The sequence below is a fragment of the Gossypium hirsutum genome, chromosome D05 (assembly GCF_007990345.1).
Source record: "Gossypium hirsutum isolate 1008001.06 chromosome D05, Gossypium_hirsutum_v2.1, whole genome shotgun sequence".
In the NCBI taxonomy this organism is placed as follows: Eukaryota; Viridiplantae; Streptophyta; class Magnoliopsida; order Malvales; family Malvaceae; genus Gossypium; species Gossypium hirsutum.
This window is the reverse complement of record NC_053441.1, coordinates 59,642,317-59,714,405: the sequence shown is the minus strand read 5'-3', so window position 1 is coordinate 59,714,405 and position 72,089 is coordinate 59,642,317. Positions and strand designations below refer to the sequence as shown.

Here is a 72,089-nt window from a genome sequence, read left to right as displayed (position 1 = left end):
AATCCCCAAAATCGACAACCCTAAACAATTTATGGCGATATTAGAAATAAATGCAAAAGAAAATAAATATTTATTTTTGAAAAGAAAAATAGCTCAACCTCAAGAGACGAAACACACAAACATGATAAATAATCTCCACGAAAGAAATTTATACGCGCACGTGGTGTCAAGAAAGTTAGATTTAGGAAGACCCTAAAGTTTTTAGAAACTCTTCAAATGCGACAAAAGAATCTTCCATCTAAATCAAGAAAAAAACTGGAAAAAGAAAAATTGAACAAACAAACTGTACAGAAATCGGTTTGCAAATGATATGCGATGGATTCAATAAAGAAATAAAAGGATTTGAAGAGAGAAACTTACCGATTAAGAAAAGAGAGAATTAGCAATGATCTATTTTACTAATTTTTTATGCCCATCCCCCGAACTCCGATCTTGCTCACCTCCTCCTGCATCAAACATGCCCAAATCTCATTTCTGACAGCTTCTTCTCCAACTAATTCTGATGTTGGCAGTAGCAACCCGGCACTTGGACCATCCATGGCAAGACCTTCAGAGGCATTAGGAGCGTTATCAAGAAATTCCTTCATTTCTCCAGTCTTTTCATCAACCAGCTTCCCGTTGCAAGCACGACAGAGATATCTCCCGTTACTGACTTTGTTTTCAACAACTTGTGCTTCCTTAATCATCTCTTTCACAGCTTTCAACCAATTTTCAACTCCCTTCTTCGGTATCTTCCCCAGAGGACGAAGAAGCTCTGCTTTCAATTGCAGCTCTATATCTTCCATTTTGCAATTCAACTCATCTCTCATCCTCTTGAAGTTTCTCACATAATCATTGAGCTTTCTGAGATATTGCAAGTATTTACAAGCCGGAGTTCCGAGACAATTTGCAATGCCAAGAACAGGCTGTACGTACTCCATTGCTATGTCCCTGCAACGCAATCATATATAACAGTAGCAGATAATGAAAATCTGTGAATGTATTGGCTTTTTGATATGTCAGTGTAAGCATGAATGCAAGTTTCAAGCAATGGCGTCTATTAGATGGAGCTATGGATGGGTGGCAGACAGAAACACAATGAAATTTGTATATCCAGAATTAACCTCTCATTGTATAGAAAATGCTGGATTCAAGTGTGCAACAGAATATTAAGAGGTAAAATGTTCAACAGTGTGCGATTTCAACATTATATTGCTTCTGGGTAGCTCTTTTGGCATTAATTTCTAACTATATTATTATTTTTTAAATCGTAATGTTTCCAGAAATTTTACATAGAAATTAAAAAATATTATGTCTTTTTACAACAATTTCCTAACTTTTATTGGAAATAAAACTATGGTCGTAGTTTTGTCTCACCTTAAATCATTTTGATTAATATAAATAATTTAATAATAAATATTTAGAAGGTTATTTTGGGATGTACATATATATATTAGAAGAGAATAGAAGGAATGGTAAGAGAGGAAAAATGTTTAAAAAGGGGAGGCAGTTTGATTTCTTATTTACCTTTGCCTCTCAGTCTCCATGCTCTTCCATCATTCCTTTTCTCCTCTCTTTTGCACTATCCTCCCCCCTACTTCTTTCCCACCAACCCTTCTATCTTTCTCTTCAACATCATCACAAATATACATCAAATTTTATTAATATGGAGAAATTAGATTTATAAAAATAAAAAAAATAAACAAAATCTTAAATGGTTCATACCTCTTATCCTCCACGGGGGTTGAAGCGAAGAACATTTTAAAGTTTGGATGGTCATTCCACTCCAACGATTCCCACCATTCTGTGCTTGACTTGATGGCAAGAGAAGGTGGAGCATATGCAAATGGTATAATTTTTATTAAGTGTTTATTACTTTTGATATCACAACTAAATTCTTATTTTATAAGTTTTTAAAACTTAGGTTTTTCCCTATATTGATTTTTCGCTGCATTTTCCAAACTCGTTTTTGAACAATTGGTATTAAAATCAGGTTTTGCTCTATCTATAAGTATAAATAGATAACCAAAATAAAATTCTCTTCTTCTTGAATGATTTGATTACATAGAAAGTGACATTCTTTAGATCTTATACATATTTTTGTGTTATATATGAGAATGAATGCGATATTATATATTTATTATCTAATTGTTTGCTTTGTCAATGTTATGGTTCTTAGGAAATAGACCGTGGACTATCATCTTCATGTAGGATTGTTTTTTTAATTCATAGAATTCTTGATCCGAAAACGGACATAAGGGTTAAATGTAGTTCTACCAAAAGGAGTCCATGATTAGGAAAAGATAGAGCGATGGCAGTTGAAGACCCAAAGAATACCTTGTGGCCAATAACTGTGTAATTTTATTTTTTTCTTTTATTTTCTAGAATAAAACCATGGAAACCTTGGTTGACAATTTTATTTTAATTACTCACCTCCTTATATTTTTGTTTTATAATTGATTTTAATATTTATATCATGTAATGTTACAATTGTGATATATATATATATGAGATGATCGGCAGTTGATCGATTAAAAAAAATTAGAAGTGTGGTAATGAGAAAATGCATGTGTTGTATTGTTCTATTCACTACTTTAGGTTATTCGATTACCGTGAGAAATGTGGTATTAGAAGGCTTGGTTTTTAAGTGGTCAACTTTGATTCACCTCCCTTTCCTAAGACCCTACTTGGTGCACGGTTCACATTCACTTATTCAGTTTTCCCTCAAAGGAAAAACTATAGAGAATCAAAATTGTTTGTTTTATGATTGATTGATTCTTATGAATAAATGAATGTGAATATTATAAAATTGTCATAGCATGTCATGCATATATGGGAAGCATGTCATATAAATTAGATAAGAATGTCACTAGGACTATTGTATGATCATTTTTTAAACATGAGATAAAAAAACCTTTCATATTATTTTAAAATATTGAGTGGGAGAAGGTCCTTTAACAAGACCTGCGACCTCCATTGATGGTATTAAGTGATAGCATGATAAAAGAAAAAACAATTGTCTCAAGATAAACTTTATCATGTGGGTTCACTAGATAAGATTTACTTTTCAGGATAAGTAGTTGTGCATGAATCTTAGTGAAATTGTCCCAAGATGACTCATAAATGAAAGCATGTTCATGATGGGTGTTGAGTCAATGGTTACATACTTAAAATCTTCTCTTATGAAATAGTTTCCCAAAAAACAATATTTAAGCTAGAGATGATGGCTAAACGTTAAACGATCATTGGTTCCTATGGAGTCTTGAGAATTAAGATTCATGAACTGATTGGATGTATTCCATGTTCTTACTAGTTAATCATGGACCCCAAAGCGACATGATTGATGGGTGTGAAAATGATCATAGCAACAAAAAAAATTATTTTCAAGGTTTTAATACAAGACGCATGCATCATACTGCATTCTTGATATGTTGCTGAAATAAAAATATTTGCTTAATACAAATATAGTAATTAATGAATCTTTATTTTTTTTCAGTTCAAATATGTCTTATAATCCTCTTATTAACATTTTTACTAAGAAAATTTTAAATAGGGATAATTTTTGTGAATGGCAAGGGTTCTTAAGGTGAAATATTTTTTGCGTGATGATTTCCTACAGTCGACATTAGGGAGCAAAACTTCTTTTATTAGGAGGAGCATCTGGGCGGCGAAAGGCCTACTCGTCAAAGGTTGTAGTTGGCTGATGGGGAATGAGAATGAGATTTTAGTTTGTGACATGTCATGATGCTCTAGTGATCGACCATTTCTGGTGGAGTTACAACGAGTCAATGGTATTAATTAGGTTGCTGATTTGATTGACACAAATATGAATATGTGGAATGAGGATGTTGTTCTATCAACGTTTGATGCCTTAGAGGCTCGTACGATCCTCTTCATTCCTTTGCCGCAGTAGGGGGCCTCTGACAGTTGCATTGGTGCTTAGAAGGTTCTCGAGAGTACACGGTTCGGAGTGGCTATTGACTCCTTTTGCATGGTTTTCCTAGTTCGATGAAGGACAAGTACATTAATGTGGGTCAAGACATCAAGGACATTTATAGAACTCCTTGGTAGATTTCTGCATAGGAAAATATCCAAATTATAGTGTCAAAATTCCTAAACAACTATGTGTCTACCAATGCTTATCTTTTCATGCAACACCTTCGAGGTGACTCGATGTGCCCTCGATGTGGTGCGTGTGGTGAAACATCTCTTCATGCTTGTCGTGATTGTCCATTTCTGCTCTCGGTTTGGTTGAGCCTTGGTTTCACTTGGCATGTGGATGAGGTTAACGACTCCTTGCTTTGTTGGGATTTGCTTTGTGGTAGTTCTCCTGCACAACGTCTAACAATAATTGTCACCTTTTAGGCAGTTTGGTATTTGAGAAATCTTTTGGTGCATGAGGGCAAGTGACAATAAAATTCAGAGCTTCTTACCTTTATTTTGGGTCATGTCTGAAGGCTGGGATGCTTACTCGATGTGCATGGTCGACGGAAAGACTCAACCTTCCGAACATGGTGACTGTCAGTCGATCCTTGTATGCGACTCAATTTTGATACCGGGTTTCATAGGGATTTGGGCGGTTGCACGTGCGGGGGTCATGACTTTGAATCATTTAGGCCTTCTAATGTGGGCAACCTGCTTCTGGATGGAGTATGTTTCAACCCCTTTGGCAGCGAAGGCATGGGTGAGTGTGGAAGAGATTTGATTCGCAAGGGAGATGGGGTTTGGTTCTGTGGAGATTGAAGGGGACTCTCTGGTGGTTATTATGAAACTTCGCTTTCCTCGCCTTGATCGCTCAGATATCAGTTCATATGTTCTAGAGGCTCAACCCCTAAACCTTCCGTATTTATCTCCAAATAAATTTTTTTTTATATTTCATATATTTTAAAATTATATTTGTCTTTTTCTGATTTTCAATTGTTTTAAGCTTTTTCTGAAAAATTTGAAATTCTTGTATTTTTTTTCTTTTTTGTATTTTTATTTATTTTTAAAAAAGAGAAATATGTTTTTTATTTTGAAAATTTTATACAACATTCCATTTTTTTTATTTGTTAAAATTTTATAGATTTTATTTGTTTTCTTTGAATTTTTTGAACTTAAAAAAATGTAAATAGTTTTTCAATTTGAGGAATTTGCTATATAAATTTGCATATTTTTTATTTTTAAAAAAATTGAGAAAAATTCTCAATTATTATTATTATTTTATTGTTCTCATTTTTTTAGAATTTATTTTGAGAAAATAAGAATTGAATCACGTGATATGCTGAGAGCACGCCACATCATCTTTTTTTAATGCAGTTAACAGGTAAGGCAAAGTGATTCATAGTTAGAAACTCCGTGTACAAAATTGGTACAAAAAATTCTTTAAGTATCAAAGTGATAATTGAGTACAATTTTTAAGGGTAAATAGTGCATTAACCCTTTTAGAAATAGTATAATTTAACTTAATAAATTTAATTATTACCACATGAAATTTTAAAATTTAAAAAATTAAAAATTAAAAATAATCAAATTAAAATATAAAAATTAAATACACAACGTAATACAAAAATTAATAATAAAATTTAACTGATTAAGTTATATATATAGTGTTTCATCAAGTCTTACTTTTTATTTATTTTAACGGATTAAATTTAACTGATTAAATTATATAATAAAGTTTTTTTGTTTATTTATTTTATTTTTATTTTTAGAATAGAATGATTGTTGAAAGAAGAAATAATGATATTTAAACTAAATTTTTTATTTTATTTGATATTATTTTAAGAAAATAATGGAGTACTTTTTTAAGTTGCATATTTTAAAATTGAAAAAAATTATTTCAACTTATATGCTTTTGAATGTTAAAATTTTTATTAGAATCATTAGTAAAAAAATGCATAAATGATTGATAGAAGAATAATAAGTTTAATAATTTTACAGACAAATAATTTTAAAAGCAACATCTCTGTTTAAGAACATATAAAGATTTTTTAAATAATAGAACATAATAATATTTGATTCAATGGAAAAGGAGTCAATTATTATGGTGGCTGCTCAATTCCTCATCCATCATTCCTTTTATTCCCACATTTTTTATCCTCTCTTTTGCACCATCCTCCGCCCTGCTACTCTCTTCTACTTCTTTCGCACCAATGGAGGCCACATCATCTTCAAACAAAAATAAAATATAACATGAAATGGTATTAAAATGGAGGAATTAGATTTATAAAATAAATAAAATAAACTAAACTATAATGGTTCATATACCTTCAAAGCTTCCAAAGGGGTTGTAGAACATTTTTAAAGTTCGGATGGTCATCTCACTCCAACCATTCCCACCATTCTGTCTCTGACCCGATGGTAAGAGAAGGTGGAGCATATGCAAATGGCTGCCCATTGCCAACAAGGGGAACAAATGGAGGAATTCTCTTCAGTTTATAACAGTCTCCAGCATCTTGGATAAGTTGGATAACTTGGATAACTTGGAGAAGTTGGATTAATGAAATGGTATTAAAATGGAGAAATTAGATTTATAAAATAAATCGAATAAACTAAACTATAAATGGTTGATACCTTAAAAGCTTCCAAAGGGGTTGAAGAACATTTTTAAAGTTTGGATGATCATCCCACTCCAACGATTCCCACCATTCTGTGTCTGACGTGATTGTAAGAGAAGGTGGAGCATATACAAATGGCTGCCCATTGCCAACAACGGGAACAAATGGAGGAATTCTCTTCAGTTTATCACAATCTCCAAAAACTTTGATAACTTGGAGAGAATCACAAACCATCACTCCACTTTTGCTGCATATGCTCTTCAAATTTGGTAACTTATTTAGTCTCAATACTCTCAATTTGGAAAGATGGAATTTGATTAATGCATCACTCCCTCTTTCTTCAACTTTTGATGTTGCTGCTCCCAATATTTCTACTAGCTGACTACAAGCACCCACATGTATTTCTTCCAGGCTTTGGAGGTTTGGAAGCAACCAATGTGGAAGCAACGTCTTCATACCTGAGCATTTGTATATCCTAATTTCCTTAAGATGGGAAAAGGTGGCAGACGGAGCCGATGTTGATGTTGTTGCTGAACCAATTCCTGCATCTTTCATAATAAGGGCACTCAACTTTAGCAGATCTCCAAGATCTAACACCTCGAGGCTTTGAAATGGATGAGTGGAAGAAGAGGCAAAAGAGGACAGGGAAACAACACACTCTATCCCTTCACAAACCCAAACCCTCAAGCCAATCACTTTTTTGAAGGAAGAATTATCATCGACTAAGTTTCTCAAATAGTTGCAACTTGAAATATTCAACTGTTGAATTTCAATTGGGTGCATAATTGACTCACCTTCCCAATTCTGGACTCCTCCAATTGTTACTGTTTTATCTCTTGTAGCAAGCATAAAAGATGAGCCCACCTGTAAATGGTACTTGATGAGATTTTTCTTACTTTGTTTCATTGAGGAGATGAACTTATTGAATTCATTGATATCTTCGAAACGTCCGGTAAAGCACTCCAACTTCATCAATGGTTCCAACTCCTCTGCTTTTAGACTTGTTTTTTCATTGTTCTCATAAAAACCCAAGTGCTGAAGGTGAACGAGTTTTGGTAAAAGTCCAGCGGGTATCTCTTTCAGAGTGTGCACTCTAAGATCAAGATATCTTAGCTTTATCAGCATATCCATTCCTTCAGGGACTTCCTCAATTTTAGTCCAACTTAGATCCAACTTCTTCAATTCTTGAAGCATCGAAAGACATGGTAGATCTCTTAATTCTTCACAATCACAAAGCAACAATATTGTGAGGTTCTTTAGTTCAGAGATGGAATTTGGTAAACTCTCGATCTCTGTATAGGACAAATTTAGGACACAAAGACAGGGCATGTTTATGAAGAAAGAATATGGAATCTTCTTTATAGGGTTATGCTGCAATAACAAGGTTGTGAGCAGTTGACATTTTGTGGGCAGCACATCTATGGAAATTTCTGATATGGAGTTATACATAAGTGACACTTTCTCAATATCCGGACTCCATTGCCCCTTTTCTGGTAACTCTTCTAATTGCAAACCTGCTTGTATCATATATCGAGGATTCATTCTTGTGATCGACAATGCCATGTCTCTCACTGCATCATGCATCTTTATACCATTTAAACCAAATTGAGTGGTATTATTTTCCAACAAGCAGTTATCTTCCAACCTTTTCAAAATAGTAAGGCCTTTATCTTCCATTTCTTGTCTTGTGTCCATCTCGTCTATGAATATCTCAGCAATCCAACACTCGATTAGTTCAACCTTACGAATTTCATAATCTTCAGGATATAATGCACAATACAAGAAGCAATCTTTTACTTTCTCATCTTTCAAGTGATCGAAACTGAATTTCAAGCGCTCGATTACCTCAGCTTCCACTCCTTCCACTTTCCCTATTCTCTCTTTCAAATCTTTGAGTGCATTTTTCCAAATACGAGGGTTATATTCTCCTTTCATGGTACCAGCTACCACGACAATTGTAAGAGGTAGACCCGCACATTCCTTGACAACAAGCTTCAGAGTTGGCATTATAGTTGGACATTGAACTATGTTAGGTCCAACTTTACTCAAGAATAGTATCAATGCCTCTTCTTCTGAAAGGGGCCTCACTTTTATCACCTTACAACCCGTATACTTACAGACATGCTCCGAACGAGTTGTCAACACCAACTTGCAGCCATTGCCGCCACTTGCCTTGGGGATCCCAACTTCCTCTAGAGAGACTTTATCCCACACATCATCTAGGATTAGAACATGCTTTCCTGCGTTCTTCAGCATTTCTGACAAGATTGCTGCTCGTCTGACCTTGTCCTCTTCTTTGTCTAAATATTCCTTCGCCTTCAACGCACTTGCAATATTATCTTGTACCTTCATTACATTGAACTCCTTTGATATGGTAACCCAGATTACCCTTTCGAATCTTTGTTCTTTCAAAAGATCATTGTGGATGTGCTTCATGATAGTGGTTTTACCCACACCGCCCATCCCCAAACTCCAATCTTGCTCACCTCCTCCTGCATCAAACATGCCCAAATCTCATTTCTGACAGCTTCCTCTCCGACTAGTTCTGATGTTGGCAGCGGCAACCCACCACTTGGACCATCCATGGCAAGACCTTCAGAGGCTTTAGGAGCTTTATCAAGAAATTCCTTCATTTCTCGAGTCTTTACATCAACCAGCTTCCCGTTGCAAGCACGACAGAGATATCTCCCGTTACTGACTTTGTTTTCAACAAGTAGTGCTTCCCGAATCATCTCTTTCACATCTTTCAACCAATTTTCAACTCCCTTCTTTGGTATCTTCCCCAGAGGCCGAAGAAGCTCTGCTTTCAATTGCAGCTCTATATCTTCCATTTTGCAATTCAACTCATCTCTGATCCTCTTGAAGTTTCTCACATAGTCGTTCAGCTTTCTGTGATATTGCAAATATTTACAAACAGGAGTGCCGAGACAAATTGCAATGCCAACAACAGGCTCTACGTACTCCATTGCTATGTCCCTGCAATGCAATCATAGATAACAGTAGCAGAGAATGAATTGGATATTTTATGAAGTATTGATATGTCAGTGTAAGCATGAAAAGGAAAACATGATTGCAAGTTTCAAGCAATGGCGTTTATTAGATGGAGCTATGGATGGGTGGCAGACAGAAACATGATGAAATTCTGGTCACCAGAATTAAGCTCTTAATGTATATAAAATGCTAGATTCAAGTGTGCAACAGTTCATTACAGAATATTAAGAGTTAAAATGTTAAGTATGAGATTTCAACATTATAGTGCTTCCGGGTAGCTCTTTCTGTATTAATTTCAATGTAGAGTAGCTTATGTCTGCTGATAAACTTGTCTTAAAATCTAAAACTGTTGATAATCAGTGGAGGAAATCATAGCTTCAGATCTTATTACCTGACTTAGTGGCTGAAAAGTGTTGAGAGAATAGAACTGAAAATGAAGCAGTGAAGTTGACTGTCTTACAAAGCTAGCTGCTAAGAGTAGCAGATAACCAGAAACAATCATTGCAAAGTCATGAATTAAGCAAAGAAAAGCATGTTACGGATTAAGCAAATGAAAGAAAATTTCCTTGACTGGTTGCTTGAAATTTTGTGATAGACCTTGGAAATCAAAAGAAATTAAAAACAGTGAAGAAGAAAGAATGTTGTGGGTACAATAGCCAAAACGAAGAAGAAAGTTAAGATAAAAAAAGGCAAAATTCCGAGGTAGGTTCCACAAAGGCAGAATTACTAGGAAGAATTCCTATCTTTTAGCTTTTTTGTGTTTCGTCTTTTTACACGAAGTGTAGTTGGATAATTTATAGTGGGAATGTCCTACAGTCATTAATTGGGTTTGGACTGTCTAGCCAGACCTAGCATGGCGAGGTTTAAATATTTTGAGCTGTAACTTTCACACATTGAATTCTAGTCATCACATCCATGAAACTCCTTTTCTACTTTTCAATCTCTCCCCATGGGTCTTCTGATAATTCAAAATAATCTCAAGTTTTTTTTTTTTTTAATTTTAATTCTTCCATAATAGTTTTGGCTCCTATTAAACTTGAAATTTCGTCCTGTCAACCCCTAATGCGAGCAAAGTTATCCCATTTTTTTCATCCACGAAGACAATTTTTGTTGGGTCAAAATGAGAGAAGAATCACTAAGCAAATAAATCAAGTGATACTACTCATTGAATCAATAAACCCATTGAATCAGCAAATTAAAAATCAAATGATTCTAATTGAATCAACAAAACCCATTGAATCAATTAAAATGAAAAAAAAAAGATAGATGGAGGAGGAAAACAATATAGAAAATCCAGCAAAAAAGATACACAACTCACATACATCGTCCATGCATGCATGCAATTGCAGCCCAGCAATTAAAGAGCAATATAATAAATACATAATATTCCATTAAAATACACTATCTCCTAGAAAGCAAAGCCCTTCCTTTCTGATTTCAGTTTTTCAGAAAAAAAAAATTCACCTTTTTTTTTTCTTTGTCTTTTTTTCTCCACCTTTCTTCTTCTCCAATGCAAAAACCCTAAAAACCTTGATCTTCATACAACCCATTTCCTATGCCAACCCGACACGATCTGGGTTCTATCCCATTTCGCCTTCCTCTTCTACCCGTAGTAGATAAACCCAAGGAGGAAGAAGAGTGATAATTTTTTTTTTAAAATTGGAAGACTGAAAATAAGAAAAGATTTTTTTAGAAGAGTAAAAAATATTTATTTCTTATTTAATTATAAATTATTTATTTAATATATTCTTTTAAAAAATTTCAATTTAATTTTTTATATTATTAGAATCTTAAAAATTTAAGTTTAATTTAAAGTTTTTTTAAATTGCTGAAATTAGATAGGAATTTTTCTTTTGGCTTTTTTTTTTCAACGCAATTAGATAAGAGTTGAACTTTAAGTTGACTTGGGATAAATTCCAAACTATTAACCTTAAATCTTAAAATCCATTAATTATTTTCTTCCATTAATTTGTAAATTCAATATATTTAATTATAAAAATTTGTTGTAATTAATCAAAAGTTAAATCTTTTGGTCATTGGTCAATAATTATGTCACTTAATTTTTGAAAAAGAATTACTTTTTTGAATAATTATAATATTAGATGAATAATTATATGTCTTTTTAAAGATGTTATTATTAAAAAAATAACTATTGAAAGATGTCTCTATGAAAGACATAAAAATTCCTGTAAATAGTCATAGGCTTCATTGTATTCTCAAGGTTAATTTGCTTGAAATTCTTTTGAACACCGAATATAGGTGAGAGCGGATATAACTTTAAAAATATGGTTTGATATATATATCGGCTTCATTTTCTATGCGAGTTTCATTCGTATGTTCAAAATTTTCCTCACCGGAGTTTGCTCTAATATATATATTTTTAATAGCAAATGATCTAAGAAGACATGTATATATATATATACATGATAGATTCTAAAAGTAACATGTTTTCATCTCAATCTTAATGCATTTTTGGGTGATTATTCAATGCTAATGGTGAATTTTATGCTTCCAATCCGTTAATTTTATGTTTCTATACTTAGGAGAGCTTTTGAGAATAAAAAGAGCAAAAATTAGAAAATTAGAACAAGCTTCAGGAGCCACACGGACTAGGTCATTCCACACGATCGAGTGAGCCATACGAGTTGCCACACAACAATGTGTCAAACCATGTGGAAAGAACAAATTGCACTCTAGACACGCAGAAAATCGTAATTTTTAAGTTTTTCATGTATTCTAAGACATGTATGAAAAATATAAGAAGAGGGAAGTGAGTTGTCGTATAATATTGAAGAAAAAAAATTCAAAAAATTCCATTGAAGCCAACTTTGAAGCATATTTCCATCAAAATTGAAGTTCTCCTTGTGATTTCTTTAAAGTTTATTATGATTTTCTTTATTCCTTATGGTTATACTATCTTTGAGATGTTTTTATTTACTATATGAACTAATTTTTTCCAAATACCTAAGGAGATAAACCTTAGGATGAATTCTATTATTTTTTTGTTTTTATGCAACAAATACTTAAATCTTGTTCTAAATTATGTGTGCTTAATTCATGGTTTAATATTTCTAGACTATTGATCCATGTTTTATGTACTTAAATCAGAGGAGGAATAGACATTGTTTAAGAGTAGATGTAGTATAATTGAGTGGAATTGCATGCAATCTTAGATAAGATGACATAAATCTATTGGATTAGAGTCAAATCTAATAGAAGGATCTATAGATCGGGTTAATGCAATAATAGGGATTTTAATTAGAAAGAAATTTCAATTAATCAATCTAGAATCAGTAGCTCTTAGTCTTAAAGAGAGATATTAGCATAATTTAGGGATTTCTCCGTATTAAGATACAAAGTGAAGAAATTGTGTGATTTAGATTGATCATGACAGATGAAGTTTAGGTGGATTCTTTCCTAGGTATTGTCTCACTTATTGGTTGTTAATAGTTTATTGTTATGATATACTCTTTGTTGTGTTCTTTAGTTAATTTTAGCTTTAATCAATCACTCCAATTTGTCAGTTAAATAATAGAAAAACGATAATTACTAGTACTTTTAGTCTTCGTGGGAATGATATCTTTGTTCACCGTAACTATATCTTTAATTAATAAATGCACTTACCGTAATTAAAATTTTAGTTGGTCTATGACGGCAATCGCAACACATAACTTTAAAAGATTAATTGATGAAGTTGAAAGACTAAAACTATTACTATAAGTGTTCTAAAGCAGTATCAATGAATAATAACTCAGTCTTAACGTCAAGTAAAAAACTTGTTATTTTATGCAAATTTAATTGTTCTAAAACTATTGCTTAGGGTGCAAATAAATATTTGAATATGACAACTCAAGTTTAGGGTTGTGCTGGTTATGATGATTAAGGCTACCAATGAGGTGTTGGAGAGGAGAGGTGGGATTTTAGCATTGAAACATATAGTGAGGGTAATAGTTCATCCTCTTCTGCTTTAATTTTTTACTTCACATCAGTTAATTTGAAATGTAGGAGATTTTGCCGTGTGCTAGGGGTACAGAGTGATAAAGAAATTATGAGAGAAATACAGGCAATCAACTATCACTTACTTGCCATGCCTTGATGAACCAGCACTCTTTGAGTTCAATTTTTTTAAAGCTTTTCCATGCCCCAATATGTGTTAATGATGTATAATTTGTTATGGATGATACATTAGCTTTTAGAAAATTTTTAAGGTTTTAAAAATATATAACTTATTTTTTAAAATTTATAATTATTAAAAATATATTTATTATTATTTTTTAAAACTTTAAAATATTAATTAAATGCTTATATGTCACGACAACAATCATGTATAACATCTTTGTTTCCTTATAAGAACACCTTTTAAATATAAAGATTTTTTATATATTTCAATAGGATCATCGATTTTGGAAGCCTAGTTGTTAAAGTTGAAGATAACCCATCAAACCCTACAATGACATTAACTTCTAAAAGAAAAAAATAATTATTTTTTAAAACTCTAATTCTAACATCCCAAACATGTCCTAGATGTTACAGTCAGATTGTGAAGATTACATTGCGTGTGAAAACAATATTACTTCATTTTGGCAAAAACTATTTAACTCAAAAGAAAACAAGTTTGATTAACCCGTTGAAGATGTACCATTTTTGAAAACCCGTGAGTACATTGAAGAAATCCATATTTGTTAATTTTACCAAAATGTATTTAATTTACTTACTCTGTTTGTGAGATAAAACATCTTAGCAAATTTCAATAAAACTTGCAGTGGACAACATTATAGCAAATTGACCTTAAAACTTGCAGCAGAATGCATTATAGCAAATTTACCTTATAACTATGGTTTATTTTTAGTTGTCTTGATTTAAGTATCAGTAAAAGTTAAAACTTTTGAAGAATAAATGTCAAAATAATTTTTAGCGTCCCAAATATATTTAAAATATCCAACGCTCAAAAGGTCCATATAAACAAAAGAGAGTCCAATGTATACTTAAACCGAAAGAGTGAAATACGAGCTCTAGATTCATCTTCCAATCCTAGGTCTAAAGATCACCTGAAACAAAATAAACAAACGTGTGAGCTTAACATCCAGTATGTGATTTGACCCACACATTGTAGTATATATATAAATCAGAATGTATCATAGCATATCGAAGCATATCTTATATCATATCAGTTTTCATATCATGTTATAGCATGTTTCATATCTTATCTTATTATACCATATCCCATATCATATCATATCATATCATATCATATCATATCATATCATATCATATCATACCCCCAGTTGCTATATACCATCTCCGTCCAAGCAATATCACCAATTAGGACTACAAGAGTCCATCTATCCAATCACACCAATATGTGGCGGTATGTCACTCATAAATATGCAACTGAGCTGTTAGATAGAAATTTTATAGTCTAGCCGCCATAATTGCGATAAAAACTATCATATAACACTTGCTCCATCATATCATAACCCATCCCAAAACATAAGCATAATCATAATTATAATATCATAAATACATATATCATAAGTCGTATGACATGCATACACATATTTTTATAAGGAACATAACATAGCATATGATTTATATACAACCTACTTAACATACCTCCTAAGCTTAGCCATGTATATATACATACTAAAACTTACATTTTTTTGGGCTTATATGATGGCTATGGACCCAATATTTGAGTCCTTTAATCGGCCCCTAATTGGGGCTTAAAATTGGCCAAAATACCCACATAATCGTGTGGCCCTTATTTTTCTCGAGTTTCGATTGAGTTATCAGGTTAATTTCATACACCTATTGCTGATTTGATCAACCGCTCAATTGGAACTCACGAATCCTATAAACGTTCATCAAACCACACGGATTAACTAACAATACTTATCCAAAATAACATCGTTGAATCAAAATTTCAGCCCTTAAAATAGAATTCGAATTCTTAGTTCTCCAAAACAACATTGAAAATTGTGACTACTTTGCTGGTGGGTTAGGATTCTCACACCTTTTGCCTAATCGAGAACCACAAAAATACTAATCATGATAACGAATAGAAACTACCAACACAAACTTAGCTTGTTCAAGAAACGAAATAAAACTAAACTATTAATGGGAAGAGAACAAAAGTAACCAAATGAAACTTACACTGCAAACAGAATACGATCCAAGTGATAGAACTCATAAAATAAACGGTATTATTCAGGAACAATCAAAGAGGAGAAAGAAGGAAGAGAAAAGAAGATAAAACGGTAGAATAGGAAAACAAAAGAAAGTAACGTACAAAGTGGGGTGAGAGTGTGAACGGTTGAAACAATGAGTGAAAATAGAGATTTAGTAAAATTAAATTAAAATAAATAAATAAAAATTTTTATGTTAATCTAAATTCCACTTACCAGATTTTATAAATTTTAATTAGTGATAAGCTAAAATCTTACCAGTGAATCCTTAGATTCATCATTGAAAATAAGAGAAGCCCTAAGGCTCAAGTTGAACATAATACCATAATAAATAGGGAAAATTTAACAAAATAAATTTGAACCCAAGACCTAAAGCAAACATTCAAGGCACTTAACCACCATACCAAATCAAATTACTTGACATGTTTAACAACTAGAATTTATAAAATTTGGGCATTATGCCAATGTAAAATAAAAAAAGTTGAAGTTTTTTTTTTTTATCCAGAATCTCAGAACCTTTGTATCTATGCCTCTCTCGACAACAAAAACATCCTATTTTGACGTTTTCATTTTAAAAATATAAACTTTCTGGGCTTACAAACTACATAATTATTTCTCGTGTTTTTATTTCTGGGTTTTTTTTTGTTTGTTTTTCATTTTATCTCATGTTTGTAAATTTCTGGGTTTTTTTTCATTCTTTTCCATTGGTGTCATATGATTTTGCATGTTAATTTTCTTGACGGATAAAGGCTTGATCTTTTGTTATAGCATGAGCTAATGTTCTTATAATTTAGTTTTTGATCTAGATTTTATCTGATTATTGTTTATCTCCATTATAGTTTATCATTTATTTAGAATATATACATATATTTTTTCAATTCTACTGTTTGTTCACTCTTTTGATCTGATTAATGAGAAAACTAGCTAAAGGAATGACTTTAGATTGCACCATTTCAAATTGTATTGGCTACACTGTTCTTTAAAATTTATTTATTTAATATATATTGTTTTATACATGTCTATCAGGTGTCTGGTTTTAAAATTTTTATTTTATGAATGAAATAATATTTTATATTTATATTTGTTGTTATATGGTATCATAATCTTTGTTTTTGGATGTTTTCAGGTAGCTCAATTTTGTGTTTAAGTGTAGAGGTTGTTGATTCAGACCTGGCACAATTGTCTATTGACAAAGTGACTGAAGTAGACAAATCATTTCTTCATGAAAATGGGAAACTGGATAAGGATCCACTTTATAATAACCCCATTGAAGTTGATTCACATAGTGAGGAACCTGATAAGGAAGAAGAGAATGGTGCATCCGATCCCGACTTTCCGAAGGATGCGGTTGTCGAGTGGCCTGCACCTAAGCAGATCCACTCTTTTCATTTTATTACGTATCGCTTCTACGAAGATCCGGCTATAAAAGCCAAACTTGATCGGGCTGATAAAGAGATACTAAAGTGGAACAAAGCCAGGTTTAAGCTTACCGATGAATTAAAAGCAAAAAGAGTGAGTGAAAAGTTATTAATTTCAATTAGATGTATAGCATGGTAGCCAATAATTTTCATACTTTTAAGATAATTATTAGCCCTATCATTGTGTCATTACGGTGTGCCCGTTGTAATATGATGAATGTAGGGGAATTAAAACCGGAAGCATTTATTTGAATGTTTGAAATTTATGTCCTTGAAATGTAATGACACTTACAGATATGCTATTGGTATAATGATTCGTTATTGTTGTGTTTGCCCTCAGAATTTGAGAAAAAATGTGAAAGAAGTAAAAAATAATGGCGCTGTCAGTTGGCTGAATTGTGATTATCTTTATGCTAATGCAGGCAGAACGGTCAGAGATGCTTTCGCAAGTGAGAGCGCTGGATGTTGATTTTGAGCAGTTTAAGACTATTTTAGATGAGAAAAAAAAGGAAATAGAACCACTGCAGCAGGCTTTAGGCAAGCTTCGCAATAATAAAGATGTTGATAATCGACTTAGTTTATGTGCATCTGAGGAAGAGCTCGATTTTATTGTATGATACTTCTATAAACTTTGACTGCATTTAGATTTATTCATTGTTTTCTGCCGCAGTTAATGCTTTTCTTTTTCTCCTTTAGTCACTTCAATGGAATTTATGAATTGCAGATTCATAGCTTGCAATATCGCATTCAGCATGAAAGCATCTCGTTGACTGAGGAGAAGCGAATCCTTAAAGAAATCAAACACCTGGAGGGAACCCGCGAGAAAGTTATTGCTAATGCTGCAATGAGATCAAAGATTCAAGATTCATTAGGCCAGAAAGAAGACATTCAAGATCAAGTTAAAGTAAGATAATTCTATTTATCCATCGGAGTTTGCTCCACTTTTTATCTGTGAATATAGAGCACCATTGTGTTACACTAAAAAAATTTGCTATATTTGTTTATTGTAGCTTATGGGTGTCGATTTGAATGGAGTAAGGAAGGAGCAGCATGCAATCTGGTCCAAGAAAAAGCAAATTAAAGATAAATTGGATGAAACTGAGACTAAAATCGAGTCTTTACAAAATGAGCTGAAAGCTGTGGCCCTGAAGAGGGACAAAGCTTTTGAAAACATTCAGGAGCTGAGGAAACAAAGTGATCAGGGGGTATCGCCTTTTCTTTGCTTCAACTCTTAAGATATCTGTTTCGTATATATACTTGACCATGTTGGAACATTTTCATTTATGCATGAATAACTAGTGGCACTTAAGATATTACTGTGCATGATGTTACTAATGAATCGTTTTAATTACTTTCTTTCTCAAAATTTCAGAATTCTCACTTTTACCAGAGCCGTACCATTGTACACAACGCCAAACTGCTTGCTGCACAAAAAGATATAAAGGCTCTTGAGGAGTTATCAATTGTGGAGGTTTGTTGAGACTGCTTGTTAATGTTACTTCCAATGTATCTCATTTGCTTTATAATTAGCCGCTCACTTATCTTTTATATTCCTTTTAGGTTGAGAAGTTTATGGCTCTCTGGAATGGCAATAAAGCCTTCAGGGATGATTATGAGAAAAGAATTCTGCTATCCCTGGACAGTCGGCTATTGAGTCGGGATGGTCGGATAAGGAATCCTGATGAGAAACCACTGGCTGCACCCGAGAAACCAGTGGATTCTGAAACCGAAACAATCCTGAGACCTAGTGTAAGACAACCAAAGGAAGAGGCCAAATCAGGTCCCCAACCAGATACTAAACTAGCCAAAAAGGCCCCAAAAGATGCCGAGACTATAGCAATGGAGTCAAATCCTTTGTCAGATATTAGTGTTGTAGCAGAGGAAATTTTGGTATCCGGAAAATTGCAAAAGAACAAGGAAGTCGATGCAGCAAAACCAAAAGAATTGAAGAGAGAAGAGGAAATAGCGAAAGCAAAGCAAGCCATGGAAAGAAAAAAAGAAGTTGGCTGAAAAAGCAGCAGCCAAAGCAGCTAGAAGAGCCCAAATGGAAGCTGAAAAGAAGCTCAAGGAAATCATTCGCTTCCTTATCTGGTTTCGCTTTGTCGGTCATTAGTTTGTGGGTTGAAACTGAAACTCTTTCGATCTTTTTCAGGAGCGTGAAAAGAGAGCTAAGAAGAAGGTGGCAGGATCGACAAATGCTGTGAATCCCGAGGAACTGATTGAAGCTGTGGCACAAGATTCAGAACCCGAGAAGGTCGATGTTAATGCTGATGCACCTGTTCCTGCTACCGTTTCAATGAAGGGTAAAGTACCAAAGGAGAATACTAGTAGGTACAGGAATCAAACCAAAAGAACCGAGTCCCTCCCAAAAGCCATACTAAAACGTAAGAAGTCGACGAACTATTGGATATGGGCGGCTCCTGCTGTGGTGGTTGTGCTGGTTCTTTTAGCATTATGTTACTATTATCTTGCCTGAAGAAGTTTTAACTTGAATGGAACTAGAATTATAGGACAATCTTTATTTTATTTAGTTGAACAAACATTCTATAGTGGCAAAAGTTAGCTAATTTTGTTCTTTGCATCCCCATGAAGGATGGACCATAAACTCATAATGTTACCGGTAGTTCAATCTGAATGCTTTATCTGATAGGCCGGATTTGGCCCAGGCTTAGACAAGGTATTGCTAACTGTTATTTTTGCTCAAGCTTGCGTAATATGAAATACGGGTTTAAATGTTTTATTTAAGGTCGACCCAAATTTTGAGCCCAGCCTGCCCTGCCTGGAACAAAAAAGGCTGCAGAACGACACTACAGTTTTCAGCCTGAAACAAAAAGGGCTGCAGAACGACACTACAGTTTTCAACTCAGTAATTTATGGTCTAAACTGCAAAATAGCTTAAGCAATGGTGAGTGATGGCTGATGGTTGAAGGTGGACATGAAAATGATTGAAAGTGGAAATGAAGGCAAAGGCTGAAATGGATATATGATAGGATTTTGAGTTTTTTCCCTAAGCCCACATTCCAGGTATCATATTTCGAACAAATATTCGATTTAATTTGATAGTTTGACCATCAACAAGTCTACTAATTTAGTTGGTTGCTTTGTATTTTTAGAATTTTGACTTCCATCGCTCTGAGAATTATGTCATTAATATAGCCTGGAAATAGCTGTTGTAAAGAGTTAAATTGAGATTGGATTTGAACGAATAGATACTTTTAGAACAGAATGAGGGTACGCAGGTTGCTTAAATCTGTCATCAGGTTCAGTTTGATTGTTGAAGTTGAACTTGAAAACGCACGAGTTGCTCAAACCTGGATTATCACCTTGAGTTTGAAAGAATTTGCCTTGGAGAACCAATTCGGTAACGTCAACTCTTAAGACAAAGCTTAAGCTTTTGAGGTTTTGAAAGTTAGCCTCCATCTCGCGTTACTAAGCAAATTTACTCTGGATCATGATACCATGTCATCTAGGATGAATCTTTTGTCCTATTATTGGAACATTTCCAAATATTTATGATGTTTCAATAACTATAAACGAAAAATTGTATGTAATTGAAGGTTATAATTTTTAGTTCTTAATAGAGTTATGACTATTCTTAAATAATGAGTAAAGCTGATCATGGGCTAGACCGGGTCAATACAAAAAAGCAAGCCCAGTTTTTAGACCCGAGCTTGGTCTGACCCGAAAAAATGAGTTTAAATTTTTGCTCAAGCCCAATCTGGATAAAAATACTAAACCTAAGCCTAGCTCAACCCGCTTGCATTATTTTTTTTTATATAAAAATAAGTTAAAAAAATATAATACATCAAATAGGTAAAAAACATTAAAATAAATGTTTTTCAACAAATTGAAAATACATATAAAAAATAAAACTAACATGGCTGCAACTTAACAAACAAATACCTCTAAAATAATAACAAAAATAATAATAAAATAAGAGTAATAAAATATCCAAACAATAACAATAAAATAGTAGCAATATAATAGTGAATGGTAGCAAAATAACAACATAACAACAGTAAACAAAAGCAAATAACAACAAATTTTTTGTCAAATTCAGGCTAGGCTCGGGCAAAGAAAATATTGCCTAAGGCTTGCCTATTTTCTAAACAAGCCTTTTTTTTTGTTTAAATCCATTTTTTAAGCCTATATATTTGCCTTAACTCTCTCACTTTTTAGGCGAGCTATTGGGCATGGGTAGATGGCTTGGCCCATGATCAGATCTAATAATGAGTTATGTTTGTTAAATATGAAGAGTTATATCACTTGATTTTTTAACAAAGAATTATAACTATTCAAGCAATATCACTTGAATAGTTATTATGTTTGTTAAATATGAAGAGTTATATCACTTGATTTTTTAACAAAGAATTATAACTATTCAAGTAATATCACTTGAATAGTTATATTTATTTATGACATATTACTTGAATAGTTGTATCTCTGGAATAACTATATTTATTTAAGAAATGTGATTATTCAAAAAAGACACCTATTGAAGTTGATTTAGTCTTAACTTGATTGGCATGAGCATTGTTGTCAATACAGGAGAACGTGAGTTTGAGTGCACTAAAGCGTATTATCCTCCTATTTATGGGTTGAGAATAGACTATGGATAGCTCTAGGCATTATCTTAAAAATAACAAATATGATCAGAACTTATAATCTTTAGTCATGGATAAATAAAAGACGTGGAAAATATTTTGAATTTCATAATGCAAGAAATTTAAAATTGCATTAAAAAGAACACGTAATCACATGAAACGCATGCAAGATAATGCATGTCAATGTCAAGGTGAGAAAGTGTTAGGCAGGTATACATGGTTTACTCAAAATATCAAGCATGCATATAAGGCCATGATAGCATTTGGTAGAAGAAGAAGAAGAAAGCAATTTATAATGCATAGTGCATGGCTATCTAAACCGTAATTTTTGGTCCATTCTTATGATTTTCGCTGGTGAAGGAGGCCCAACAAGACAGTAATTTTCATGGATACTGAAGGATGGTAATTTAACTTTTTCATCTAATTTAGAGTGATTTGATTAAAAAAACACAAATTCAAAGATTAAAATAAAGGAAAAATTAAATTAATAACTAAAATGATATTTTTTATAAAATTGAAGAGTAAAATATATCATTATACCAAATAACAAAAATATAAGAACATTCAGAAAGTCATATTACTTTCTGCGAAGGAAATCAACTGGTATACGAAAATTGAAGACAATGGTTCTGGTATAAAGTTACCGTACCAACTTCAACTGAACTTGTACAAACAGAAGCATAATTTCTTGTTCAGATGCTACAACATAAAGACCCTTTTCCAGGGAACGAATAGAGCTTCACAAAAAAAAAAGAAAAAGAAAAAAAAGGTTCCAAACAAATACAAACTAGCATTAAAGACTAAAATCGGGATGATAAAAATAAATTACAATACAGAAAGATGATCGATGCAATCCATAGTCATGGTTCAAGCCATGCAACTTTATTTCTTTTTGGTTCAAGAGTTCTGTTTCTCCACTCGGCCTGGAGTTTGCTTCTGATGCCAGTGATGTAGAGAGTTATGAAAAGCTGAAAACAACATAAATGTTAAAGTATAAATAGAAGAAATTGAGTTGGAACCATTTAAATTGTAAGGGAGATGACAGGGCTTGCCTTGGATCATTGACTCCACTATAAGATACTGCTACATGATCCTCACTAATGGTAAAAGGGCTTTTTTAGCATCGGGATGGTCCCACTCGATGGATTTCCATTCATTTGATTTCATCTTGATGTCTTTTAGAGGAGGATGGTGAAATACTTTGCCATTCTCAAAGGAAATATCCAGCTTCAGAGGAATCCTCTTTAACTTGGGACAATTCCATATCTCTAGCTTTTGGAGAGATTTACAAAGCATTACTCCTTTGGTGCTGCAAATGCTCTTCAATTCTGGTAGATGCCATAATCCCAGTTCCTTTAATTTTGGAAAGGTAAATTCAGTGGCATCGCTAAGGATTTCTTCTTCTTCTTCTTCTTCTATTATTTGCTCCATTTGATCACAACCCCAAATAATGACTTGTTCCAAGTTGATGAGATGTTGTAGCAGCCGCAGCTTAGTTGAGAACAGAATCTTTATTTTCGGACATTTAACTAAGAAAAGTACTTTAAGAGAGGAAAAGGCATGGAGGAATGGTTCTGGATATGCAACTAGGACATTCAGATTCTTCAAATGCCGAAGAACTAGGGACTCGAGGCTTTTAAGTGGTGGACAGCTAGAGGAAAAAACAGATTCCAGTCTTTCACATTCCTCAATTCTGCATTTTTTCAAAAGGGTTGCCTCTTGCAGTCCAGAAACTCCATTTAAGCTGCTCAAGTTATTGCACTTCTCAATTCCGAATTCCTCGACATCCCAAGGAAGCACATGACTGCCTTCGGTGTTACAATCTTTTACTATGACAGAGTTGGTACAAGAACGTAACTTATACTCAACAGTCTTGCCCACCAAAATGAAGTACTTGATGGTCCTTTGACTTTGTTTCCGAAGAAAGTCAACATATTTGCTTAGGTCTTGCAGATCAGCAAACCTACCTTCAAAATTTTCCAACTTGTTCAATTCCATTATCTCCTTTGCTCTTGACAGTGTTGGATGTATTGCCAAGTGTTGAAGACGTTGGAGTTTCGGCAAAAGACCTTGCGGGATCTCTTCTAAACACGAGATGAATCTAAGATTGAGATACCTTAGATCTACCAAGAATCCCATACCTTGAGGAACCTCTTTGATTCTTGTTTTTTCAAGGTTCAACTTCTTTAAAGCTAGAAGTTTTGATAAAGATGGAACCTCCTCTAAATTTTTGCATTCCGAAAGAAGTAATGCAGTCAGATTCTCCAAATTTGAGATGGAATTTGGCAAAATTTTGAATGGATTTCTCGAAAGGTCAAGATACTTGAGTGCTTGCATATGGGTGAAGAAAGATTCAGGGATTTCTTCCAAGGCATTACCTGACAATAACAAGGTCGTGAGCTTTTTACTCTTTGGAGAAATTTCTGGAGGTATTTTAGATATGAAATTCTCCATCAAGGAAACCTTCTTTATATCTAGAGCCTCTTCTAGTTCATTTGGTAGCTCCTTCAATTTCATACCAGCTTTCACAAAACACGGAAACTCTTTTGCTATCAAAGATAGTGCCATATCTCTCCCGGCTTTACTCGTCATTACAATGTTCTTGCCATCGGCCCCTAGTAGCAAGCTACTGTCTAAAATCCTTTGCAAACAAGCATGGCCCTTACTCTTCCTTTCTTCTCTGCTCTCCATTTCATCTACAAGTCCTTCTTCTATCCAATATTCAATAATATCCTCTTTTGGGATTGCATAGTCTGCAGGATATAGTGCACTGTGTAAGAAACAATCTTTATCTGTTCCTGCTAGATCATCATATCTGGTTTTCAGTAAATCTCTGCTTCTTTTCAACTGGTCTAATGCATGCACCCAACGATCACGATCAAGTACTCCTTTCAATGAACTAGCTACTGTGACAATTTTGAGCGGAAGACCACCGCATTCCTTAAGTATAGCTTTCATAATTGGTTTTATGGTTGGATCAGCCAACACATCTTCTCCAACTTTGCTTAAGAGTAACTGGAAGGACTCATCATCAGAAAGAAACCGCACTTCGACTGCCTTACAACTCATCTTTTGAATAACCTTTCTGTCACGCGTTGTCACTACTATCTTGCGTCCATTATCTGCAGATGGCTTAGGGATTCCAACATCCTCAAGAGAAATCCTCTGGCATACATCATCAAGTATTAATAGGTAGCTCCCTGTTTTCATCAGCTCTTCATATAGCTTTTTTGCACGTACATTTGTATCCTCATCATCTGACAAGTCAATACTTAATATGCGTGCAATGTCGTTCTGTAGCCTACGGATATCAGCACCTTCGGATACCGTTATCCAAATCATTTTACTAAATTTATTGCCTTCCATCAATTTATTGTAAATATGCTTCATTATGGTGGTTTTCCCGAGTCCAGGCATCCCCCACACTCCAAGCATTCTAACTTCCTGCTTCATCAAATAATTGCAAATTTCCTCTTCACGAGAAATACCTACAATATCAGTTGTTGGCAATGAAGTCATTGCAGAGGAAGCAGCATAAGACGACATCCTCTCAAAGGAACCATGTTCACACAAATCCTTCATTTCCAGAGTTAGTCTTACAACATGCTTCCCTACAATAGAACGCAACATATATTTCCCTTTCCTGATCTCATCTGTAACATATTGGGCGTCATTAAGAACCATCCGTGCACGTTTTAGCCAAACTTCAACTTCAGGCGCTAACATTCTTCCCACATAACGAAGCTGTTCTTGCTTTTGAGCTTCAATATCTTTCAGTTGGTCTACCAAAATACGTTCAGCGTCTTCGAATTCTTTCACATATTTATCGAAATTTATGTGGTAATTCAGAGTCCTGGTAAGTGGTCTGACAATGGCGCCTTTAACCACTTTAGCTAAAATTGATCTCGTTACTGGCTTCACCACCAACATGACGTCCCTGCATCAAGTCCAGATATTAAGAATGCATTGGCATATCAAATAGTTGATAAATATATACACCTTTTTTCTGTTCTAATTTTTTCCAGCATACACGAGAATTATTTGAAACTAAAATATTACAATATTTCATAATAAAATGTAAGTATTTAATTTAATGTAATAATCTATGTAAATAGGAAAGGGTTGGACTTACACCAGTATTTTTAAATACTTTCACAAATAATATTTTATTATACGATTAATGTTTTAACAATTCAACAATTGAATTTATCAAGATATTTATATTTGTGTATAATTTTGAATCAATTCGATATCTTTATCATATCGATATAAAATATCTACCAGTAGTAGTAATTAATCTCCTTGTCATGAGTGCTCTTCCAAAAAATAAATGGTTAGCCATAAAATATGTTTAATTCCAATGAGTGGGGATCAAACCCCCAATTACATGGTTGAGAGATAAAGTGAGCAATCATATCACAGCTCATTGTAAAATATTGTTCATATTAACATATATTAGGTTGAAATTTCTAATTTATGTAAAATTTAATATGTATGATCTATATAAATGGAAAATAAAATATAATGGTTGGATTGTTAAAACATTAATTATATAAAAAATTATGCAATGGTTGAAAATTATTTTAGTTTTGCACCTCTACGAATGGATCCAGTTCTAAAACTATTATACATTTTTCCCTAATTTTTTTTTTAAAAATGTGGTTAAATTATAAGAATAGTCAACTAACTATACACTTAGTTTTATTTTGGTCACCCAACTATTATTTTTTTTCAATTCAATCACTCAACTTTTAAAAATTAAACATTTTAGTCACTCACAAGTTATTTGACCGTAACTCAACTTTAACTCAGTAACCGAAGTTTAACAAATGTTTTTTATATTCACCTAGTAACAAATTTAGCCTTTCATCATTTATACATTCTATCAATTTAATCTTAAATCTAAAAATATTCAATAAATTTATATCTCAAAATTTGTTATTTTAACCTCTCAATGTTTACACATTCTATCAATTTCATCTTTAATCTAAAAAATTCAACAAATATTCACAAAATTTTTCATTTAGTTATCAAAATTTTAATATGTTTATATATTCTATCAAGATAACAATTTACATCTCTTTTCCTTCTACAGTTTACCTTTGACCAGATGCTTTCTTTCCTTAATATCAATTTTAAGTTAGTTGAAAAACTGAGTTGACTTTCTTTTTAGATATAATTTAGATTTTTGGTGTTCTTTTTCTGCTTTGTTATTTCAGCTTGTTTATCAAGGTTTAAAATGTTTTTATTTTATAAAAGTTATACAATCAGGGGAATCTTATAGTTACTTCGATTGCAAATGGGGAGTTTTCTAACGCCATGATAAATTTATTTATGTTTTTGTAAGTATCTAATATAAGTGTGTATTTGCTTCAGTAGTTAAGTATTTTAGGTGTGTGTATATGACGTCTTGGGTTCAAGTCTCACTGTTGATAATTTTGTTATTTTTGGTCCAAGTGGTTTATATAATATTGTTTGTTAATTTATATCGGAATGAGCCTACTGGTTTGAGTGGTAAGGGATTTGGGTGTTGGAGGTCTTGCTTTAGCAAGGGTGTTAATTTTTGCTCGGTTGTTTGGAAGAGTTTCGGTAGAGCCAAAATTCTGAGGTAGTTGTATGTGGTTAGTGGGTGAAATTTAGTAGGATTTGAGGTTTCAAATTATATTAAAATTATTTTATTTTTATTTTTTATTCTTTTCTCAAAATCCGTTGTTTCTAACCTTTTTTTTCCCAAATAGAAATTCCCTTTGATTTTCTTCTCCTTTTCTTCTTCTACTTTCTGGCAAAATAGTAGTAAACTCCCCCTTCTCCGCCTTCTGATTCTGTCATTAAACCTTGCTCTTGGGCGTTTTGAATCTTTGGTCTTCGTGAAACCGGTAAGTGGGGTTGGTTGTATTCATTTAGCTTTTGTTTTCTGAGGTTGAAGTTTTGTAAATTTGTTGCTTAGGAGACGAAGGTGAAGCAGTAGTTCCACTCCAACAGTCTAATTTGTGCGAGTGAACGAGCGTGTTGGCGGTTTCGAAAGGCTCGACTGTTCTGTTGATGCCACACGGGCGTGTGGTCGCCCGTGTGGTTGGCCGTGTGCGAGACACAGCCGTGTGATCGACGAAGGCTTGGTCGTCCGCAAGGCATGACCGTGTGGTGGTGTGAGTGTGGCCGTGTGGGCCACATGGACAAGACCAATTTGGGCGTTTGGGCCTACACGGGCATTCCACACGGGCATGTGAGCCTAAATTTTGAAAATTTCCCAAGGGTTGCACGGGTCGTTTCGATCGACTGTGGGCCTACCATAGGGTCGGTAAGGGCTAATCAAACCCTAGATTATGCAATTTCATATTCTGATAGTATGCTCTGAGAATGACACTTTTATGCATGTCTGACTATTCTGATATATGTACATCTGAAATTTGTACACAAGCATGATAAGCATGTTATATCTGTAATTTCTGTATATGATTTCTGTAACTATTTTTAGGGTGGGATTTGTATATGTGGAGGAAGTGTTCTATATAGCGATCAACGCCTATATTATGGCAGCATGGCTGCATATTATCTGATATGTGTCGTAATGACACGATATGGTGTGTAGGGATGGGTGGGTGTTTTTAACCCCACATGGTGTGTTGGGATGGACGGAGTTGGTGTGTAAAGGATAGGGGTAGGACTCTGCATATCTGTATCTGTATCTAAAATGGACATAAGTCTGTATTTGTATTTGACTTAGCATGAGATTTCTGAATATTTTGCCTACCTATTTCTGTTGGGTTACACACTGAGTTTACGAAACTCACATATGTTGTTTGTTCTGTACAGGTAATCCACAAACTTAGGTGGATTGATGGAATAGAGACTCAGCGGTGACCATTCGTGCGAGAACTGATTATCCTAAGTAATTATGATTTTTATTTAAATTTCAGACTTAATTGTGAGTTTGTAATTTATTGGACTCTCTGGATTGGACACTTTTTAAACTTTTGGTTTTGGTTTGTTTGCTTGTTTATTTGCATGGTTTAACAAAATGTTTATACAAATGACTATTTTACTCAAACAAAAAGATTTTTCTAAAAATACGAATTGGATTTCCAAAATATAACAGTTTTATTAGACTTCCGATGTAAAATATGTTTTGGCAAATAAATCAATTAATTGGCGTGTTTGACAATGGATATAAAAGAATATGAGTTAATAAGCTGAAATGATTTAACGTAGCGACTCCGTTTTCAAAACCCATTCTTTGTAACTTCTCCGGATTCAGCCTAGGCCGAGTTTGGGGTGTTACAAGTTTCTTTTCTCCCATTGTTGTTAGATGCAAATTTGAACCAAGATTTAATTATAAATTTTAGGAATATTAAACTTCCATCTTGGTTGATTTTAAGTTTGTGATTTATTGCGTTGCATTGTTTATTTTAATGGGGAAAGCTAACCTTTGACCTAACTTTTTTACGTGAGTTGATGGCAAACCCAAATATATTTGGAGGAAAAGCTTAAGGTCATTTTATATATATATATATATATATATATATATGATAAGTGTCAATAGTAACATGTTTTAGCCTCATTCTTAATGTATTTTTGGGTGATTATGTGATATTAATTGTGAATTATATACTCCTAATCTTTTATATGCATGTTTTAATGCTTAATAGGGTACTTGAGAGCAATAGGAGTGAAAACCGGGTGAAAATTTCAACATTGGAGCATTTCAGAAGTTGCACACATGCGATAAATTTTCACACGAGCTACCCATACGACCATGTGATTCACACGGGCATGTGTTCAGGACGTGTAGATTTCCGGAACCCTGTGTGCTAACTAGAAGTGACGATTTTTAAATTTTGGCACTTTAAGAAGGTATAAATAAGGAAATAAAGGAGGAGGAAAGCATCCGTCATAGAATAGCACGAAAATTACTCAAATAACACTATTGAAGTCAATTTCTAAGCAATTCTCCAACAATATTCAAGAGTCCAACTAATTTCCAATGGAGTTATCATGGATTTCTTTTTATTTTAGTGGTTATATTATACTTTTTGGTGTTTATTCTTGGAAGTATGAACTAATTCTCTTATTACCTAAGGAAGATGAATCTTAGGATGAATTCTATTGTTTGATTTCTATCTTTTATTCAATAAAATCTTAATTTCTTTGTTTTCAATTATGAAGACTTAATTGTTCTTGGGTTAAAATTCTAGGGTGTTGTTCCATGTTTGATGTGCATAAGTTTAAGGTTGAAGAAGCCATTCTTGTGATTACATATTGCATAATTGAATGAAGTTGCATGCAATCCTAGAAATAGGACGATATAAGTCTACCGAATTAAAGACAAATCTAATAAGAGAATTAATAGAACGAATTGATCTAATAATAGGAGTTTTTTAATTAACCTAGAGTTAATTACTCTTATGCTAGAAAAAAAAATAATTGGGTGTCTATTCTTGTAGTTTACCCTAAAATTATTTATTCAATCTTGTATTTTTAATTAAAATAAACTATTAATAAAATATATTACCATTAATATTAAAGTCCAAATAAATTATAGTTGATAAAATTTTAATTTTTCAATATTTTCTTTATTGAAATAAAATATTAGTTATTTTTATTACCACTTAATTCAAATAAGTAAATTTCTTAATTTATTAAATTACATAAATTACTGATTTTTGTACCAAAATTGTTCTAATAATGTCTCTTGTCCATATCAACTACCGGAATCGGTGTTACAATATTATTAATTTGATTTCGAGAAACACGAAAGAAGCACATAATGATTTAATCTTTTTGTTTGGTTTTAATTTTTTATTATTGAATGATAATTTTCTTTATTTCCCATACATACATATTAGTTCTTCAACAACATTTTCAAGATTTTATTTTTCTAGAAATTTTATATAGAATTTTCTATTTTTAAATAATTTTGAGTTCTTTTATATTTTTATATAGCTTCAATATCAAATTGACAAAAAAAAAAGTGGGGACTAAAATTGTTATTATGCCTATTAAAAAAGTGCCATTTAATAGTTGGGTGACCCAAAAAAATAATTTCGAAAACTTTAGTGACTGAATTGTGATTTTTTAGTTAAGTGACCAGAACGGAAAATTACCCATAATTTAGTAACTAATGGTGTAATTTACCCTAAATTTAATTTGATGTATTTTAAAAATTTAAAACATTGGCACATATATAAAAAACATTGCAAAATATAATTTATAGAAATAACATAAATTCAATAAAAAATCAAAAGATAAAAATGTGTGTTTCTCTCACTCAAAATAATTTTCACGAAAATTTATCAAACAATAGAAAATATTTTACATAGGATCATCTAAATACTATAAAAATTAATTTTTCTAAAAAATTAAGTTATTTTCCAAAAATCATTTTCCGAAACAAATGCACTCTCATATTGAATTGAATGTTTTTTTTATTAAAATAAAAATATTAATAAATAATGAACAATATATTTATCCTTTAAATTTTCTAAAATTGATTATTCAATCATTGTTTTTTTATTGAAATAGAATATTAATTATTTTTTTATCAACAAAATTAAAATGATCATTATTAAATTAAAATTTCTTAATTGGGTATTTTTTATTAAATTAAATATTGAATAATTTTTTCTACTAATTTTTTATATTAACATTAATAAAATAAATTATTATTGATAAAATTTAAATGGCCAATTCTCCATTAATTGCTTTATTTATTTATAACATATATATTTTATCTTTTAAAATATAACTGAAAATCCATAAATCAACTAATTTATCTTGATGTTTTATTTTATTTATCTTAATTACCATTAAAAATAGGGAAAAAAAGATAAAAATAAGATATTTATTAAAATAATTGGGTTAAATATAAATGATTAAAGCACTTATTAAATACCGATTTGACACTATTTAAACAGCAATATTGTATAAAGAAAAAAGATAACATTGAAAAATCAGAGAGAAAGAAAAGCAGTGAAGGAAGATAAAACTTCTTTTCATTGGTAGTTGATGATGGTAATAAACTGAACAAAGTTTTAAAACAGTATGAAAATTAAAAATATTTGAATTAAATTCACAATTTATGCAAGACTATTGGACATATTTGTTGTCCTTTTTCCACACCTTTTTCACGTAAATATATTTCATGCCTTAGTTTTCTAAATGATAACTAATTATGATTTACACCTATTATGATCCTTATACATTGTTATATTAGATTTATTGAAAGATAATGGATTATAAATAATAAAATATTAAAGTTTTAGCTGAATGGTAAAATATAAATATTGAAAACTAAAAGGGTTTGAGTTCAAATCTCAAATTTTATTATATGCGTATATTAAAAAAAGGTTTTTATATTCGGTTTTTTTAGATTTAATTTGGTTTAAATTATTTTTTATAAATTTTGAATAAAAATGTAAAATGATAAAAAATTCTTTTATAATAACCTTTTTAAGATAAATTATATTGTTAGTGACTTAATTATTAATAAACTCTCGTTTCCATCAATAAATTATAAAAAATTACAATTATTTACTATTATTTTTGACATTATTTTTTCCGGTTACTCCATTAAAGATGATGTAAAGATTTTTTTTACAGCTAATATTTTTAAAAAATGGAAAAAAAAAGGAAACTTATATGCTTATTTTAAACCAATTGGTGAATAATTCTTAATTTTTTTTTTATTTATAAAAAGTATAAAAAGTGAGTATGCTAAAAAAATAAACACAAAACAAAACATAGGTATTGCAAAAGTACCTACCTGGCCTTGAGGAGATGCTGAGGCGGCAGAAAATAGCAATCACCAAATGCCTTGCACTCTGGTAAAAGAATATTTTCATCAACAAAACAAAAAGAAACAATGAATAGAGGTTAGGGTTCATATTTTGGTAATGATTGTGAATGATGTAGCAGAAAAATACTTATAATGGTCAATGGCTACCCGATTCTTCTCAAAGATCTTGCGTCGTAAAACAGAACGAAACCAGAGATTGTTGCTTGAAATGTGAGTGACGGAAAACTAAACACCTTGTGTTGGGTTGGTGAACTGGTATGGGTTAACTTTTGTCACCGCTTGGCCTCGTGCAGAACTGGAAAGGAGCACCCACATTAGAAAAACAAATGATCCTTCACACCACCTTCGCCCCATCAAATGCTACTCTTTCAATTTAATTCATTCTCTTTTAGTTTGGCTTAATACCGCTTTTGGCCCCTGTACAATACTTAAATTATAACTTTGATATTTGTATTATTTATTTTATCAGTTTAGCCTTTGCATTTTATTTTTGTTTTTAATTTGGCCCTTGTATTTTAATTCTGTACTTCGGTTAAATTTTTTTAAATCCACCAATGACATACTACCACGTGTAAAGAAAAAGTAATAAATTCACTTAAAATTTTTAAATATATATAACAAAACTTAAAAAATCATTAAAAATAATTAAAAAAGCGATTTTTTCTTAATTTCATAGCTGGAAAAAGTTATCAAATTAATATACTAAAGTAGGACACCTATTAACAAGCACAAAAAGAATAAAAATTTGACACTTAATGCACTTTAAACTTAAACTACATCTCCAGATTCTCTCTTAAAAATTATTATCTCACATTTGGTTCTAAACTTTTTTTTTTAGTTAGTCTCTTCGGTAATTATTCTTATAGTGGGGTCTAAATTAAGAAATAGTTTCCACATCGAGCCTAAACTTCTTTTAAGTAAATATCAGTGATTAAATTGGATAAAAATAAGTTCAAATTCAATATAGAAAAGATTGTTAAGTTCAAGGGCTAACTAGAAAAAAAAATTTCAAACCTTAATATAAAAACAATAACCAATTCAAATCTCAAACCCGCCTTTCAAATTATTTTCTTTATGATTATCTTAAGATACAAGCATCTTAAGTTAAATTTCTTTGATGAGAAACTATCCAAGTTTAAGAATTCTAAGAAATTTGAATTAATATAATTGAATGTACCAAAAAAAAAAATTTTTCTTCGAAAATTTAGAACTAAAATTTCGACCTTATCTCTGTAGTGCAGTATATTTTTTCTTCCTTTCATCAACTTGGTTGAATAGGAAAAGTTAATGTAGTAGATGAAGTTTGAATTTAGTAAATGTTTTTATTTTTTTCTAAATTAGTCCTTAAATTTGAGAATTAGGAATATGAACTAGATAATTATTCTCACATTGGGTTAGAAATTTGTTGTCCAATTTTTTAAAAGAAATCTCATTGATTAATTTGGACAAAAAAATTTATGTTCCAAGGTAACATCAATTGCTAAATTTATGGACTAATTCTAAAAAAAATTATATATATACATCAATATGAAAACAATTGTGACTTGTTGAGTGTTTTTCTGTGTGTGTCATCTCAGATGGGTTAATGTTATGTTTTTATATGATACGGTCGCTGTTCATACATGTATGCTAGGTAGGTGTCTGTAACATCCCAGAAATTTTCAGAGTCTTGAACTGTGATATATATACAATAAATTATTCGAAATTTTGAGAAAGTAGGAAACTGGAAATTTAAAGAGTTATGAGATATAAAAAAATAGGTGCATAAGATATTTGAAAAAGTATAAATATTAATATGATTTTTTTTGGGAATCAATTAAATTAGTGGAAAGTATTTGGACAATGTGAGAAAGTTGGGTGTTGAAGGATTAAATTAAATTGATGAAAAATGAGGAGGACATAAAGGTAAAAATATACCAAAGGAGATAGGACACATGGGTGTTATTATAGGAAAAGAGGAAGGGTAAAATGGTAAATGAATTGAAAAGATAATTATGAAGGTAATGATTAAGGATAAATAGTAAAAAGTGTGAATAGTTAGGACAAAATGGTAAATAAAATAAAAGGAGATACTTTTAAGAGAAATGGAGAAAAGAAAGGATGGAATGGCTCACGTCAGCCACCATTTTTACACCATTTTAACTTTTATTTTTCTTTCAATTTAGTCCTTTTCATCAAATAGAAAACAATTAAGCTAGATTTCTTTTTTTTTTTTCCAAATTTCTTCACAATTAGAGAGTAAAATTAGTAGAGAAGTGTAGTAACTACCCAACTGTTAAAAGAAATGCATCCATACTTGTGTAGGAGGAGAGAAAATAAGAATTAGTATTTAATACAAGTGATTAAGGTAAGAAAGCTATACTTTTCTTGAAATACATGTTGGTTTTATTTGAAAAACATGAAATATGATATGTGAATATGATTTTAATGTGTAAATATTGTGTATTTTGATATGGAGAAATGAAGAAAAAGTGAAGAAAAGAGAGAAACAAATAGAGAATTAAAGCAAAGGAGGAGCTAAAGGAGGAAGAAAAGGAAGAAAGCTTGATTCCATACTTTGAGTTGTAAGTACAACTAAAGTTTTGTTTATTTTAAATATGTGATGAATTATTAAGTAAAATTTGTTGAGAATAAATCTAGATATAGTGTTTAATTAGAAATTTACATATTATATAATTAATTAAAGAATAAAATGTGATAATGGTTGAGTATATTGGTATGATGAATTGACTAAGGTTGAGTATATTGGTATGATGAATTGACTAAGTAAAATGTAATAGAGAAAATTAAAAGAAAAGTAAGGAAAAGATATAAAGGACTAATTCATAAGAGGTACAATAGTTAATAGAACTATAATTTTTAAATAATAAAATGAGTGTAGAAATGATATATGTATATAATTGATGAGTAGATTGATGTCGTAATGTTGTGGGATTATTTGACAAAATATGAGAAAGAAAGGGACTGCATTGTAAAATATGTAAAAATAATATATTTAAAAAATATATAATAAGAATTAATAGTAAATTATGGAAAATTTATAAATATGAGATATGATACATGAATTATTGTTAGTAGAAAATAATGTTAAATAAACTATCTTTACAATGACTAATATTTTTTAAAAATGTAAAAGTAGTATAAAGTAAATAAGTTATAAATAAATGATGAATTATGGAAATTATATTAAATAGCGAAACATGTTACATGTATTAAAAAGATACGAAAGTTCTATTTAGTGAATTGATGACTTAAGGACTAAGAATAATATATAAATATGATAATAAGAATTCGTGGTGAAATATAGAAATTAAACTAAGAAATGAAAATTTTATATATGTTATTAAAAATGAAAGACATTGTTACATGAAATGTCATGATGTGGTCTAAATTGTAAATAAAGTAAAAGTGATAGGTCAAATGTCTAATAAAAATTATTAGTGAAATTATGGAGGATTATTAAATATTGTGACAAGTTATATGTGTTAATGAAAGAGGAAGATATAATTATACGAAGTATTGTTATTAGGATTAAATGGTAGAAAATGTAAAAGCATTATGCAAAAATGTAAAAGTGATATGTGTGCATGATATAATTTGCCCAAGTAGACGAGATTAGAACTATTGGGATATAGATGGCATGCCATTAAGGAAGTTTTAGCGCGGTTATCGTTTCCCGCTTTGGCGCTTACTATTTTGCACTTTGGTGCTTAGTGGTTTGCACTTTGGTGCCTATTGTTCTATTAGCACACTTTAGTGCATCTCTGTATCAATTCCGTATATCCTAAGTGTTTTGTTTAGTCTACTGGGTCTCTGAAAAATGTACAAATTATTTTAGTGATTATTGAATTATATAGATTATATGTGTTGAAAATATTTGAAATTGAGAAAAATAAGAAAATATATGGTTGAAATAAGTAAAGTAAATTATCCGAAATTTTAGCTAAATGGAATAAATGAGAATTTAAAATGGATCATGTGATTCTAGTATTATATAGATGATAATTAAATCAGTATGTTTAGTTGGTGTTTAATAAGTAAATAATAAATGTGGCCCTAATTGTAAGAATTAGTGAATCGATTGGAAAAATTATGTATGATGAATACAAACAGGTCATTTAAATGATTTTGTGTAGTAATAATAAATAAGTTATAATTTATAATATAGATTATGATCTAAATATTAGTTTTACTTCCTAAGCTAGTAATAGTTTAACTCGTGTTTTATACGCGTAGGTTAAGAGTAGAAGAAAAGGGATTTTTGAAGATCGAAGGCATCTCGTCTAATCATATAAGTGAATCCGAGAAAGGGGTAAAGTATTAATTTCTGTTGTTTCAGTAAATGGCATGTACCTAGGTGTGTGTATTAAGGTTGAATGTGATGGGACTTAACTGTAAAACTTGATGTCTGCTTAATTCATATGAAATAATTCAAATGTTAATTAAGTAATATAAGAAATTCGGATTTTTAAAATGCTTAATTATGATTTATTTTTGAATTAAATTGGCTTAAATTTTGAGATGTGAGCAAGGGTTAAACTAGGTAAACTTTAGGAACTAATTTAACAAATTATCCCTTGAATTTCAAATTTAAACATGGTTCCTGAAATCCACACAACCACGTTCCATATTTTTCACAATGTCCATTCTTTCGCTTTAGTATATTGTTCTAAATGTAAGAATGGTTGAAAATTTTTATTTCAGCTTATCTCGAGTATCAATAATTAATATACTGGAACAACGAAACTAATATGTGCAAATTATAATATTATTTTTATTTAGATATTACTATTAGAGTTTATGAAAACTAATGTAGCACTTGATCCTGTAATCAGGATTGGTAAAGGGGTGTTACAGTCTTAATGCATGATGACACGTATCTTATCTTAGGGTTAACACATGTATACTCGAAGTGGATTCGTGTACACAATTTTCGTGCCATGTGCAGGCGAACCATATTACATGTCTCTATCTAGAGGTCGCCCACAATATGTATGTGTGAACACATGGCATCATGCGAAAATAAAACAAAAACAATCATGCAATATTATTAGGCAAAACCAAAGAAAAGGAACGATCTGCGTTGCTGAAGTTTGACCATATGCAGTCATGGCGATGGAAACCCTAAGATCACTGCGACTGATCTGCCGCACAGCAACCAATGTGAGCCGCGATTTCGCAAGTTGAACAGTAGTAAAACCATTGTTCTGGTTTTCTTTCGTTATTACAAAATTCACAACTGTTTTTATCCCAATAGGTAACTTCCAGAGAATCATAGACAAGTGTAAGTTTGTGGTCATGGCGGATGCTTTTAGCAGTGTGCTCTAACAAAACGCAACCTACGTGCAGATTGAAGTTGCAGTCATAACATCTGTAGCTAATGGATTTGCCCAGCTCACCGCACCCGCAACATTCGAACTTGTAATCATACGAGGGAGGCATCATTAAAAGATTGAGGGGATGTGAGTGAGATCCGTGATTGATGATGAGGGGGAGGAATTTACCTTCCATGTTGGTTTTGAAGATACAATCACGACAACTAACGGAGAAATCCTTCTTGTTCAATTCACATGTCTCACACTTTTTCTGTTTCTCCGGAGGTAATTCATACCCTGGCGGCTCCTTTGATGCTCGGAGATTTTTAGGGCAACTTTGCCGAACAAGCTTTAAATCACAGGGATCTTCAGCGCAAGATTTGTGGAAAATGTATTCATTGCACTCCATGCATTGATACATAGGGCCTGAAATGAGTTCCAGGCACCTTTTGCATTTGAGGCCTTTCCCAGATTCAGTGAATGGCTGATAATTGTTATACAAAGACAGAGCATGCAGATGAGTGGAATTCCTTTTTGCAACCTTACTCGACATTTCGGCTAAAAGGTTGTTGGCATCGAAGCGTTTGGGGTCAACAGTGAACACCTGAACTCCTTCAAATTGGTATCTGTAGCTCGCATCTTGGGCTTCGATGCATTGAACAATTACCAGACGTTCATCAGCAGTGCCTGCCAGCTGCTTTAGGTCATCGATGAGGGAGCTATGAGAGAGCTTTGTGCTGATGATAAGCCCCTGATTCAACCTGATCGTTTTCGCAATTTGAATGACAAGTTCGAAGAACGAGTTGAGAGTTTTGGATTCAGCAACGGCGGCGGCGGAGGAGGAAGGCAAAGAGTGTTGAGAAGTAGGGATGATATCATCTTCGTCAATGAGGTGGAAATGGAGGTGTTTGGCAAGCTCGCTGGCCACTGCGCCCCTGCTTGAGGGGCCTATCACTGCTATGACCATCGGGAAATTAGGTTTTTCTTTGGCCGGAAAACCGGGTCTTTCTTGAATTTTTTTAGGTTGTGTGAAGCTGAAAATTTTCAGTCGACAAAGGCAACGTAATGGTGTGAACTCTAATGTACCTTCACTTTCCTATCCACCCCCGATTTTGCAAATTAGAAATTGCTTTTCCCTATAAATTAACTTGCCAAACAATTATTTGGAAAAAGAAGCAATTGGAACCTTTTTAACCGGGACACTCAATTGAAGAAGTTTTATATAAAAATATATGGTTAAAATATGTTATAGGTTGCTTTACTCTTTATAAATTTATATTTTAATTTCTATACTTTTAATTTTTTAGAATTTATACCTAGACTCTTCAAGTTTTAAAATTAAGGTCTAACTGTTAACATAGTTACTTTTTTTTTTTATCAAATTGGATGGTGTGACATTGTGAAATTAAAAAAAACTACTCACATTGGTAGAGATGTAACTAAAAAATATGAAAGGTATACAAAGAATTTTCAAAAATTTTTGAGAAAATTAAAATTTTAAAAAAATTTTAAGGGTATAATGAAAATTTAAAAACTTTAGGGTTAAAGCCCCTCAATCCTAAGGACCGATGGAATACAACAACTTGTTGCATATTTTAGTCAAAATATTCTCATTAAAAAAGGCGAAGCCAGAACAATGTTATGAAAATTTAATTATTTAGTCTATATCTTTATTATTTTTAAAGAATTAATCGAATTTTTATAATTTTAAGAGAATTAAAATATAATTTTACCTTCATCTATTAATTTAAAAATTTTAGAATAATATAAAGGATTAAATAATAATTTTACATTTTAGGGGCGCCAGGACCATGAAAGCCCTCTCGAGATTCGCCAGTGCCTTGCATCATGGTCTTTTGAAACAAAAGTGAGCATGTCAGCCATTATGATGTTCTAAAAATACTGAATTATGATTGTTTCTTCTTCTTTTTACATCACTTCCAATAAAAAGCAATCTGTTGCTTCACTGAAACAATTTAATCCCATTTCAAACATTCCTTTTCTTTAGTAAAAGAACACGTTCCTTGACTGGACTTATTTTACAGCTCTTCTTTACATGTGCCTAACACTTAATCTCTCTTACTTTATTTCTCTCACTTTCCTAGCTTAACCGGCGGTCTCCGGGAAGCTATTGTGGCCAGATCAGCTAAAAACTATGGCCTGAAGTTCAAATTGCAGACGACAATCTGCAATGGTGCACCCTCAACACTCGTACTTAGCGGTACGTAATCTCACTCTTCTTACTTCTTTCTTGTTCACTTGTTATAAGAATTTAGGAAATATATGATTTTGTTGTATCTTTTTATGGTATTTTACTTCATTTGTTTTTGCTATTCTTATTAATTAAGTTTTAATGTATGAGCACTTTTATATTGTATTACATCATCGAATAATTCTTTTTTTTTTAAATATTATTTTTAATAATATTTTAATATTGCTTTTTGTATTTTTAGGTTATATGTACCATATATATCATATAATATAACAAGGTACAAAATTATAAAATGATGCCAAGTAATGATTTTATTTATTTATTTATTTTATATCATTTTATAAAAGATAATTTTTATAATTTTTCATTATCCATAAAGTGTTATTTAGATTATAACTTAAAATTTTATTTTTGGAAATTCCAAGTTCTTATTTATAATTATTTATTAAAATTATTATTAATATTTAAATGATATGTAGGATAAGATTTTTTAATTTAAAAATATTTTTCTTAAAGAAAAAGAAGGAAGTAAAGATTTAAAAAAATGAAATTAAAAAGCAAATTTTACGTTTTAAATTCTCATCTCCTTATTTTGTTTTTGGTTGACTTATAAGTGGAGTGATTTTAATTTTAATTTAAAAAATTATATTTTGAATTTAAAATAAAATTATCTTAAAACTTAAAATATGCCTAAGCAATTTATTTCAAATTTCAAAACTATCTTTTTACTTATTTAAAAATACACTATCAAATTTAGAAATATTGGATTACAAAATTATAAAAAATTATAAAATGATTTTATTTTATTTATTTTACCAATCATAAATTAAATTTATACAAAATTATAAAATAATTTTAACTATTTTGTACAATCAAGCTCGCATATATTTGAGTAAAAAAAAAAACTAGTATATTAATATTTAGGAGATAACATTAAATATTAACGGAATCAAAGTTTAAGGATCAAAATAGAAAGAATTATTAAATTATGAAATTATTATAAACAAAAAAAATTTAAAGATCAAATTCAAAAAATATATATATATCTATCATTTAAGGATTAGATGTTGCTTTATACAAATCTAAGTTCATTTTTTGAAATCAAAATTCCAGAATGTTAGTTTTGATTTTATATATATATAAAAGTTTAACTAACAATTTTTTTTCAAGTTGGTACATAATTTATTAGTCCAATGTTAGTCAAACCCTTAAATTTATTTAAAAAAATCAACCTACAAATTAGTATCTAATTTATACTGTTTTTCTTTTAGTATCTAAATATTTTTTGGATCACAATCAGTGCCTAAATTATTATTTAATTATCCATTTTATACTAAAATGATATATCCATTAAAAAATATTACAAATTGCCATTTCATATAAACTTAGAAAAATATTCTTTAATTCTTTAATTTTCCTTTTATTTTCTTTTACATTATTTCTCTATCTTTATTTTTTTTTCTTCTTCCTTTATAATATTGTTTGAAATTCACCCTTCTGAGGTTGAAAAGCTCACAATTAATTATGTTTTTAAACTTTACCTTCTGTTTGCTCGGCTCGACTTGACAGGATTGGAAAAGTTATTTCATTGATCAAAACTATTATTTTTAGAACTGGATTGGTTGGTTGAATCAATAATTGGCTGGGATATTGATTTGAAGATAGGGGCTGAAATGATTGATTCGTCAACCGATATAGACCGGTTGAATCAGTTTTCTCTATTTTAAAAATATTTTTATAAATTTTTATAAATTTATTTAATTGAATTGAACAAATTGATCAAACTGAGAACTAGTATTTGATCGATTCTACTATTGGCCCAATTCTAAAGAAAGAAAAAAGAAAAAAGAAAATATATTATATATATATAAGAGAAAATATAACATTTTGTTTTTTTTTTTGCTACATGTTGAGCTTGAAATGTTTTTTTTTTTAAATAGACGGAATATTTTTAACTAACTAATAAATTAATCTAAGTACTTACATGGGGAAAAAGTAATTAGGTACAATGAGGCTATTTAAATACCAAAATAAGAAAAAAAATGCGCAGTTTAAGTATTAATTTATAGGTTAGTTTATCTTAAAAAATTAAATTTAATTGCTTGATTTAAGGAGGCATTAATTTTGGGGAAAAATTTTAGTTATCACTTGTGACAAAAAAAGTTAGCTAAAAAAAAAATTAAGTATCAATTTGTGAGCTAAGCCTTAACAAAAGTTATGAGAATACTATATGTTCAATGAAGGTAAAAATAACCATTTAAACACTATTAACACATTTAAATTTTTTTTATGATTTTGGGGATAAATATCATATTTATAGATGAATTTTGCTTTAATGTGTAATTTGATACATATGTACTTTTATTTAGTATAATTATACATATGAAACTTGAATTGTGGTTCATATGTATACGTAAAGCCTTAATTTTAATTCAATTATATACATCTAAAAAAATGAATACATATATTTATTTTCATATTGGATTAATATAACTGTTGGTGTATGTAATACCCAACTTAAGATGGTGCTAATTCGATATATTGTTAGTGATTTGTAAAAATTAAATAAAATCAAAATTTTATTTATAAAATTGTATAAAATAAAATTTTATGTATAATATTGCATATTAGAAAAAAATTCATGTATGTTAATAACTACAATGTTTTTGTTTACGCAATTGCTTAGCATGAAGAACACAAACACACGGATAACACAAGTTACCAAATTTGTCTGTTTTCCTTTTATATAGCTCTCTTGTTATATGATAAATTATCATAAACTTTAGTAGCTGAAGTTAGGAGATCTCTCATCATGAAATTAGGAAAGACTGATTAAGGCCTAATTGGCATAAAAATTTATGTATTTTAGGCAGGCAACTTCTTCAAACCTCATTCACTAATTAAAGAATTGTATTTTAGCAGGATGCAGGACATCACTGACAAAGTTAAGCCACATATTATAAAGGAAAAGAAGAATTAAAGATTGATAACTGAGACTCCATGGCTGTTGAAATAACTGAACATTTGAGCCGAAAATTACGTCTGCTCTCTAGCAATCCAAATTTGAAAAGTGAAGTTCAAAAATCCATAAATGAGCTACAAGAAATGCAGAAATCCTTGGAAAGTGCTGTGAGCGTCCAAGTACTTGACAAAAAAACTATCGATGACTGGTTGAAGCTTGTCAAGGATATCTATCTTGTGGAGGACATGATTGACTCCTTCTCGGACACTATGATACTGCAATTCCACAGAGGTTTCAATATGAAGTATAACTCCGAGAGAATCAAGTGCTGGTTGAGCGAAAGGCGATTAAGAAAAAAGATTGGGAAATTGAAGGACAAAGTAAGAGAGCAAATGAAAGTTAAACCAAATGAGTCATTGACTAACACTGAAGCTGTAATAAAGCAAGGTCAGCCAACTAGCCCAAAAGTTGTGGGAGTTAGACCAGAAGTTGAAATTCATGGCCAAAAATGGTTTGAGAAGAAACCGGTTACGATCGTTTTGGATGATTTAGTAAAGAAATTAGCTCAGCCGGTCCATAGTCGATGCATGCTTCAATATCTCATCTTCAAGGCTTTAGTTGCATTCTCAAGTAAGGCAATTTTTTTGTGGGCAGTCTACAATTCAGAAGATATCAAACAATATTTCCAATGCATTGCTTGGGTCCATGTTCGTAAAGAGTATGAAGCAAAGGATATCTTACAAGCCATTTTAGAACAAGTTAAGCATAACAAAACGAAAGAGGAACAGGTATACAAGGTGCTTCATGTTTTCTTAGAGGAACAGGTAGACAAGGTGCTTCATGTAGACAAGGTGCTTCATGTAGACAAGGTGCTTCATGATTTCTTAGTTGGGAAGAGGTATCTGATAGTTTTATCTGGAGCTTTGACGGTAAGTATTTGGAACAATCTCAAACCTGCCTTTCCTTTCTCTTTTAATGGTAGTCGGGTGATTCTTGCAATTCAGAATAGTTCACGGATCATTGGAGAAAATGGTGTTGTTGGTGATGCAGCATTAATACATGCTTCAGAAGAATGGCCTCAATCGTTTACTTATTTGGATAATGATTCTAGCACTATTGCCATAAAGGCTGCAATGAGTAAGCTAAAGCAATCGGTCCTCAATTCTGACAGGTTGCTGTTTCTCATTTCAATTGTGGGTGTTGGCAAGAGTACTCTATTGCGGGAAATATGTGATGAAAAAGAAGTCAAGCAGCATTTTGAATGCTCTGCTTGGGTCCATGTTCAAGAAGAGTTCGAAGAAATAGATGTTTTAGTTGAAATTTGGAAGCAAATAGGCGTCAGGGAAATTAAACTATCCCTTGAGCCAATGCGACAAATGGTTTGCAATTTCTTAGCTCAGAAGAGGTACCTAATAGTTCTATGTGATGTCTGGACATCCAGTGTCTGGGAAAGTCTCAAAATTTCCCTTCCGAACTCCTTGACTGGTAGCAGGGTGATTCTTACTGTACCTCATGCAGATATAGCACGGAAAACCAATTCTTGGGTCTTTCAAATGACTCCCGGGATAGAGTTGTTACCTGATTTAGATTTAGAACAGCTGCATGAAGATACTGTAGATCGAAAGGTTGCACAACTGTGGAATTCAGTTTCTGATATCATGGAAAACGAGTCTGAAATCATAGGGATGAGGGATACGATAGAGGAATTAGCGAAACTCGCACTAAGTAGCTACCGATTGCATTATCTGATTTCGGTGCTAGGTGAGGGAGGTTCTGGCAAGACAACTCTTGTGAGGGCATTTTACGACAGCATTGCAACGAAGCAGCACTTTGATTGTCGGGCTTGGATCACTGTTCCGCAAGAATATGATGAAAGAAATCTCCTGCTTGATTTATTGGGACAACTTATGAAGAAAAAGCAGAAACAGAGCTTATCTATTGAGCAACTACAAAGAAGGTTTCACCTTTTCTTGAATTGGAAGAGATATTTGATAGTTTTAGATGATTTACAGACGCCTCAGATATGGAAGAATACACTCATTAAAGTCCTCCCGAATTCATCCAACGGTAGCAGGGTGATCCTCACCCTTCGCAAGGCGTATCTAGCGTACAATATGAATCCACCAGCTGTAGTTTTCCCACTACGCCCGTTAAATGAGGATGAGAGTCGTAAATTGTTCACAAAGAAGGTACAAAAAAGTGTGCACGTGCCGTCAGATTTGATGCAAAGAGGCCGTGGTCTACCTCTTTCGATAGGTCTATTGGCAGGTCAGTTCAATCAACAGGCTTCTTTGGGGACAGAGAAGATAGAAGGAAATGATGCGAGGCTAAAATCCAGTGATACTGAAGAAAATCCTCTCAAGACATTGGATGAGTCCTATAAGCGCCTAGGCTTCCCTTTAAATCACTGTCTTCTTCATTTGGGTCTCTTTCCCAGATCATTTGAGATCCCAATAAGAAGGTTGCTTCTCATATGGCTTGCTGAAGGACTGATCATACCACCAGAAGGGAACACAAAAACTCTGGAAGAGCTGGCCATGCAACAGTTTGTACAACTAGAAAGCAGAAATTTGGTTCAGATCGTTAAATGGAGCTTAGATGGAAGCCCCAAAACATGTCTCCTACCGAATGCATTACACGATGCTTTGTCTCCAAATGCCGAGAACTTTGGATTTTTCCACATACATCGCATTCGCAGCAGTTCAACCGCATCCAATTCCGATACAACACCGTATAATATCCCTATCCGGAGGCTTGCAGATGGGTTACAAATGTTCATCCATACCGAGCATGAAAAACACAGCATGACAAATCTACGTTCTTACATTTCATTCTACGACAGAAAAGGAGATAGACCTGCAGATGGGATAGGAGACCTTCTCAAAAAGATTGTCAAGGACCGTTTTGGAAAGCTTGTAGTGCTTGATCTAGAAGGTGTTTATAAACCAGCGCTTTCTGAGGATATTGGAAGACTGCCTTGCCTAAAGTATTTGGGTTTAAGACGGACTCATTTGGATTCAGTCCCAAAGTCAGTTGCCGAACTCCCTCGTTTACAGTCTTTAGATGTAAAACATACTAATATAACCACTCTACCAAGCACCATTTGGGAGGAAAAGAAGCTTCGGCATCTCTATATGAGTGAAGTTTATGTTGACTTGTCCATTCAGAAGGGATGTGATCATGAGGGATCTTCAACTAACCTTCATACTTTATGGGGATTGAAAATTCGAGGACAGATCCCGATGCACAACCAGTTGAACAGGTTGGTTGGTGTAAGGAAATTGAAATTAACGTGCTATGAATCATCTATGGAAGTTATAGATGCCTGGCTTTCAGAACTAACAAATCTTCAGTCCTTGAAGTTGAGATCAGTAAGTGAAAGACACGAGTCTTCAAAACTTGAATTGGAGAGCATGAACAAGCTCAAGAGCTTGCGTAAATTATATCTGCTTGGAGAACTAACAGGGCCGAGAAAGATACTTGGTGAACTTCCAAGAAGTCTCTCAGTCCTTACTTTGTCAGGGTCATATTTACCAGATGATCCAATGGAAATGCTTGCGGAGCTGAAAGAACTGAAGGTCCTTAGGCTCTATGGTCATTCCTTCTTGGGGAAAACTATGGTTTGTAGGAACACGTTTCCTAAGCTTCAAGCCTTGAAATTGTGGAAGCTGGTGGAACTGCAGCATTGGATTGTGGAGGATGGCACCATGCCAGTCCTGGAGAATCTTGAGATCAGATACTGCAATCAACTAAAAGAGGTTGATGGTCTGGAGAAATTAACCAGCTTAACAAAATTAACCTTGACAGGTATGGAATGGTCTGTAGATTACGTTAAGGATAAAATGGGCAGCGACGTAAAAATCGATACAGAAACACCTGAAGCTGTCTCCTTCAAGAGTGAGTTCTCACTTGTCCAAATGCTATACTTTCATTTCATTTGGAAATATTTTGATATATTAACCGCAGGATCAAATTAATGAAGAGTAAGTGTATGCAAGATTCATTTTTTATCTTTTCCTTTTATCACAGGAAACAAGAAATCAGGCGAAAATGAAATCTCGAAGTGACCAGGTCCATGGCATCTGCAACTGGAGAAGAAAAGTCTCAACGCTAGTGGATACAAATTCCAGGGTCTTCAGCCTTCAGCGGTTAGCAACAGTTCCAGAATGGTTTTTTTTTTTGCAAGATTTTATTCCAGTCTTTTAACTCTTTATTTTGATTCCACACTTTAGCATCTAAAGCATAGATGCATTGATTGAACTTTGGTAATATTATTTCAATAGACGATGGAACATAATTTATATTTATATGTTGCATTGGTTGAAAAATAGTATAATTTTTTAAAAAATGTGATTTTTTTAGTATAATTAGTTGATTTTATGTAAACATTTTATGAAAATTATTCTAGGTGAAATAAACCAAACATAAATATTTTCATAACTAAAAGAACAATCCTTTTCATTAATTAATTTCAAAAACTATTATACAATGAAATATTCATCTTCAATCAAACACAAACAATCTATAGAATTACTTGTTATGATTATTGTGATATAGAAATGAAATATCTATCTATATGTATGTATGTATGTTTGGAATATATGTTTACAAGTTGTATATATATTTTTAATCAAGTCAGCCACATGTCAAAACAATCTAACATGTATATATATAAGCATATTTTTTTATATACAAATTTGAACATAGAGTTAATATAATTTTGTTTTTCCAAAACAACATTTTTGTTTCAAATTCCCAAAACCAAGTCATTTATACAACAAAAGCTAAATGATTCAAATTTCTTGGCATGATGTAAACTTGATAAACCAAGCTTTCATAAAATATTTTGATATAATAAATATAATATTTTTGAATAAAAATTATTTTTTAATAAAAATTAATGAAGTTTAAAGTCAAAATTTTGAAACACTTTGAGAATCACTTTGAACACTCAGAAAATACTTTGAACAAATTTTAAACAAGTAAAAAACTGCTCTCTATTACTTATAAAATTGTTTTTAAGTTTCAAAGTCCAGAAACATTGAGCAAAAATAACAAGTATCGATATTTTCAATAAATATCGATATCTAGACATTTTTATCGATACCTATTCTTGGTATCGATACAAAGATGTCATTATGGAATTTTTTTATCAAAGTAAAAAAATCAATATTTATCATTAAGTATCAACCTTTGTGCTTAAAATTCTTCATTATTTCTTGAATACACTTGTGAGTATTTATTGTTTTCCATCAACTCAAATGTTTTTCTTTGTATTAGTGCTTAATTGGCACACATTCTAATCTTGTAAGGAATATTTCTTAGTTTGCTCTTTTTCTTTTTTTTTGCTCTTTTGAGAGGGTTTGTATCTTAAGATTGTTGGAACATTTTCAAATATTTATAATGTTCCAATAACTATAAATGAATGGGTGTAATTAATCAAAATATTATATTATTTGATTTTTGAAAAAGAATTATAACTATTTAAATAATATTATTTAAATAGTTATAATATTAAATGAATAATTATGTGTTTATTTTAAAGACATTATTATTCATAAAGACACCTATTGACGAAAGATGTCTCTATGAAAGAGACATGAAAATTCCTATAAATAGGAATAAGATTTCATTTGGAAATCATACCAACAAATTCTAATATTTTTTCTTTCCTTCCTTCATTTTTTAATATTATTAGATAATTTTATAAGGTATTACTGTAGAAATCCTTTATAGAAATTGAGTTTCTTGTCATACATTGCCCAGTGTGTAGTGGGCCACTTTCGTCAGTGCAAAATGCAAATAGTCATTGGCTTCATTTGATCCTCAAGGTTAATTTGCTTGGAACTCATTTGCACATCGAAGATAGGTGGGGGAGAATATAACCTTAAAGATTGTGACTTGATACACGCATTGAAGCTTTGTCCTATTTCTTCTTTTTCTGCTCAAGTTCCGTTCGTGTGTTCGAGATTTTCCTCACCAGAGATTTGTACTAACAATTTTAGGTTATATTTCATGATGACTACCACAACATATGAAAGTGGAACACTAAGGGAGTTGGCTTCCAGCTTTGTCAAACTTGATAGGTTTGATGGTGGTAATTTTCGACGATGGCAGAAAAGATGCACTTCTTATTATCAACTTTGAAGATTGCTTGTGTTTTGGATACTCCAAGACCTGAAGAGAATGATAACGAATCTGTTGCAGCAACCCGAGAAAGTCAAAAATGGGACAATGCTGATTACATGTGCATGGGCCACATATTGAATGGTTCATTTGATGGTTTGTTCGACACTTACCAAAACGAGGTCACGGCTAAAGAATTATGGGACAAATTGGAGACAAGATACATGATCGAAGATGTTACAAGTAAGAAATTTCTTGCCAGTCGTTTCAATAATTATCAAATGGTTGATGGTCATTTTGTTATGGAACAAATCCGTGATATTGAAAAAATGCTGAATCAATTCAAGCAATATGATATGAAAATGGATGAAATGACTGTTGTATCCTCCATAATAGACAAACTTCCTCAATCTTGGAAAGACTTTAAAAGAAGTCTAAAACATAAGAAAGAGGAAATATCTCTTGAGTCTTTGGCAAATCATCTTCGTATTGAAGAAGAAAATCGAAAGCAATACCAGAACCTAAATTCTGAAAATGCCAAAGTGCATGTTACAGAGGAAGTACAAACTACTAAACCATTCAAGAATAAGTTCAAACAAACTGATAGAGAACCTAAGTTCAAAAAGAAACAAAAGGGCTCATGCTATCATTATGGTAAGTCGGGACATTTCAAGAATGAATGTCAATTTTTAAAGAAGAAATCATCTTCTAAGGCTGATAATAACGAAAAGTTCATTGCAATGATATCTGAAATTAATATGGCACAAGATGATAATACATGGTGGATTGATATCAGAGCAACCAAACATGTGTGCAAAGACAAAAGCATGTTCACAAAGTTCACACAATGTGAAAATGACATCTTGTACATGGAAAATTCTTCCACCGCAGCAATCAAAGGCAAAGGGTCTGTTAAACTACAATTCACTTCTGGAAAGTTTTTAACCTTAAATGATTTATATTATGTACCAGAAGTTAGGAAGAATTTAGTGTCTAGAAGTTTGTTGAATAAGTTTGGCTTCAAACTTGTTTTTGAGGTAGATAAGTTTATTTTGTCTAAGGGAGGAGTTTTTGTAAGGAAAGGGTATATGTATGAGAGTATGTTCAAACTCAATATTATTAATAAAAATAAAAATACTATTTCTGCTTATATGGTTGGATCTTTTTGTTTGTGGCATTATAGATTAGGTCATTTGAATTATAGAAAAATGAATGACATGTATAAGTTAGATTCAATTCTTGTTTTTAATAATAATATTGAACAATGCAATACATGTATGTTGACTAAAATTACAAGAAACCTTTCCCTAAGGTTAAAAGGAAAACAAAATTGCTTGGTTTGATACATAGTGATTTATGTGACATGCATAATACTCCTATATTAGGTGGAAAGAAATATTTTGTTACTTTTATTAATGATTGTTCTAGATATTGTTATGTATATTTATTGCATTTAAAAGATGAAGTGCTTGATAAATTTAAAGTTTATAAATTTGAAGTTGAACTTCAGTGTGAATCATTTATCAAGTGCTTAAGATCGGATAGAGGTGGAGAATACTATAATCCAAGTTATTTTGAATCCATTGGAATTGTCCATCAAGTTTCAGCCCCTTACACACCACAACAAAATGGTGTAGCTGAAAGGAAAAATAGAGTGTTGACTGAAATGGTAAATTCATCGTTATCATATTAAGGTCTTGGACAAGGTTTTTGGGGAGAAGTTGTTCTAACAGCTTGTCATATATTGAATAGAGTTCCTAATAAGGAAACTTAAATAACCCCTTATGAACAATGGAAGAAAAGGAAACCAAACTTTAATTATTTGAAGGTTTGGGGTTGGAGAACTATTATCAAAATTCTAACACCCGAACGTAAAAAAGTTAGCTGAAAGTGGAATTGAATGCATATTTATAGGATATGCACATAATAGCAAGGCATATAGGTTCATGGTAATTGAACCAAATGATTCAATTTCAATTAATACTGTTATTGAATCAAGAGGTGCTATTTTTGATGAAAATAGATTTAATTTTATACCAAGATAATTATAGCCACAACAATGTGATTCATTCTTCAAATGAGAATGAGATTCCATTGGAACAAATTGATAATAATGATGAATCTTGTCAAGAATTAAGAAGAAGTAAGGGGATTAAAAAGGTCAAAGATTTTGGACCAGATTTCATTATGTTTCTTGTATAAGGAAAGGGCGAAAGTATATGCAATACGAAACCTTATTGTTATAATACGGAATGTGGTCCTATTACATTTGAAGAGGCAATGAAATCTCAAGACTCTGCCTTTTGGAAAGAAACAATAAATGATGAGATGGATTCAATAATAGGAAATTAAACTTGGATCTTAGTTGATCTTCCACCGAGTTCCAAACCAATAGGTTGTAAATGGATCTTCAAAAAGAAAATGAAGGTTGATGGAATCATTGATGAATTTAAAGCAAGGTTGGTAGCCAAAGGTTTTACACAAAAACAATGTATTAATTACTTTGATACCTTTGCTCCAGTAGCAAGGATTGCTACAATTAGACTCTTAATATCACTTACCTTTATATATAATTTGGTTGTTCATCAAATGGATGTTAGACCTGTATTTTTAAATGGTGATTTGGAAGATGAAGTATGCATGGAACAACCGGAAGGATTTGTTATTCCAGGACAAGAGCATAAGCTATGTAAGCTTGTTAAATCTTTATTTGGACTTAAACAAGCACCAAAATAATGGCACCAAAAGTTTGACAATGTTGTTTTAGCTAATGGCTATAAAATAAATGAATCCGATGAGTGCATATATAGCAATTTTGAAAATGGAAAAGGTGTCATAATTTGCTTATATGTAGATGACATGCTCATTTTTGGCACCGATTTGGAACAAATAGAAAACACAAAGAAATTCTTGTCGAACAACTTTGCTATGAAGGTATGGGTGTAGTAGATGTTATTCTTGAGATTAATATAACCTGAGATGAAAGCACTATAGCTTTATCACAATCACGTTACATTGAAAATGTGCTTAAAAAGTTTGATATTTTCAACTGTATACCAGCGTCTACACCCATGGATCCTCAAATAAAATTAGTATCTAATACTGGTAGGAAAATTGATCAATTAAATATGCAAGTCTAATTGGTTGTCTTATGTACATAATGACTTGTACAAGACTAGAAATTGCATATGCTGTTGGGAAATTGAGTAGGTACACAAGTAATCCAAGTAGTTTGCATTGGCAATTGAATAGAGTACTTAGGTGCTTAAATAGAACTATTAACTATGGATTGTGTTATAGTGGATATCCTCCAGTTTTAGAAGGGTATTCGGATGCTAGTTGGATTACAAGTTTGGAAGATCATGTAACACCCCAAACCCGGTCTAAACGTTATGACCGAATCTGGCGATGTCACATTGTAACACCCCTTACCCGTATTCGACGCCAAAATAGGGTACGAGGCATTACTAGAAGACATACATTTGCATACGTATTAAACCGAGTTACAAAATTTCATCCGAATTAATACTTTTAAATTATTAACGTGCTTTTATAATTCTTTACAACATATCCTCAAAATATTATATTCGTAACAAATAGGGCCTACAAGACCCTATATTTACTCATGTAATTCAAAGCTTCATTTCTATTTCATTAAATTCACAATTTCTCATGTTCACAATTCAATTCAGTTTCTCAATCCAATATATATATTTCAATCATCTAAGAATATAATTCAAGTTACACAAACTTACCAAGCTAAATTGTAGAAATACCAAAATTTAGGGACATTTTGGTAATTTTCTATTTCCCTTGAATTTCCATCCAATCTTGATATAGATTACTATTTCATTCAATTTATTAATTTAAATAATAAAACAATTCATTTCATGCAATTTGGTCACTTTTTGACATTTTTACAAATTTACCCTTAAAATATTACTTTTATTCAATTTAGTCCCTGAACCTAAAACATGCAAATTAGCCATTTTTAATGAAAACTCATGCTGGTTGAATAATCATATATTTTTCCTCCTCCTCCTCCTCTCCATTCCACATCCTTAATGTATAATATGCCTATATGTAACATTATCTATAATTCCACCATTTAATTATATATTCATTCAAAGCTGTCCACTCGAGTCATGTCACTAAATTATTTTTATCTTGAGCTATGGGACACAGAATTAAGATATGAAAATTTTCCCTGAAACTAGACTCACATATCTTCTTACTGTAAAATTTTTAGAATTTTTGGTTAAGCCAATAAGTACAGTTTATTCTTTAAATTCACCTCTATTCTGCTCTCTGATAGTTCCAACCCTTCTTCACTAAAAATTAATTATCTGTTTGTACAGAATTCGGATGATGTCCCCGTTTTTTTATATTGAAAATAGACTCATTTAGGATTTTAAAAATATAAATTATAACCAATAATTACTTTTTTACAATTTTTAATGATTTTTGAAATTCAAAACAGGGGAACCCGAATTCATTCTGACCTTGTCTGACAAAATTTATTATATCTTATAATTTACAATTCCATTACTTACACCATTTCTTTTATGAGAAACTAGACTCAATAAGATTTAATTTCATATTTTATTCATACTCTAGTTAGATTTTCATAATTTATAGTGATATTTCAAATTGAGTCTACTGTTCCTGTCCAAAACTATTTTAGTGCAAAATGTTTATTACCATGTTTATAACACCCTTATTTTCTTTCTCTACACTATTTCTCATCACTTTCTCTTATTTTTCTTCACTAACATATCAAGAACATAGGACCATATATACGAAAACTTTACATTAACATCAGTTCCATATTTTTTCAATAATATCAAACTTAAAAATATATTAAAATCTTGATGTTCTTACCTTGTCATATTGATTTCAATCTTTAACTTGATTTTCTCTCTCCTCCAGCTTCTATTTCTTGAATCCAACTTGATATTCTAGTTCCCCATAGTCTCATTGTTATCTTTCTCTCTTGATGGATATATGGAAATTCTTTTGATTTCTAGATGAAAATGGTGAATTTTTTGTGGAAGGACCAAATTGTAAAGAAAGTAAGACTTCCTTTCTTTCTCTCTTCTTCTCATGTTGATGCATGGAAAAATGATGGGATAGTGGCTTTTTTTTTTCTTTCTTTCCACACATATGTATATATACTAAATAAAATAATAATAAAATAATAAAATATCATTTAAAAATTGAATTAAAATACTAATAAACTAATATTTATTTATTTATTTAATCTAAAATATCTCCAACATCATCATTATCTTCTAGATTTCTCTCTATTCTAATTGACCATTTTGCCCTTTATGATCTTTTAAAATTCCATCCTTGAGTCATCACTTAATTTGGTAAAATTACGATTTAGTCCCTCAAAATTCTTCACCTTTTTCAATTTAGTCCTAATCCATCCATTTTCCTTAGTTTCTAGATCATTCCACCCTTAAAATATTTATACCATTGGTCCTTGAACTTTTCATATTTACACTTTAACCCTTCAATTTTTGATTATTTACCCTTGAACAACAAAACTTTTCTCACTTTTACGATTTAATCCTTTCTTGAACTAATATGTCATAATATACTTCCCAATGTTACCATAATTCAAAATTTCCCTTTTTGTCACTTTATTTCCTCATTTTACTATATCAAGGATACCTACTTTCTTACTGATCATATATCTACTAGTGGATGGATCTTCATTTTTGGTGGAAGAGCCATTTCTTGGGGTTCCAAGAAACAAACATGTATTACTGATTCCACCATGGTAGCAGAATTTATTGCATTAGCTACTGCATCTAAAGAAGCAGAATGATTAAGAAATTTGCTTTATGATGTACCTTTATGGCCTAAGCCAATTTCACCTATTTCTATCCGTTGTGATAGTGAGGCTACTTTAGCAAAGGCATATAGTCAAGTATATAATGGAAAGTCTAGACACATTGGATTAAGACATAGTTATGTTTGACAATTAATCTCTGATGGAGTGGTCACTATTAATTATGTAAGGTCAAGTGAAAATTTAGCGGATCCTTTGACAAAAAGTTTTACTAGAGATGTAGTAAAAAGGACCTTAAAAGGGATGGGACTCAAGCCCATTAATTAGAGACATCCATGATGGAAACTCGACTCAATACTTGGTATAATGTCAAGTCTTGAGTTCAATGAGACAAAGAACATCATTAGTATGTGACAGTTAGCACTATAAATAAATCCATCCTTAGATTAAAGTGCTAAATACCTGTAATGATAAGGGAAGTATGACTAATGTACTCTTAATGGACCCATAACATAAATATGTTAGAGTGTTCTAATTACATAAACATTCTTGACGGGATCTACCTATTTGAGTGGAAGTGTGGTCGCTTCTAGGAGCTCAATCGCTTGGCTCTGACAGCACTTATGAAAAGAGGACATAGACACATGGCCATAATAGTGTCTTTAGATACTATGCATTGACTGATGTTGAAATCATTGTATGGGATGTGTTTGATTAATCAAATGCAATAGTTGGTTCAAAGCTTAGTCTAACAAGAAATTTTGATTAACGTTAACGTGTTTTCACTAAGAAAAGGTTCAATCATAAGATACCTTCATTTATGTAAATTGATTTCCAAGAATATCAAAATCTAAATAATTTGAAAATGGGGAGAGATTATTGGAACATTTTCAAATATTTATAGTGTTCCAATAACTATAAATGAATGGGTGTAACTAATCAAAAGATTATATTATTTGATTTTTGAAAAAGAATTATAACTATTTAAATAATATTATTTGAATAGTTATAATATTAAATGAATAATTATGTGTTTTTAAAGATATTATTATTCAGAAAGACACTTATTGATGAAATATGTCTCTATGAAGAGACATGAAAATTCCTATAAATAGGAATGTGATTTCATTTGGAAATTATACCAATAAATTGTAATATTCTTTTTTTTCCTTCATTCATTTTCTAATATTATTAGATTATTCTATAAAGTATTACTGCAGAAATCCTTTATAGAAATTGAGTTTCTTGTCATACATTGCTCAGTGTGTAGTGGGCTATTCTTTGTCAATGCAAAATGCAAATAGTCATTGGCTTCATTGTATCCCAGAGGTTAATTTACTTGGAACTTGTTTGCACACCGAAGATACGTGGGGGCGAATACAACCTTAAAGATAGTGACTTGATACACGCCTTGGAGCTTTTTCCTATTTCTTCTTTTTCTGTTCGAGTTCCGTTCGTGTGTTCGAGATTTTCCTCACAGGAGATTTGTACTAACAAAGATTTGGGTAGAAATATTAAGTGAGTTGTAAAGATAGACCTTGTCCTCAAAGGTTCATCAAATTAGTAAATTTTGGAAAATCCTTAATTGTGGAAAGCCAAGGTAGTGGAGTAGGTAATTGGGTTGAACTACTCTAAATTATTGTGTTCAATGTTTCATACTTTATTCTTTTGCTTTCATGAGTTTTTAAAGCCCAATTCACCTCCTCTTGAATATTTCGATTGTTTAAACGAGCTAACAAAATCAACCACTCTTGATGCACACATGTCAAGGTAATTTGTTGAACACATACAAATCTGCAAATAACACAAATCTATAAGCATATATAACATAAATAACACAAGTCATTGTATGCAACGACCATGAATTTGTCTACAAATTTGTAAATAACACAAATTTACTTGAACACAAGGATTAAGAGGCAAAACAATGAACTTCAAAATAGACTTGAATGTCATATGAGGAAGAAAAAATTAAAACAATGGTTCACATTAAAATTCCAATTCAATAGGGGTAGGTAATTCTTATCAACAAAGACCAAAAGAATTTTTAATGTGGAATCTAAAATTGGCAAGCAACGACTCTACAATTCCCCTGTATCAAGTATAGCTACTCTACAATTCCCCTGTATCAAGTATAGCTCAATCTCACGTTCCTTTATGAGATATGTTGGAACTTTGAACAAGAGTCAAAAAGAAGACCAATCCCAAGAGATATAATGAAAAGAAAATGAATGAGGTCGAAACAACAAATGATTCAATAACAAACTCAAGTTTGAAGCTTTACATGGATTATTGTTCTAAATTCATATGCAAACAAAACAATACAAAGAACATGTATTCTAAAATTTATTATCTTTGTCCATGTAATTTGTTCATTTTGTAGATACAATTATTCCCATATTCCAATGATAGAATGATTTATCGAAGCAGAGACGGATCTAGGATTTTACTCTAAGGGCATGAAATTTCTAAATCCGAACAGCCTTTCTTTTAACGTAAAAAAGTGTTAATTCTTCTTGGATATTTTTTTTCTTATCAAACAAATCAATTTAATTTTTTTTTAAAATGAACAATTTAACTATAAAAAAATTAAAAGAAAAAAAATCACACTATATAAAATTAAATATTTCTTTCCAATATGAAAAAAAGTATAACTAATACTACACTAAAAATTTCATAAATATCATTATAATTCTGATAAATGCTAAAAGTAACATGTTTTAATCTCATTCTTAATGCATTTTTAGGTGATTATTCGATGTTAATAGTGAATTTTATACTCCTAATCCTTTAAATTCAAGTTTTTATACTTAGAAGAGCATTTAGGAGCAAAAGGAGTGAAAAAAAAGTGAAAACCAGAAAACTGAAGCAAGGCATAGGAGCTACACAGGCTTACACACAGCCATGTTTTAATAGGCTTTTACTTAATTACTTTCAAGTATTTAACCTAATTGCCAATTTCTCCCAACCCCAAACATTTTATTTTTTCCTACTTCCCCAAGCCCGTTTGCCCATGCCCTAAAGATTTAATTTCCCAAATCCCAATTTCTCCCCTCAGATCACCCCCAGCAAATTCCATCGTGAAAACCCCCATTTATTTTCTTCTTCTCTCTGTTTCCATTCCATTCAAAGTTCAAACCCTAAAATTTATTTTTCTCAAAAAACCCTAAATTGTTTATTTCGACTCATGCTATTTACTTGGACTTTTACTTATGTTTTTTTATTATAATCTTGTTGTATTATTTTTGTTGTTTATTTGGAATCATGTTGTTTATTTGGGTTGATATTGTGTTGCTTTTATTTATTCACTTATTTACTTCAATTTTTTGTTGTATGATCATGTTTAAAAACTTTAAAGAAAATTATTTTTTGAAAAATTACATAAAAATAAACAACACTAAATTTATTTTTTAAAATTTAACTCGAACAAATATATTCGATTCAATTTGATTCGAATTTCATCTCACTCAATTCGATTCGATAAAACTTCAAATAAAGTTAGGATGATAAAATGAGATTCGAAAACTCAATTAACTCGAAAATTTTCGATTCGATTCGATTTGATTCAATCGAATGCCCACCCCTAGTTGGTAGTTCCTTCCTTTGTGCAACTCGTGTACCACTGTGGATCTCCTATTTCTTTAACGCTAGTATGGTTCACTCATGGTTAGACCTGATCATGGGCCGGGCCGGTTGAAATGTATGGGGGTTTGGATAAAAATATAGGCTCAAAAAATGAGTTTGGATAAAAAATAAGGCCCATTAAAAAAATAAGCCGGGCCTCGAGTAAGGTATTTTTGGCTTCGAGCCCGACCCGAATCCACTAAAGGACAAAAAAAATCTACTTTTTTTTAATATTATTTTCTTGTTTTTTTCTCCCTATTTTACTATCATTTTACTATTATGTTGCTACTATTTTGTTGTTATTGTGTAGATATTGTATAAAACTTATTTTATTGTTAATTTTGTTATTATTTTAAAGACATTTGTTAATTTTGTTATTATTTTAGAAACATTTGCTTGTTAAGTTGCATTTATATTAGTGTTATTTAAGTATATATATTTTTTAAAACTTGTTTTCAATTTGTTGGAAAATATTTATTTTGATGTTTTAAGCATTTTTGATGTATTATATCTTTTTAAAATTATATAAAATTAATATAAAAATTAATAGGGCGAGACGGGCCGAGTCGGGCCCAAGTTTAATATTTTTATTCGGGTAAGGCTTGGGCAAAATTTTAGGCCCATTTTTTGGGCCTAGCAAACGGGCCTAAAATTTTAGTTAAACCCGGCACGACCCATGCTTACATCTACTCATGGTTCACTTTTAGTTATTTTTATTTGTGTTAAATTATAAAATAAAAATTTAAAGAGTAAAAGTTATTCTAAGTAAGATTTTCAAAATTGGTTCAAATTGACCAGATATTAGTTTGTATTGTTTGATTAAATAAATCATTAAAAATCATAAAAATTAAAAATAATAATAATAATCAGTTTTTTAACCTGGTTCAATTTGTTTGTATCGATTCACAAGTCAAGTGGTCTAATGCCTCTCTTTGGACTAGTACCTCGGTCAATTCTTGGTTCAAACAACCATGGCTTTATGTCTATATACACTTCATACATTTCAAATTTAGTCCTCCTACTTTTATTTTTTAAGAATTTAATCCCCTACTTTTTGGATTTAAAAATTGCTTTCAAATTATATATAACCACGTAATATTTTAATAGAAAAGTTAACCATATTAACTATTTAAACTAATTGATAACATTATAAAAATATAAAGACTAAATTACGTTAAAAACTAAAATATAAAGACCAAATTACATTAAATACGACATTACATCCTAGATCACACATAGCCTTCTTAATTCCCAGATGGCCTATTTTGCATGGTATTGCAAACATGCCCCTATCCTTACATTTTGCCGACATTTTTCGCTGTAACACTGAGGATACATTCTCACCATCATTCACCCTTTCATTACCTGTTAATTTTAGTTTGTTGGTGCAAAGCTCTTTAAGAAATTTAGCATACCGCGATATTTATTTGATAGCGTCTAACAGCGGAATGTTGATCTAGAATTCCTAAATGTTTTGAGGATTTCCTTGTCCTCTTTACCTCTTCGACACTGGTTGAATCGTTCTGAAAATAGAGGTTGAATTTTATGCAATGGAGGCTTCGGTCGGACCTGTTTGTCTTTCTCAGATTTTTCCTGGGCAGTTTCTTGGCCAAGATTCCTATTAGGAATCAGTTCCAATACCTTTCCACTTCTCAACGTCACTACATTTGCATTTTGTCTAGGGTTTGGTTCTGTTTGTGATGGCAGCTTCCCTTGAGAGGTCAATTTCTCGATTGATGTGGTCAACTCTCTAATGGACGCCTCAGTTTTTTATTGGCAATCCTTCGTCTCTTTTTGGAAATTAAGAGTTTGCTGTTGAAAATTAAGAACATTAGCTTCTAACTTATTGACCATGGTTTCTAGAAAATTACCTAAACCTTGCGACTGTTGCGGAAACTGATTTTGGTATGGTTGGTTATTTTATGGATTTTCCCCATAACTTAAGTTAAGATGGTCCCTCCACCCTGGGTTGTAGGTATTAGCGTAGGGGTCGTATCGCCTTTGTGGCGGCCCAGGGAAATTTCCCATAGCATCCAGATGGGCCATGGTATTATTATACAAACTGGGACTTCTATTAGTTGCATGATCAGGTGTAACACATATTCCGTATAACTGGGTTATCTTTGCTTTTTCTGCAATAAGAGAGTTCATCATATTAGTAAGTCTATCAACTTTATCCTCTAAGGTTGAATACTTAGCTGGTGAACCCTTCTAGAAGGTTTAGTATTGGCTCGAATCTGTTGAGAATTTGCAGCCATCGTGAAGATCAAGTCTCTCGCTTGTTGGGGAGTCATGTTGACCAATGCTCCTCCACTAGCGGCGTCTACCATATTCATCTTGATGGGCTTCAAACCTTCGTAAAAGTATTGGAGGAGAGATTGTTTCGTTATACCATGTTGTGGGCAACTTGCACACAACTTCTTAAACTGCTTTCGGTAATCGTAAAGGGACTCAGCTTCTTTTTGCCTTATTCCAACGATCTCTCTTCTTAGCTCAGCTGCTTGAGACATTTAAAAAAATCTATTTAGAAACAAATAAGATAGATCAACCCAAGTTGTAATAGATGATGCGGTCGTTGAAAGCACCAAAAATATCCTATCCCTAATAAATAATGAAAAGAATAGTAAAAGGGAAGTAGGGTCAAATCCTCAGGGACTGGACTTGCAAAATATCTTGTTCCGTGATATCCCAGGCAGAGTCTTGCCCAAGACAACCTGCGTTCCTGAAAAAAAATAAAAACAATAGCAGAATTAAATTGTTGGATATAGAAACAAAAAATAAAATAAAAACAGAATTAAGAATATTGAATTGAAAATTCGAGAAATTAAAATAAAGTTAAGAGAAAGAAAATTCTTATGGGAGATTCCAGCCTCCAGTTGTCTCGTTCCGCCTTGGGTTCAATCCTCGGCTTTTAGATGATCCTTCCCAAACCAAATAAGCCAGTTATAGTGGAAGAGGACGCCTACGACCACCAGCTCCAATGATTTAGACTTACGATTTGATGGAACCTGACTCTAGCTAACAATCGCTTCTGTGAGATCGCCTTATGCTAGATCAACGCTTCTCAATGGCGAATCCCACGCCATTTTGTCTCTTGGGCTCGCCAACCTCTGACGCAGTAAGCTAACGAACCGACTGTGCAACCTTCTCAAAACATACAAAGCGGCCGCCTTTGCATATGTTGAAAAACTTACTTCTTAAGGGACTTGGACGGAAGCGTCAGCCCCGTAGTGCGGAGAAACGATGAATACTCAGCAAGAAGGCTAAGTACGAATTCTAAGCCTCAAGAACCTTTTTGGGGATTTTTGACAACCTTCGGCTAGATGGGTTTAGTGGCTCATGGTTATGGTAGAAAAGAAAATAAATAAAATAAAAATAAAGATTTTATTGAAAAGAAATATGAAAAGAACAAAAGCCTAGACTTTTGGGGAGAGAGTGTTTACAGAAAAAGAAAAAGATGATCCCTTTTGAGTCACTTCACCCCCTATTTATAGTGCTAGGGGAGATATTCTAATTCTACTTAAATTCCTAAAAGATAAATACATTTAATTGAAGATAAATAAAGATAAAATAAAATCCTAAAAATAATCCTTAATAATTATCTCAATATTAATTATCCTAATATAATTAAAATAGAGTTTAATAAAATAAAATCTCTTCTTTTTGCATTTCAACCCTTGTGTCCTCCATGCTTGCACTTTTGGCACAAACTTTTCCTTATGTCGCACATTGACCCATTTTATCTCTAAATTCACGCTTTTGGCCCTTAATTTCACTTTTGCCTCAAATTTAGTCCCTATGAGATAAAAGATCATAAATAGCTCAAATTAGCAGGATCATACTCAGAATAAATACATAATTAATACATAAAAATACATTATTCTAGAGTGTTATCAAATCCCCCCTACTTAGCCCATGATTGCCCTCAAGTATGGTTCCTATCTACTGTGAAAGTTAGATTCTGCCATAAAAGAAATACAACTCCAAAGTTTTATAAAAATCAGTCAAAAATGCATATGAAAAATAAAGAGAACCCTAAGCTTGCTTTAAGTAAAACAGAAAAAGTTTTTCAATTAATACACACAAAAATTAGAATCAACTTGAATTATTGAATGAAAATTAGGTAATTTACCAAACCTACCAAGACACCCTATTTGTTTCCTCTTTTAGTCCCCAAATTATTTTTTTCTTTTTTTTTTGTTTTTTTGTTTTTGTTTTTTTTATGCTTTAGGAATATACTGAACCTTTTGACGCGAAGAGAGATGACAGCCAAGCACCCCACCCCGGTTACTCAGCCCAGCAAACTCCTAATTTATTATAATTTTCTTAAGAACACATCAAACCTTTTGACGCGAAGAGAGATGACAGCCAAGCACCCCACCCCGGTTACTCAGCCCAACATGTTCTTAAAAATTAATTCCGGTTAGCGGAGTTTTACCTAACACGTCACACAACCTTTTGAGGTGAAATAGAATGACAACCCAAGCACCCTACCCCGGTTACTCAGTCAGTCACGTTTTTAAGTTGCACTCATAACCACGGAACATTAAATGACATTAATAATAAATTTTTTTACGAAAAGCAAGATAAAGTTAACTTTATGAATCACAATTATTTTTACTCTAATAAAAATAAAACAGTGGAGATGGCATCAATTATGAAAAATTCGTAATTTTCTCAGAAAACAAGAATCATGCTTGTAGGTCAAACAGTAGGCAATTCTTGGTAAAAATCTTGGGCATGAAAAGAGGCAGGAGATGGACAAAATAAAGCCTCAAGCAGCAACACCAGCCAAAAATAATCACAGCAACAGCAACAGTAACCAAAATCACAGCAGAAAATGATAGTAATAACGAAGAGTACCTCCCCCTACTGAAAGCACATTGTCCTCAATGTGGACGAAAAGAAATAAATAGGTAGAAAAGTTTAGAAAAACTCCCCGTATGATCACAAATGATGGCAATGAGCTTGGTCAGTTGCTGGCCAAAGGTTTCAAGTCAGGCCTCAATGCGCTTTAAGTGTTGCTTAACGGTTTGCTTCTTTTTTTTTCGCTTTGTTTTATCTAAGCAAAAGAAGAAAAATTTATTAATATCCAAATAAGTAAAATAAAATAAAGTAATAAAGAAAATAAAGAAAAAATATAATAAAAAAATAAAAATTGGGTTGCCTCCCAACAAGCGCTTGTTTAACGTCGTTAGCTCGAAGCCGTTATTGGTTCTATGGTGGTTCCAAATGGATTTTCTTAACCGTGTGGGCTTGAAAATTCTCATAAAATGGCTTCAACCACTGGCCATTGACTACGAACCGCTTTCCAGATTCTTCACTCTCTATTTCAACTGCTCCATGTGTGAACACTTCAGTAACAATAAAAGGTCTCTGCCATCGTGATCGAAGCTTACCTGGGAATAACTTTAACACAGAGTTATGAAGTAAAACTTTTTTTCCTACCGAAAAATGCTTCTGAGCTATTCTATTATCGTGAAACAACTCTGTTTTGTCTTTATAAATGTGAGCATTCTCGTAGGCATCATTGCGAATTTCTTCTAACTCTTGGATGTCTAATTTCCTTGCCTGTTCTGTGGGTTCTAACTCCAACTCTGGTGCCTGTATAACAAAAGGTAACAATTTAGTATTTGGAGATAATAACTCATTAACAAATTCAATTTCATTAAGTTCAGAATTATCTCCATAAATTGGCTCAAAATTTTCTTCCACCAAAGAGTCAATTATGTCGATACGATTTACGCTCAATATTTCGCTTGGATGGCTAATGGCGTTGTAGACATTAAACTTTACGATCTCCCCATCAAACTCCATCGTGAGAGTTCCACTTCGAACATCAATTTTAGTATTTGCTGTACTAAGGAACGGTCGACCCAGCAGGAGATCTGAAGATCCAAGAGTGCTATCCTCATCCATTTTGATCACATAAAAATCTACAGGGAAAATAAACTCGTTAACTTTTACCAGAACATCCTCAAGGACTCCTTCTGGATGCACAACAGACCTGTCCGCCAATTGAATGATAACACCTGTTTTTGTCAAAAAACCTGCGTTAAGTGATTCATAAACAGAATATGTCATTACATTTATAGAAGCCCCTAGATCACACATAGCCTTTTTAATTCCCAGATGGCCTATTTTGCATGGTATTGCAAACATGCCCCTATCATTGCATTTTCCCGGCATTTTTCGCTGTAACACTGCAGATACATTCTCACCAACATTCACCCTTTCATTACCTGTCAATTTTCGCTTGTTGGTGCAAAGCTCTTTAAGAAATTTAGCATACCGTGGTATTTGTTTGATGGCATCTAACAGCGGAATATTGATCTCGACATTCCTAAATGTTTCGAGGATTTCTTTGTCCTCTTTACCTCTTCGACACTAGTTGAATCGTTCTGGAAATGGAGGTTGAATTTTAGGCAATAGAGGCTTCGGTCGGACCTGTTCGTCTTTTTCAGTTTTTTCCTAGGTAATTTCTTGGGCAAGATTCCTGTCAGGAATCGATTCCAGTACCTTTCCGCTTCGTAACGTCACTGCATTTGCATTTTGTCTAGGGTTTGGTTCTGTTTGTGACGTCAGCTTCCCTTGAGAGGTTAATTTCTCGATCGATGTGGTCAACTCTCTGATGGACGTCTCAGTTTTCTGTTGGAAATCCTTCATCTCTTTTTGGAAATTAAGATTTTGCTGCTGAAAATCAAGAACATTAGCTGCTAACTTATTGACCATGGTTTCTAGAAAATTACCTGAACCTTGCGGCTGTTGTGAAAATCGATTTTGGTATGGCTGGTTATTTCGTGGATTTGCCCCATAACTTAAGTTAGGGTGGTCCCTCCATCCTGGGTTGTAGGTATTAGCGTAGGGGTCATACTGCCTTTGTGGTGGCCCAGGGAAATTTCCAACAGCATCCAGATGGGCCGTGGCATCATCATACAAACTGGGACATGCATCAGTTGTGTGATCAGGTGTAGCACATATTCCGCATAATCGAGCTGTCTTCGCTTTTTCTACAATAAGAGAATTCATCATATTAGTAAGTCTATCAACTTTATCCTCTAAGGTTGAATTACTTAGCTGATGAACCCTTCTAGGGGTTCAGTATTGGCTCGGAACTGCTGAGAATTTGCAGCCATCGTGGAGATCAAGTCTCTCGCTTGTTGGGGAGTCATGTTGACCAATGCTCCTCCACTAGCAGCGTCTACCATATTCATCTCCATGGGCTTCAAACCTTCGTAAAAGTATTGGAGGAGAGATTGCTCTGTTATACCATGTTGTGGGCAGCTTGCACACAACTTCTTAAATCGCTCCCAATAATCGTAAAGGGACTCAGCTTCTTTTTGCCTTATTCCAATGATCTCTCTTCTTAGCTCAGCTGCTCGAGACGCTGGAAAAAACCTGTTCAGAAACAAACGAGATAGATCAGCTCAAGTTGTAATAGATCCAGGGGGTAAATAAAATAACTATTCCTTAGCAGAATCTGCTAAGGAGAAAGGGAAAGCACGCAATTTAATCTTATCCTCAGTTACCCCCTGAGGTTTCATGCTAAGACAAACCATATGAAATTCTTTCAGATGCTTGTGGGGATTTTCATTTTGTAACCCACGAAAAGTTGGCAATAACTGGATTAAACCTGACTTCAATTCAAAATCAGTATCCATAGTAGGATACGCGATGCATAATGGCGGTTGTTCTGTTGGAGCTTCAGCCAGTTGCCGAATTGTTTGAGCCATTGGTTCGTGTGCTAAATTTGGGTTTTCGTTAACCCTAGCGTTAAGCACTTCTTCTGGTGAGTCGACTTCTACTTTTTCGCTTTCAAGTGTTCGAGTAGGATTTTCGTTAACCCTAGACTCAGCTTCGTCGTCGACTTCAATTTCTGGCAGTGGATTACTTTGAGTTCCAACCACCGCTGACTGCATTTTTCGTAACTTTGTCTCCTTGCGATTGGCTCTAGCAGTCTTCTGAATTTCTAAATCGAACGCAAGAGTACCTGGAGCAGATCTGGTCATAAGAAACAAAAAACAAGATTAGTACGTTGCCAGTCCCCGGCAACGGCACCAAAATTTGATGCGGTCGTTGAAAGCACCAAAAATATCCTATCCCTAATAAATAATGAAAAGAATAGTAAAAGGGAAGTAGGGTCAAATCCTCAGGGACTGGACTTGCAAAATATCTTGTTCTGTGATATCCCAAGCAGAGTCTTGCCCAAGACAACCTGCGTTCCTGAAAAAAAATAAAAACAATAGCAGAATTAAATTGTTGGATCTAGAAACGAAAAATAAAATAAAAACAGAATTAAGAATATTGAATTGAAAATTCGAGAAATTAAAATAAAGTTAAGAGAAAGAAAATTCTTATGGGAGATTCCAGCCTCCAGTTGTCTCGTTCCGCCTTGGGTTCAATCCTCGGCTTTTAGATGATCCTTCCCAAACCAAATAAGCCAGTTATAGTGGAAGAGGACGCCTACGACCACCAGCTCCAATGATTTAGACTTACGATTTGATGGAACCTGACTCTAGCTAACAATCGCTTCTGTGAGATCGCCTTATGCTAGATCAACGCTTCTCAATGGCGAATCCCACGCCATTTTGTCTCTTGGGCTCGCCAACCTCTGACGCAGTAAGCTAACGAACCGACTGTGCAACCTTCTCAAAACATACAAAGAGGCCGCCTTTGCATATGTTGAAAAACTTACTTCTTAAGGGACTTGGACGGAAGCGTCAACCCCGTAGTGCGGAGAAACGATGAATACTCAGCAAGAAGGCTAAGTACGAATTCTAAGCCTCAAGAACCTTTTGGGGATTTTTGACAACCTTCGGCTAGATGGGTTTAGTGGCTCATGGTTGTGGTAGAAAAGAAAATAAATAAAATAAAAATAAAGATTTTATTGAAAAGAAATATGAAAAGAACAAAAGCCTAGACTTTTGGGGAGAGAGTGTTTACAGAAAAAGAAAAGATGATACCCTTTTGAGTCACTTCACCCCCTATTTATAGTGCTAGGGGAGATATTCTAATTCTACTTAAATTCCTAAAAGATAAATACATTTAATTGAAGATAAATAAAGATAAAATAAAATCCTAAAAATAATCCTTAATAATTATCTCAATATTAATTATCCTAATATAATTAAAATAGAGTTTAATAAAATAAAATCTCTTCTTTTTGCATTTCAACCCTTGTGTCCTCCATGCTTGCACTTTTGGCACAAATTTTTCCTTGTGTCGCACATTGGCCCATTTTATCTCTAAATTCACGTTTTTGGCCCTTAATTTCACTTTTGCCTCAAATTTAGTCCCTATGAGATAAAAGATCATAAATAGCTCAAATTAGCAGGATCATACTCAGAATAAATACATAATTAATACATAAAAATATGTTATTCTAGAGTGTTATCAATAGATCTAGGGGTAAATAAAATAATCATTTCTTAGCGAAATCTACTAGGGAGAAAGGGAAAGCACGCAATTTAATCTGATCCTCAGTTACCCCTTGAGGTTCCATGCTAAGACAAAACATATGAAACTCTTTCAGATGCTTGTGGGGATTTTCATTTTGCAACCCAGGAAAAGTTGGCAGTAACTGGATTAAACCTAACTTCAACTCAAAATTAGTATCCACAGTAGGATACGTGATGCACAATGGCGGTTGTTCTGTCGGAGCTTCGGCCAGTTGCCGAATCGTTTGAGCCATTGGTTGGTGTGCTAGATTCGAGTTTTCATTAATCTTAGCGTTAAGCACTTCTTCTGGTGAGTTGACTTCTACTTTTTCACTTTCAAGTGTTTGAGTAGGGTTTTTGTTAACCCTAGACTCAGCTTCGTTGTCGGCTTTGATTTCTGTCAGTTGGTTACTTTGAGTTCTAACCACAGCTTACTGCTTTTTTTTATAACTTTGTCTCATTGCGATTGGCTCTAGCAGCCTTCTCAATTTTTGAATCGAACACAAGAGTACCTGGAGCAGATCTGGTCATAAGAGAAAAATAAGATTAGTACGTTGTCAGTCCCCGGTAACGGCGCCAAGATTTGATGCGGTCGTTGAAAGCACAAAAAATATCCTATCCCTAATAAATAATGAAAAATAATAGTAAAAGGGAAGTAGGGTCAAATCCTCAGGGACTAGATTTGTACAATATCTTGTTCCGTGAAATCACAAGTAGAATCTTTCCCAAGAAAACCTGCGTTCCTGGAAAAAAATAAAAAAAATAACAGAATTAAAGGTTTGGATGTAGAAACGAAAAATAAAATAAAAACAAAATTAAGAATATTAAATAAAAAATTTGAGAAATTAAAAATAGAGTTGAGAGAAAGGAAATTCTTATGGGAGGTTCCAACCTCCAATTGTCTCGTTCCGCCTTGGGTTCAATCCTTGGCTTTTAGATGATCCTTTCCAAACCAAATAAGCCAGTTATAATGGAAGAGGATGCCTACGACCACCAGCTCCAAGGATTTAGACTTATGATTTAGTGGAACTTGACTTCAGCCAACAATCGTTTCTGTGGGATCATCTTATGCTAGATCAATGTTTCTCAATGGCGAATCTCACAGCATTTTGTCTCTTGGGCTTGCCAACCTCAGATGCAATAAACTAATGAACTGACTGTGCAACCTTCCCAAAACATACAAAGAGACCGCCTTTGCATATGTTGAAAAGCTTACTTCTTAAGGGATATGGACGGAAGCATCAACCCCGTAGTACGGAGAAACGATTAATACTCAGCAAGGAGGCTAAGTACAGACTCTAAGCCTCAAGAACCCTTTTTGGGGAATATCGACAACTTTTGGCTAGATGGGTTTAGTGGCTCATGGTTGTGGTGGAAAAAAAATTTATAATAAAAATGGAGATTTAATTGAAAGGAAATATGAGAAGAACAAAAGCCTAGACTTTTGGGGAGAGAGTGTTTACAGAAAAAGATGGATCTCTTTTGAGTCACTTCACCCCCTATTCATAGTGCTAGGGGAGATAGTCTAATCCTACTTAAACTCTCAAAAGATAAATACATTTAATTGAAGATAAATAAATATAAATTAAATAAAATCCTAAATTAAATAATCCTTAATAATTATCTTAATATTAATTATCCTAATATAATTAAAATAGAGCCTGATAGAATAAAATCTCTTCTTTTTGCATTTCAACCCTTGTGTCCTTTATGCTTGCACTTTTAGCACCAACTTTTCCTTGTGTTGCACATTGGCCCATTTTATCTTTAAATTCACGCTTTTGGCCCTTAATTTTGCTTTTGCCTCAAATTTAGTCCCCATGAAATAAAAGATCATAAATAACTCAAATTAGCAGGATCATACTCAGAATAAATACATAATTAATACATAAAAATACGTTATTCTATAGTGTTATCATTTATTTAAAAATTTATTTAAATTCCTGAATTATTTTTGAGAGTTTTGTAAATATGGGACTCTTTAGAATTTTTGGTTTGGTTGTTGGTCGTTGATTTTTTGTTTAAATTTCCTGCGACGCTTATTAAAACAATTTACGAAAACAAATGTTTTTGAGAACACCAACTCAGTTTTTATAACTTAACGAACATCATTTTCTGTTGTAAATTATAGTTTTACTTAAAAGGGCAAACAATTGATGGTTTCATGATGTGTATAATAAAATGTTTTCCTAAAAAGTGGATTCTTTTAATAACAAATTATACGATATTTTCATTACAACAAGGGTGACTTTACAATTCTCCTTTGTAACATTTCCAGATTCAACTATAACGTCTAGACCAGATTTGGGGTGTTACAATGTGACTGTTAACACTATAAATAAATTCATCCTAAGATAAAAGTGCTAGGTACTCGTAATGATAAGGGAAGGGTGAGTAATGTACTCTTAATGGACCCATAACATAAATATGTTATAGTGTTATAATTACGAGAACACTCTTGATGGAATCTACCTATGTGAGTGGAAGTATGGCCATTTCTAGGAGCTCAAGGGCTTGACTCTGACAGCAGTTATGAAAAGAGGACACAAACACATAGCCATAATGTGTCCCTAGATACTATGCATTGACTGATGTTGAAATCATTGTGTGAGACATGGAATAGCTGGTTCAAAGTTTAGTCTACTATGCAATTTCGATTAACTTTAACATGTTTTCACTAAGTGAAGATTCAATCGTAAGACACATTCATTTATGCAAATTGATTTTTAAGAATATCAAAATCTAAAATATTTTGAAAATGGGGGGAGATTGTTAGAACATTTCTAAATATTTATAGTGTTCCAATAACTATAAATGAATGAGTATAATTAATCAAAAGTTAAAATTTTTTTTGCAACATTCAACAAGTAGAACTCAATGTTGGAACTTTGAACAAGAGTCAAAGAAGACCGACCCCAAGAGGTATAATGAAAAGAAAATGAATGAAGTCTAAAAAACAAATGAATTCAGTAACACAGGGATTGAGAAAAAAAGGACAGATGTTGCTCTAAATTCATATGCAAACAAAATAACACAAAGAGCAACATGATGAAGAATCTGTATACATTCTGGTCTGGTGTTTGAGTTTTCTTTTTGCATTTCAACCCTTGTGTCCTCTAAGCTTGCACTTTTAGAACCAACTTTCCTTGTGTCGTATATTGGCCCATTTTATCTCTAAATTCACGCCTTTGGCCCTTAATTTTGCTTTTGCCTCAAATTTAGTCCCTATGAAATAAAAGATCATAAATAGCTCAAATTAGCAGGATCATACTCTGAATAAATACATAATTAATACATAAAAATAAGTTATTCTATAGTGTTATCATTTATTTAAAAAGTTTATTTAAATTCCTAGATTATTTTTGAAAGTTTTGTAAATATAGGACTCTCCAGAATTTTTGGTTTGGTTGTTGGTTTTGGTTTTTGATTTAAGTTTCTTGCGACGCTTAATAAAACAATTTACGAAAACAAATGTTTTACGCAAACAAATGTTTTTGAGAACACCAACTCAGTTTTTTTAACTTAACAAACGACATTTTCTATTGTAAATCATTGTTTTACTTAAAAGGGCAAACAATTGATGGTTTCATGATGTGTCTAATAAAATCTTTTCCTAAAAAGTGGATTCTTTTAATAACAAAATATACGATATTTTCATTACAACAAGGGTGACTTTACAATTCTCCTTTGTAACATTTCCAGATTCAACTATAACGTCTAGACCGAGTTTGGGGTGTTAAAACGTGACTGTTAACACTATAAATAAATTCATCCTAAGATTAAAGTGCTAGGTACTCGTAATGATAAGGGAAGGATGAGCAATGTACTCTCAATGGACCCATAACATAAATATGTTATAGTGTTATAATTACGAGAACACTCTTGATGGAATCTACCTATGTGAGTGGAAGTGTGGCCATTTCTAGGAGCTCAAGGGCTTGACTCTGACAACACTTATGGAAAGAGGACACAAACACATAGCCATAATAGTGTCCCTAGATATTATGCATTGACTGATGTTGAAATCATTGTGTGAGACATGGAAAAGCTGGTTCAAATTTTAGTCTACCATGCAATTTCGATTAACTTTAACATGTTTTCACTG

The 72,089-nt window shown here is 32.3% G+C and overlaps 4 protein-coding genes, 1 non-coding gene and 1 pseudogene across 9 annotated transcripts; 3 read left to right on the top strand and 3 right to left on the bottom strand.

Annotated features, from left to right (window-relative positions):
• Positions 1-5,847: 5,847 nt before the first annotated feature.
• On the bottom strand, positions 5,848-10,160 carry LOC107902237 (disease resistance protein At4g27190). 2 transcript variants are annotated; one of them, XM_041092343.1, is made up of 4 exons: positions 9,901-10,160; positions 6,535-9,494; positions 6,229-6,442; positions 5,848-6,129 (listed from the first exon to the last, which is right to left on the bottom strand). In XM_041092343.1, the coding sequence occupies exons 2-3, from the start codon at positions 9,021-9,023 to the stop codon at positions 6,397-6,399; spliced, it is 2,535 nt and encodes an 844-aa protein (XP_040948277.1). In that variant the 5' UTR covers positions 9,024-9,494; positions 9,901-10,160; the 3' UTR covers positions 5,848-6,129; positions 6,229-6,396. The 2 variants fall into 2 exon arrangements, with proteins under 2 accessions (XP_040948277.1, XP_040948278.1); XM_041092344.1 differs by having other exon boundaries at positions 6,229-6,433.
• A 5,994-nt stretch (positions 10,161-16,154) lies between these two features.
• LOC107903584 (proton pump-interactor 1-like) lies at positions 16,155-19,816 on the top strand (annotated as a pseudogene).
• A 2,463-nt stretch (positions 19,817-22,279) lies between these two features.
• Positions 22,280-32,897, bottom strand: LOC107903582 (probable disease resistance protein At4g27220). Of its 3 annotated transcripts, none has more exons than XM_041092342.1 (4): positions 32,636-32,897; positions 32,476-32,533; positions 22,769-25,653; positions 22,280-22,684 (listed from the first exon to the last, which is right to left on the bottom strand). In XM_041092342.1, the coding sequence occupies exon 3, from the start codon at positions 25,644-25,646 to the stop codon at positions 22,800-22,802; it is 2,847 nt and encodes a 948-aa protein (XP_040948276.1). In that variant the 5' UTR covers positions 25,647-25,653; positions 32,476-32,533; positions 32,636-32,897; the 3' UTR covers positions 22,280-22,684; positions 22,769-22,799. The 3 variants fall into 3 exon arrangements, with proteins under 3 accessions (XP_040948276.1, XP_016685166.1, XP_016685167.1); XM_016829677.2 differs by having other exon boundaries at positions 32,656-32,897; XM_016829678.2 differs by having other exon boundaries at positions 32,476-32,897.
• A 4,408-nt stretch (positions 32,898-37,305) lies between these two features.
• On the bottom strand, positions 37,306-38,988 carry LOC107902238 (uncharacterized). Its single transcript, XM_041092345.1, has 2 exons — positions 38,013-38,988; positions 37,306-37,926 (listed from the first exon to the last, which is right to left on the bottom strand). Exons 1-2 carry the CDS (start codon positions 38,788-38,790, stop codon positions 37,904-37,906), a joined length of 801 nt encoding a protein of 266 aa, XP_040948279.1. The 5' UTR covers positions 38,791-38,988; the 3' UTR covers positions 37,306-37,903.
• Positions 38,989-39,754: 766 nt separating this feature from the next.
• Positions 39,755-47,300, top strand: LOC107903580 (probable disease resistance RPP8-like protein 2). 2 transcript variants are annotated; one of them, XM_016829673.2, is made up of 3 exons: positions 39,755-40,044; positions 42,958-46,894; positions 47,027-47,300. In XM_016829673.2, exons 2-3 carry the CDS (start codon positions 43,036-43,038, stop codon positions 47,062-47,064), a joined length of 3,897 nt encoding a protein of 1,298 aa, XP_016685162.2. In that variant the 5' UTR covers positions 39,755-40,044; positions 42,958-43,035; the 3' UTR covers positions 47,065-47,300. The 2 variants fall into 2 exon arrangements, with proteins under 2 accessions (XP_016685162.2, XP_040948274.1); XM_041092340.1 differs by having other exon boundaries at positions 39,796-40,044; positions 42,955-46,894.
• Positions 47,301-65,813: 18,513 nt separating this feature from the next.
• LOC121218035 (small nucleolar RNA R71) lies at positions 65,814-65,920 on the top strand. The gene has a single exon (XR_005914307.1). It is a non-coding gene; the product is annotated as a small nucleolar RNA R71 (small nucleolar RNA).
• Positions 65,921-72,089: the final 6,169 nt, after the last annotated feature.

Excerpts from the sequence above, each read along its gene's own strand:
- LOC107903582 (XM_016829678.2), bottom strand. The coding sequence starts at position 25,646 with ATGTTGGTGGTGAAGCCAGTAACGAGATCAATTTTAGCTAAAGTGGTT.
- LOC107902238 (XM_041092345.1), bottom strand. The coding sequence starts at position 38,790 with ATGGTCATAGCAGTGATAGGCCCCTCAAGCAGGGGCGCAGTGGCCAGC. Across the intron at positions 37,927-38,012 it reads CTTCAAAACCAACATGGAAG|TTCGAATGTTGCGGGTGCGG; the intron begins GTAAATTCCTCC and ends TATGATTACAAG.
- LOC107903580 (XM_016829673.2), top strand. The coding sequence starts at position 43,036 with ATGGCTGTTGAAATAACTGAACATTTGAGCCGAAAATTACGTCTGCTC. Across the intron at positions 46,895-47,026 it reads TGAAGCTGTCTCCTTCAAGA|GAAACAAGAAATCAGGCGAA; the intron begins GTGAGTTCTCAC and ends CTTTTATCACAG.
- LOC107902237 (XM_041092343.1), bottom strand. The coding sequence starts at position 9,023 with ATGTTTGATGCAGGAGGAGGTGAGCAAGATTGGAGTTTGGGGATGGGC. Across the intron at positions 6,443-6,534 it reads CCCCTTTGGAAGCTTTTAAG|TTATCCAAGTTATCCAACTT; the intron begins GTATCAACCATT and ends AACTTCTCCAAG.